This window comes from Vitis riparia, chromosome 12, assembly GCF_004353265.1.
Source record: "Vitis riparia cultivar Riparia Gloire de Montpellier isolate 1030 chromosome 12, EGFV_Vit.rip_1.0, whole genome shotgun sequence".
NCBI lineage: Eukaryota > Viridiplantae > Streptophyta > Magnoliopsida > Vitales > Vitaceae > Vitis > Vitis riparia.
Genome location: NC_048442.1, coordinates 1,878,070 through 1,939,467, shown reverse-complemented (window position 1 = coordinate 1,939,467; position 61,398 = coordinate 1,878,070). Strand labels below are relative to the sequence as shown.

Sequence of the window (61,398 nt, the reverse complement as noted above, 5' to 3'; positions counted from 1 at the left end):
TCGTTTAATAAATAAGTGGTTTTTAAGTCAAACTACATAACATGAATTCAACTGGAATTAATTTAATTATAACTTAAAACTATTTAATCACATTTAACTCAATTTAAATTTATTTTTAAATAAATAGGTCAATTGAGTTATAAACATATTTGATTGAAACATTAATCACATAGACTTATATAAGACTTAATTTAATCTAATTATTAAATAACTTAAATGAATTATAAAATTTGTTACTTGTTTAATAATTAGATAATATTTGAGTTTATATTTTTAACTTGATTATTATTTATATCGGGTTTGGGTTGATCTATGTAGTAGAATATCCAAATTTTTACATGATACAAATACAACCCACAAACACTAATTACCACCCCTATTTCAAACTATAAAAAGACTAGCATAATTTTCATAATTTTTCTAAATTTGATTTTTGTGTGAAATATATGTTTGGTTCCCATAAAATTTGAGGGAAAATGTGAGGGAAAGAAAATAGCAAGGAAAAGTAAAAGAAAAAAAAAGGAAAATAAAAAAAATACATTCAAAATTAATAAATTATTTATATATATATATTTCTTGAACTCATTTCACTTAGTTTCATTTATTATATAAATATTAAATAATTTTAAAATGTATAAATTCCTAATTAATTTTAATCATATTGAATTTTCTTTAAAAAATCTTGTGGTGAAATCCAATATAAGAAAACTATTTTTCTTAGTATTTTTTTTTCTTTTCTTAATTATTTATGGGAACCAAACATAACCTTAGAAAATTGAGAACAATGTGCAGCAATGTTTGAGGATAAATTATTGATTAACAATATCTAAGAAAAAAAATTGTCATTGATTGATGCTAATTCTAAAATTTCAAACAAACTATCCATGTGGGGTACCATTTAGAAACCCTAATTACACTTTTAAAAAAGGAAAAAAAAATAGTGACATGGACCACATAATCTTATGGATTTCCATGATTAACGAAAATTGAATGCTCAACCTACCAAATTCATGGGGGCTTTTGTCATAAAAATAGGGTCATTAGACTAGTTATCTAAGGGAATTATGACAATTGGTCCATTGACAATCCCAATTATGGCTCAAAATTTCTCATCACAATCTTGAGAGCTTAATGGTCATCTTTGTGGCTTCATAATAAGGTTAAACGAAGGATGAAATTAGAAATAATTTTTTAATATTTTACTTAGAAACAATATTCATTTCCAATGGATGACAAATTTTCAGATCTATGTGATAATATTTTTGAAAATTTGGGTTGACCATATTTTTCTAAAACTCAGTTTTTAAAACCGTTTTTTATTCATTAACTTAAAATCAGTTTTTAAAAATAAGTTTCAAAATTTTTTTATTTTTAAAAATTGGTGAAAATAACTTTTACTTATTTTCTAAAAATTGTTTGAAAAAAATAATGATCAAACAATATTAAAAAAAAATTTAAAAATAGTTTTTTGTTTTTAAAAACAAAAAATTATTTTTAAATCACATGATTAAACAAACTCTTAGTTTTTAAAATAATTCTAAATTGGTTTTAAGAAAAAAATTTATTTAAAAATTTAAATATAAAAAATAATTTTCTTCCTCTATTATGGAAAAAACATTCTTTATTCACGTAGCCACGCAAATTTTTGTTTTTTTTTTGTTTTGTTTCTTATTATATTCCAAAACACTATAAAAAAACATTTAAAAACATCATAAATTTATTTTTAAAATTAATAAAATTTCAAAAGATGTTTTTAAATAAAACTTTATGGGTTTTGTTTATTTAAAAAATAGAAATTATTTTTAAAAATAGTTTTGAAAAAGAATTTCTTCTACTTTTCAGATACACACTTCCAAAAAGATTTTTCAATTACATACGAACATAAAAAATAAAAAAAAAACCTTGAATTTTAAATTCATCAATACCCATTTCGTTGATGACCATCACCGGAAAAAGAATCATTTTTTCTTGGAAAAAAAAAGAAGAAAAATTTATTTTTAAAAATAAAACCATAGGACGGAGGACGGAGGAAGTCGTTATAGGAAGAAAGAGCCTGTTTGGACGCACAAATAAGAAAACCCTAAAGTGGGGCAAGGACCTGTTTGGAAACAGAAACGGCGCCGGATAAGAGCGTGCGCAGGATATAAAATGGTCCTATCACCTCCCAGCGCAAATTAGGGTTCATCACCAGACAAAATTTTTCTGCTCACCACCTTTTGCTCCTTTCATCCCTCTCCACTGCTCCATCAATGGTATCCCTCTCTCTCTCTCTCTAAATCTTTCTCTCTCTAAAATTTCATATAGACATATATATATATAAATTTGTAAATATTTATTCATTTGTAGTTTTATATTTTTTGTTTGTTTGTTTTTTTTTTTGGTAGATATGAAGAAATTATATGATTCAATTCAGCTATTTGTATAATTTTCTGTGAGTAATTTTAGATTTTTACCTTTTTTTGGAAATGTGTTAGAAATTTAATGTAATTTTAGCAGACTTTTCTATAATTTATGGTGAATTTGATGTTCAATGCATTAGTGATGAAGGTGGGAGTTGGTGGAGCTTGAATTGGGTTGAATTTTGGTGTGAATTAAGAATTTTTTATTTGGGTTTTCGGTTTTAAAATCAGGGGAGGGTTCCATTTTGATTTTGGGGGGGTGGGGAATGGTACGTTTGGTTAGGGGGAAAATGTGGGAAATGGTTTTGAAAATGTGAATATTGTTGTTTGGGATTTAGTAAAATGGAATTGTATGATGAAACTGAGCTCAATTTTGATCGATTTCTCTCATTTGTATGCAGATGTGTGTGATATCCATGGTCAGATGCAATACTTTGTTGCAAGGCCTTTCACCCTTTTCTCTTCTCAATTGACCAGACAATTCAAGCTTTCACTGGTCAACACTGAAGGTGTGTTTTAGATAACTTAGATCATAGAATCATAATATCTAATTGCTGGTAAAAAAATTTTGGAGTTTGTCTTTTAATCTATCTAAAAGTAAATTTTTGTTATGATTCTGTGCTTGAATTTGAATATTTTTGGGGTGACATACGACAGATGCTAGCTGTTAACTTCTGTTAATTGCATCAGTGTATGTTCCAGAGTTGCAATATTATTTTTTAACAAGTAGTTTGTCGGTCTATTTTGCACCTTAATAACTATATCATCACTGTTGTTTTGAATTATTATAACATATTCTTGTCAGCTGACTAAAAAACGTTAGACGATGTGTATTCTTATTGGTTTGTTATCATTTGAATTTGATTGTCTCTGTTGGACTTGAGCCACTTAAGTGGGTTTTTTTTTGTGGATAAACTATCATGTGCAGGATCTTAGTTTGCCCTTGTGAGGGTTACTGAGAATAATAGAATGTCTGAAGAGGCTGGGCCGATGCTAGTTGTTTACGATGACCCTTCAGATCAAAGATCTTTGTCTTTGGATGATACGAGCAGCACAGAGGAATCACCTGATGAAACGAGGCTTTCGCTAGAAACCACAACTGATGCAATCCCATATATTGGCCAAAGATTTGTTACTCATGATGCAGCTTATGAATTTTATAGTGAATTTGCCAAACGATGCGGCTTCTCAATCCGGCGTCACCGCACAGAAGGAAAAGATGGTGTTGGCAAAGGACTCACGAGACGCTACTTTGTCTGTCATCGTGCAGGCAACACACCTATCAAGACCTCAAATGAAAGTAAACCTCAAAGAAATAGGAAATCCTCACGGTGTGGATGTCAAGCTTACTTGAGGATAAGCAAGACAACAGAATTAGGAGCACCAGAATGGCGTGTCACAGGCTTTGCAAACCATCACAATCATGAACTCTTGGAACCAAACCAAGTTCGTTTCCTTCCTGCGTATCGCACCATATCAGATGCAGACAAGAGTCGGATTTTAATGTTTGCCAAAACGGGAATTTCAGTACAGCAAATGATGAGGCTCATGGAGCTTGAGAAGTGTGTGGAGCCTGGATATTTGCCATTTACTGAGAAGGATGTGAGGAATCTGCTTCAGTCATTCAGGAAACTGGATCCGGAGGATGAGAGCATAGACTTGTTAAGAATGTGCAGAAACATCAAGGATAAGGATCCAAACTTCAAATTTGAGTTCACACTAGATCCAAGCAACAGGTTAGAGAATATTACTTGGTCATATGCTTCATCAATCCAGTCATATGATGTCTTTGGTGATGCAGTGGTGTTTGATACAACACATCGCTTGACTGCTTTTGACATGCCGCTTGGGATATGGGTTGGAATAAACAACTATGGTATGCCTTGCTTTTTTGGCTGTGTGCTTCTACGAGAGGAAAATTTGAGATCTTTCTCATGGGCATTGAAGGTAATGGAGTGAAGATAAAATATTTTCCTGAATCAGCTTATCACTTAATATTTCACATCTGGTCACCTTCCTTTTTTCCTGATCCACTTAATACCACTTTTGGGCTGGCCAAAAACTAAAGAAGTAGGGTGGGGTTGGGAAGGAAATGTAAGTTTCAATTTTGATAGCTATGATTAATAGGCTAGCAGTCACGAGACAGTTCATGCAGTTGATGGTTAGAAATGATTGGATTAGTCATGTGTTAGGCCATGTCCACTAGTTAGTTGATATTAAAGCTGGGAGCCTCATGATCTGCTGGGAAGTTTATATCCTCTGAGTTCCAAATTGAAGAACCGTATAAAATTGGCCATGTTGGCACAGAACAACTATCCACCATGTTTGTTTTATCCACTTCATATTTTTTTTGATAGGTTGTTCTATCCACTTCATATGAAATTAAATTTCCCATGAATGATGTAGATTGCATTTTCTTGTTGCAGATGAGCACTTTCAGTTATGTGTTACGTTCTTTTGGTTTGTTCTTTCTTGTCATTCTTGTTGGACTGTAGAGGAATTGCTTTATTCTTGATAATGAACCCTCTGCCCATACAAATGCACATATATTTCCTCTCAAAGAGCTTTACTAATACTAATTTTATATCATCTGTGTTCTGTATTACAAATATGAAAGGCATTCTTGGGGTTCATGAATGGGAAGGCTCCACAAACGATATTAACTGACCAAAATATGTGTCTCAAAGATGCCATAGCCATGGAAATGCCTACTACTAAACATGCACTTTGCATTTGGCTGATTGTGGCAAAATTTCCATCCTGGTTTAATGCTGTTTTGGGTGAACGATACAATGAGTGGAAGGCTGAGTTCTATCGACTGTATAATCTGGAGTCTGTTGAAGATTTTGAACTGGGATGGAGGGACATGGTCAATTTGTTTGGATTACACACTAACCGGCATGTGGCCAATTTGTTTGCCTTACGGTCACTTTGGGCGTTGCCATACTTGAGAACCCATTTCTTTGCGGGAATGACCACAACTGGCCAATCAAAGTCAATTAATGCTTTCATTCAACGGTTTTTGAGTGCACAAACCCGGCTTGCACACTTTGTAGAACAAGTATGTTCTCTCTTGCTATTGCTACTATGTTCAATTAAATTAATTGTTGCTGTCATTTGTTTGTGTTATATATATAAATGTCATAATTGTACACAGAATTTTGCAAACAAGACTTAATTCTTTCATTTTGGTTTAATTGAATTGAAGATTTTGGGATGTGATCATTGTAGTATTGGCCTTAATGCATACATGGATTCCAAATTGGATTATGGTTTTGAGTAAGTTCTGATTTCTATTTCCTAGGTCAATCACTGCCATAAATCTCCAAGTATAGAAAGATTTAGGTTTTCTCTAATACCAACATCTTCAGGTTCATTAGGTTACCAATAGCATCTAGAATGTCTGTCATTTAGCATCTTGGAATCCCCTTACCAAGAGGAAAAAATTGTAAGGAGAACCTCTTTTCTTTGTTTGGTACAGAAAAGTGTAGGTAAAGGAAATACAAAGGAGGAGAGGAAAGTTCTAATTCTCTTCCTTATTCTTAAAAAGGGTGGGGAAGGTTAAGAGAGGGGAAAGATTTGTTGGGGTCTCTGGACTAAAGAGACCTTCTTCTCCCCTGTCTTGCAACACTTTTAAATGTGATCATCTGTAGCTTCCAACAGGTTATCACCATCATTCTGCCAACCTCCAAATGTTTTGGTCTGGCCACTACCGTCACTTAGGTGATTTCCAACAATCCCTCTCTTCTCTATCTTTTCCATCCCTAGCATTCCAACCTTCATTTATCAATTGGTCTAGACCATGGTTCAAAGTCGTGGTATTAGTCATTGATTTGGAGGGTTCCAAGGAATATCAGTCTTAATATCTCAGATCAGCATTGGACGATACACAAAATATGTTACATTAGGAACTCCAAAATTTTTAATAGAATTGTTAAATATATTACAAAAATAAATACAATCACATAGACTAAAAAAATTAATAAATATATAAAGAGAACATTATTCATATAGGGATAGAAGCATATTAAAATAAATTTAAAACTTTTTTATTTATCACCCATACTAAATATTAGATAAAACTAGTAAATTTTTTATATATATAATATATTGTTTAAATTCAATATTTTGAAAATTTTAAAAAATAATCATGAAACACCTTTCAAAATATAAATATCAATTTTCCTATCAAATATATTCTAAATAAAACCATAATAAAAAAAAGATTTTTTTATTAATTTTATTTTCATTTAAATAAATAAGTTAAAAAAATAAATTAATAGAATTTTTGTATTAATATTTATATTTTATTTATTTTATATAAATTTAAATATTTATAATGATTTTAGATAATCCCAAATCCCCAAATTTTAGATAATCCCAAAATTTTAAAATAGAAGTTCTTTCTCTCCTATTTCCATCAAATCCCTCCCCCCTTCTTCTCTCTCTCTCTCTCTCTTGTTTCTTTGCAACAAATCCAAAATACCTTTTTCATCTATCATTTCTCTACAACAACCTACATACCTATTTTTACAAAATACCCTATTCATCTTCTATCCACGGTACCCGTTCAACTCTCAAACAGTTGTTCACAATATTTCTTCACAATACCTATTTCTCTATTCATGTCTCCATTACTTTAAAAACTACTCTCAACTCAATGACAACTTCTCACATCATTTTGAAGTTTGAAGGCATTACTTCGATGAAAAATACCCCCACGAGGATGCAAAAGCTTAGGTTTGAAGGATGAAAATGAAAATCAGCTTTGAACTTTCCTTATTTTTTATTTTCCCCACCAATTTTAACTTGGGTATCGGTCTGGTACTGGCCATGGCTGAGGCAGATACAACTTGGCTGAGTCCTACCGTTCTCGGCCGAGATTTTAAACCTAGGTCTAGACCGATTATGTAGGTTTCAATATTTTATTTTAGGTAAAGGAAAAATATGACCTTATGCAAATAGAGAAATCAATTAGTACATAATTATAAAAGAGGAATATGCTAGAGACTTCAATATTTTCTTTTAGGTAAAGTATGGAGTTGTACAAACAAAGAAATCAATTAGTAGAGAGCTTCAATAAAAGAGTAATATGGTAATTTAATTTTTTTTATTATCGTATTGACAAGCTAGTATTATTGATCTTTGATGTGCTAAATTCCTATTGTTTGTGATAATTAATATTAACTCACTATCTTTAAAAATTAAAAGGTAGTTGATGATGGCAAATGAACCTCCCACATCTCTATTCCTACGATGTTCGAGTCCACCTTTTTTTTTTTTGTCTATTTTCTTTTTTCTTTTATTTTTCTTCCAACAACCAAATAAGGGGACCAAGTTCTGTTAGGTCTCATTTGGATACATATTTTTGTTTTCTATTTTTAAAAACAAAAAATATTAGTAAATCCTATTTAAAATATAGAAAGTCTTAGAGGCCTATCTTTAATCGATAATGATTTTTAAAAACTATATAAAAAAATTAAGCTATTAAAAATTTTGAGATAGAAGAATTAGAAAGACTCATGCCTTCTCTTGCTTATTTGCACTTAACCCCATCAGTTTCAGATGCAAGATCTTGGTGTTTATCTTCTTCAAGGTTATTTACAGTCAAATTTTTCTTTCTAACCTTGTCCCACCTTTTTTATTCATCTCCAACTTTCCTTACTAATTTTGTTTGGAAATCTCAAGTCCCTTTTAAGGTTAAGTCCTTTATTTGGTTAGTGGCATACAAGAGGGTAAATACTAATGACTTGCTACATTTGAGAAGGCCCTACAAAGCTCTCAGTCCTAACATCTATAAGTTGTGTATGAAGCATGGAGAATTGGCAAATCATCTCTTCTTACATTGTCCCTTGACAATAGGATTGTGGCATAGATTATTCTGAATAGCCAAGATGGATTGGGTCCCCCTAAGAAGCATTTTTGACATGATGACCATCAATTATAAGGGTTGTGTGGTGAGAAAGAAATGTTAGAATATTTGAGGATAAGGCAAGGAATTAAGAGGTTCTATGGGATACCATTCACTTCCTTGCTTCTTTTTTGGCTTCTTGCACCATGTTTTTTAAGGGCATTCTCCTTAATGTGGTTCAACTAGATTGGCTAGCGGTGTGTAGCTCCAAGGGTGTGGACTAGTAAGGAAAGTTAGCTTTGTGTAATTACCAAATAGCTTTTTGCTTTTGGTATTCATTATGTTTAGATCTCTTTTGTGGGAGGATTCCTCATCCTTCTTTTGTACTTCTTAAATCCTTTTTCAATATAATTCATTGTTGTTTCCTATCAAAAAATTTTTTTTTACTAGGTCAAATTTAAAAAATAATTTTAAAATTGTGTTAGTGCTCCTTAATTTTATATTACTACTATTTTCTATTTTTAAAAATAAAAAATAAGGAGTGTATCCAAATGATACCTTAGTAATTTATTTTTCTTTCATTGCTTTTTTCCTTGGACAATCAACAAAATAAAACATCGTGTTCTTTTCTTCTTAACATGTTCCTCCTTCAATTTTCCTGTCACTTTTCAGTTCCTCTCTATTTGTTGAGATTCAAACAAGTCCTCAAAAAGTAGAAAAGTGAATAGAAAAAAACTGGAAGATTGGAATTACAGAAGCAAGCATGTTGTCTGTTGTCTAGTTTATGTTTGAAACTCGGTTTTTTTTTTTTTTTTTTGCCTTTTTTGGTGTCTGAAACTGGAGCAATCTCCTTCCTTCATGGAGTTCTGGATTGGTTGATGGTATCCAATTTGTGTCATTTTGCTTAATAGTTGGTCTATTGTCTTTGGATTGTTTGGTTGGAAATCTTTCCTTGTTACTGATATAGCTGTAGGTAAACAGGTAGCTGTTGCTGTAGATTTCAAAGATCAGGCTGGAGAGCAACAAACAATGCAACAGAATCTCCAAAACCTTTGCCTGAAGACAGGGGCGCCAATGGAATCCCATGCTGCCACAATCCTCACACCTTATGCCTTTACTAAGCTCCAAGATCAAATTGTTTATGCTACCCACTATGCTTCGTTTCCCATGGAAGATGGTTTTCTTGTAAGACACCATACCAAACTAGAGGGAGGTCGGAAAGTGTATTGGGTTCCAAGGGAAGGCATCATAAGTTGCAGCTGCCATCAGTTTGACTTCTCTGGAATCCTATGCAGGCATGCCCTTCGAGTTCTCTCAACAGGAAATTGCTTCCAAATACCAGAGAGGTATCTTCCTGTCCGCTGGCGGCGCATTAGTACATCATCCACAAAGCTCTTTCATACTATCCCAAGTGACCATGCAGAAAAAGTCCAGTTATTGCAGAGCATGGTATCAACTCTTGTAACCGAATCAGCCAAGTCCAAGGAGAGACTGGACACTGCAACCGAGCAAGTTTCCATCCTTCTGTCCCGGATAAGAGAGCAGCCAGTTTCAATACAAGGTACAAGAGACATTCCCATCCATAGGAATCTTTGATTTGAGTCGATACCTTAAACACCTTAACATAGTCAAAACTCATGGGAAGCAGAGGGAAACCCATGAACAACTGGTCATGGAAGGAACTTGGGTCGATTCTGTATAGCAAGATTTGGGAGAATGTCTGCTTTTACAGGGTTGGGAAGCTGCCCTGGGGCCTGAAGTTCTTTGCATGACACTTTTTTTGTAGGCTCACATGCAATCAAACCAATACAAGGTGTTGTCTTTCTCAGACATGGATTTATTTCCCTGCTCTTCCCAGAGACTCCCATGTGTCTGATATGTACAAATATCTGTTTGTTGAAAGAGAAAAAAGAAAAGAAATTTTTTGCATTGTGTATGCCCAACTGTACTGGTCATGAGAAGTTACATTACCTTGGAGTCATTTGCAGATTCAATCTCATTCTACTTGTTCCTCATTTGTTCTAGCTCTGAAACAAGTTTCCCAGTCTAATTTTTCAAGTTTCCAAGATAAGCTAGGTTCATGAGAGAAGACCACATCCTTCAATTGAGGTAGTTTAGGGCTTGTTTGGACTCACTTTTTCAAAGGCAAAAGCTCTTTTCTAAGACCTTGTTTGTGATAAGAATTTTTAGAAATGTTTTATACAGAGCTTTCAGTTAGGGGTAATAAAGTTTAATATGACTCAAAACCAACATTTTTCTTGGATTTGAATTGAATATAATTAGGTTTATGTCAAATTCAGGTTGACATGGATAACCTGTTTAATAAATATACAGTTTTCTGGTCAATTTGTATAACACAAATTTGATTGGAATTGACCCATTTAAGAATTCTATTGATTAATCTAATTATAATTTTAAACTATTTAACTCATATTTAATTCATTTTAAATTTGTTTGTAAATAAATAGGAAATTGAGTTATAAATATGTGGTTGAAATATAAATCATATAGACTTATATAAGATATAAGTCATTTTGATTATTAAATAGTGGATCTAAGTTTTAAACGAGTTACATGATGTGTTACTTTTTTTTATAATTATGTAGTATTTGAGTTTATATTATTTATGTCGAGTTATGTCAGGTTTATGTTGATCTGTTGAATAGAATATTTAGGTATTGACATGACACAAACATGACCCATCAACGTGAATTGAGATGACTTATTTACACATTGAAGGAATAAAGATACCCATTTTTTATCAAATGTAAGGAGGAAAACACATTTTTGCCTAATTAAATCATCTAAAAAATTATGATCATCTTTATTTTTTTAATAAAAACTTTTTTAAAATAGAATTTTCAAACATAAACTTCAATCATATGATATTAGTATATTCTACAATGGAATATGAAAAGTTGGGCTACATTTCAAACAATGTTATAGTTTCTTGTTTTTGACTTTTAATGTACTAAATTACTTAATTCAAAAAAGGGGGAAAAATTTTAGGGCATTGGATTGGTATTTTATCAAATTTGGATTTGGATTTTCAATGATCATAATTAAATTTAGTGCATGTTTTTAAAAACAAACAAAATTTTGTTTTAGAATTCAAATATGAAAAATTAATTTTTTGACTTATTTTCATGATGGATATCATGTAAAGACACTTATTTACAATGCAAAAAGGGAAAATTTTATAAAATATATTTTTCATAATTTCAATTATTACTTAAAACACTCTTAAAAATAAATAATTTAAAATATCTTGTAAAAAATATTTTTTTTTTGAATTAAAAATTTTGTTTTGACACTCACACTGACGTGGCAAAATCACGAATGACACTATACATTAATGAACTGGAGTTGACCGTAGGTAATCAGAACCCATTCAGTGTTATCCACCCATGGACCGGGCCTCATCAAGCCCAAACAGCCAGCCCAGCCCAGACCAACCCAACCCGACTCCATCATGATATTGAATGATTCGCTGTATCGTAGCTCCATCCTCTCCGACTCTGAGCTTCCTCTCCTCTCCCCGCTTCCAGCCACCTTAAGGTTTCTGTCGTCTCCTCTCTTCTCTTCCCTCAATTTTTTTTTTAAAATTTTTAAAATTTTTTTTTTTGGCGAATTAAGAGTATCATGATACTGTAGTAGCTGTAAAACACAAGGCCATCGTCATTACATTACATCTGTGCTGCATTCACAATTTTGATTCTTTAATATTCCTTTTGTTTTTTTGGTTTCATTTTCATCCTGGGTTTTGTGGGGCTTCTCCAATTTTTCATATTTATGTTTTTTTTTTTTGGTAATATGATATGTGGGTTATGGGTTTTGAACGATTTTTTTTTTCTTTGGGATTTCTTGCTATGTATGATTAGATTTTTTTGATTTAATGGGTTTTTTCCTGTTGTTTTTGTTTCCAATTACTGAAAAATTCAACCCAGTTAAGCTAAATTATTTTCTTAGGCTTATTGTTTGTCCTGTAGTTACTGTAAAACACAATGTCCTCATCATCATCATACATGTATGCTACATTCAAATATGTGATTTTGCTTTCATTTTCATCTGGGGATTTCTGGGTTTTCTTTAAATTTTTTGTTTTTATTGATGGTATGTAACTGTTTAGTAATAGAGGTAATCAGTGGGGGGGGGGGGGGGGGGGGGGGGGGGGGGGGGGGGGGGGGGGGGGGGGGGGGCGGCGCGGGTGAGGGAGGCGCGGGCGTTGTTGGATTGCGGGTATTTTGATTTCTTGCAGTATTTGGTATAATCAAGTTATCTTTGATTTCTTGGCAGCTGCTGCTTCTTTTTCTTCATTTTTTTTCCACAATGAAATTAAAGTTCAACCTTTTTAAGCTAAATTATTGAATTTTGATTTTGTGGGCATTGGTTTCCTGTTAATTGAACCTACTAATTATCAATAAAAAAAGTCGAATGCTAGTGAAAAGGTAGGAATTGTTCTGGAATATGGAAGGTGACTTGATTGGAAAAGGTTGAATATTTAAACGCACATGGATGTGATGATTTAGGATTGGAGTAGATTGTGGTTAATTGGTGTTGTTGTTGCTCTCGGATTGAGGAGATGGCAACCACATTCTTCTCAAGTGGCTCAGTTTTTGTGGGCTTTCTCAGGTGCAGCCTTTTTCCCGGATGAGCTCTCTGACTTGCTGGCATGGGATTCTAGTTGTCACAAAGAAGATGAAAATGAGAAAAATCTTTTGAAATTTGAATTTTTTTTGGAGTTAGGATAGTGAAGTCTGAATATTAAGTATGGATCCTAGTTCATGTGTTTTATATTTCAGATACTAAAATGAATACTCAATGAGATGGAACCATCTCTATGAAGGGCTTTTGGAGCTTTTGAGGGTTGAGATCAGAAGCCCATTTTTTACAGTCTTTACTCTTGTGATTTTGGGATTACTTAGGGAAAGGAAACTTGCCCTTTCAGATTTCACTGGGAGGTTGTTATTAGCTGAAGGCATTGTTTATAGTCATTGTTTTCCTTCCTTTATTTCTATAGGTTGTTCTCATACACACGCTGTGAACTAGGGTTTGCTTCTAATGCATTTAGTATATTCTTCTTACTAATAGAAGAAAAGGATTTTGAATTGTAATTCTTTGCTCCATATTAGGTGCATGTGTGTTTTCACATGTATGATAATAGGAATGCCATGTGGAATTCTCAGTTGATACCTATAATTTAGATTACTTGACTGCATTTTTTATTTGTGTTTTCTGACCATTTACTATTAGAAATTCATGTTCATAGATCATTGGAAACAACTTTAGCCATGTGTAAAGTTGAAATTTGTCGCACTTTAGGAAAGGTTGAAATGACAAAATATGGTGTTTTGGTTCATCTCGGCAATCAACTTGACCTTTGAACTTTGAACTACTTTAGTTTTTCCTTTTTCTCATGGATCCTTTTTTTTTCATCTTATGGCCTTTTAAGACCGAATAGTTGGAGCTTCCATACAATATTTTATATATCAGATTTCATGTGCTTATTGTTCCTTTTCTAGTTATTTTTTTAACCATTTGATGTTATCAGTTGAGCGTGAAAAATGTGATTTCTATTATGTGTTGCAGTGTAGCACCGGTTGAATTGTTCTGGGGGAAAATGCATCCGCCTTTAACCATATACAAGCACCCAATGTGTGCAGAAGTGAGTATATCTCCCTGATTTTTCTCCTGAGTGCACAAAATGCTTGTCTTACCATTCCTGCTCATGACATTGGAAAAACCATTCTACAAATTTGTTAACCTTATGTTGGGTTCTTGGAGAATTTGAAGGAAAATGTAAGGAAAAGAAAATAGAAGGAAAGAAAAAATGAGGGAAAAAAATGGATTTAAAGTTAACAAATTATTTTTACATATTTTTAAAACTCATTTCATTTATTTTTCCTCTCTATATAAAAATTAAATAATTTGAAAATGTATAAGTTTTTAATTAATTTTAATTATATTTTATTTTTGTTGTATTTTCCATGTTAATCCATGCATGAGTTTTTTTTTTTTTTTTTTCCTCTTTCCTTAATACTTTCCAATAACCAAAAATAGCCCTAATAAAATCTTTAAATGAATTAAAGAGTTTTTATCTCTTTATACAGCCAGTCAGAAGCCTAGTGGAAGGGGGATTAAGCTATGCTGATAGCTATTGTAAAACCTTGTGAACTCAACTTCTGAAGACCTGTTGTTTATTAAAAATATATTTGGCATGAATGTGGCAAACTAGTGAAATAGGGCCCAAGCCAACCCCAACTAGTTGGATTCAGAGCTGAACATAGGGTTTGCAGTGGCGACATGATTTCCATATGGAACTTTTTTTTTTTGGTGCTTCAAACACGATGTTTCTTTCCTTTCATTTAACTGTCTCAATGATAATTTCTTCCTCTCTGGAAGTGTTCTTTTCTCCAAATCAAGTAACCGAAAATAGAAACAGAATAATTATTTTATAATTGATTTTTCTTTTTCCTTTTTTTTTTTGGTGGGTGCAGATTATTGAGGCATTCCAAAAATGTCATTCAGACCATCCTGTTGGAAAATTCTTTGGTGAATGTACAGAACTCAAGATAAAACTTGACCGCTGTTTCAGGCAAGAAGTGAGCTCAGTATATTTCTGTCGTGCCTCTTTCTGATGAGCATCTTATATAGGATTTTGCTGTAAGTTTTTTTTTTAATTTTTCTTTTTCTTTTTCTATTCTGCCGCAGAAAGTTGTGAAGCGGAAGAAAAACTTAGAGAAGAGCAGGAAACTGAGGGAAACACTACAAGCTTACAGGAAGGAAACTGCTGAGGGGGGCAATTAAGAGAACTTCATGCAAGCTTAACTATGAAGTTGGAGTTGAAAACCCTGAACCCCCCTTTTTGTGATTCAAAGATTTGTTTCCAGCCTTGCCCGTAAAATATTACATGGCACATTCATAGACGAGGGGATATGTCAAAATCTCCAACATTTCATACTGCGATCTCTTAATTGTGTTGATCCATTTTCATTAAGTTTGCTGTAGTAATAATTTGTTAACCAAACAGATCCATATAGAATGATGCTTTGAAAGGAAACAAAGTTATATTTTGAAATTGCAGTATTCCCTTCAACTAACCATTGCATGCTTTTCAAGTGAAATTTTCTGCTCTTATGTACTTAATTTTCGGGCTTTTGGCTGCCTCGAGCATCCCATCTTTGATCATCCTCGATTAGATTGTCATTTTCTTGAGAAACTGATTCGGGTTTTCTGAAGGATTCTCCCAGTTTCCTCCTCTTCAACTAGGAAGTTTGGATGCAGACCCTCATGTTTATCAGTTAGCCAAATTTCTCTGTAGCCTCTATAGCATATTGTTTAAATGCAGGAAAAAAGGTTCTTCCCAGCACTTTTATTGTACAGATTCTCAGTAAACAAACATGGTTTCAGACTTTCAGTATCTTCATTGCTGGTAGAGCAAAGGAAATCATGATTCCCAAAACCCATTCACCCCTCGAGTACCAGACAAACAAACATCATTAAGTTAAGCTTAAACCGGCGAAATCTTTTGATTCTTTTATATGTTGTATGTTTCAACAGCATAAGCAACATGAACCATATCTGTGATTTAGCTAATCGATCAGCTTTTGTTAACCACTTGTAAGAGCAAAGAGAGGAATTTCTGCAAACCATGCTCATGGAAGAAGATAACCGCCAAATGGTTTCCATTGGCATACCAAAAAATTGATGGTTACTTTACAACAAAGATGTACTTCCTGATTATGAGTTAACAGATACAAACGGGGAATTGAAGCAGCAACAATGTCTACTCTATGGGAAAGTTATTGTGAATGATTTGAAGGTTCAGGGTCACGCCCTGCTTAAATAACTGCTGACTTATAGACTTATAGTTCGGTGAAACAGAAAAACACCTAAGTTTGTGACAATGTGTGAGCATCAAATCAGCACTTAAATAGCTGGATGGAACATGAAACACCCAAGTCTATGACAATACGAACATCAGGTAGTCATATAGAATTCAAGTTTTTCTTCGACTTTTCTGGGAAAAGCTGGCAAAGAGCATCACCCAAGGGGATTGCTTCTTCTGGGCTGTGTCCGACCTTCCAGACCTTGTATCTTGAAGCACCCAGATTAAGCTCGCTCCATATTTTGAGCAATGCTGGTGAAAAAGGCCCAGGTCTTTCACCAAGAGGTCCCAGACAGTGCCATGCTTCGCATTCAGGTTCAGACGATGTTTTCTTCTCATTTGTATCCTCTGGAATCTGTTCAATTTCACCTTTATCCATCAACTCCATAATTTCTGCAAATGAGATAAGATGCTGGATTAAACTTCTATACTCATTGAATCTATCCACAAGAAATATAAGCCAAAATGAAATTAAAAAAAGATGAAAATTTGGAATGAAGAGAATGTGTTAGCGCCAAGCATATGAAAGGAGTTCAAAGATATTTAAAATTAGATAGATCTTGGAAAAATGACTTCCTAGATATGCAAGAACATGATGGCATGTAATGACAGGTACAAAAATGGGTTTAAAGAGAAAAAATCATCGGAGAAAATAGCAAACAGGATATGAAGAAAATGGGTGTGAAGAAAAAGGCTCCATGGAAGATGGTTTCAAGAAATATTTAGTTTGGAAGTAAAATCTTAAATTCAATATTAATAATTGACCTGGGACCCTATCAAAATCAGAACAAAGTTTCATAATTTTGAATACTGAAATTTTTGTACAAGAAACATCATACATCATAGAAATGATAAAATCTGAAATTGCCTTAATTCAAAAGAAATCTTATGTTTGATTTCTAAAAAATATTTAGGAAAGAAAAAAAATGTTAAGGAAAATGATTTTTTCATATTTGGTTTTACAATAGGAAATATTAAAGAAAATAAAATATAATTAAAATTAATTATAAATTTATACATGTTTAAATTATTTAACTTTTATATAAAATAAATGAATTTAAAGTAGCATGTAAAAATAATTTGTTGACTTTAAACTATTTATTATTTTCCTTTACTTTTTCTTTCTTTCTACGTTTCCTTTCCTTGCATTTTCACTCAAATTTTCCCGGAACCAAACATAACCTTAAAGTTGTGACATTTTTATCTCCTACTTGATCATTGAACAAAATGACTTTCTTAAATCTCAAAAGAACTACAGGAAAATCATTGAAAATTAATGCTATGTTTAGTTCTAAGAAAGTACTAAGGAGAAGAAAAAAATATTAAGACAAATATATTTTTCATGTTTGGTTTACCATGAAAAATAGGAAAGAAAAATAAATATATTAAAATAAGTTACAAACCTCTATTATTTCAAATGATTTAATCTTTTTATAGAAGAGGAAAAATAGGTGAAATGAGTTGGAAGAGACGTATAAAAAAATAGTTTCTTAACTTTAAATCTATTTTTTATTTTCCTTTATTTTTTCTTTCATTTTATTTTTTTTCCCTTGCATTTTTCCACAAATTTTTTCAAGAACCAACAAGCATAGGGCAAAGACTTTTTTGTTATGAATAGTTAATGAAAACATATGAATAGAAGGTAGAAGCTTTGCAAACCTGCGGCATCTGCAACACACATTAAATATCCTTTTGCATCCATATTCTCGTCCAGAGTCTTATAAGTAGGGATTGTATCCAGTGAGCCTTTATCTCCATGTTTTTCATCATTGTAAGAGTCCTCAGCAGCAGGGTCAAACTCTTCTAAATCGGGAATGACTTCAGGAACCTCGTTCAAAAGCCTCAACTGTTCAGCTGGTGACAGGAGCAGTTGTTTTCTCTCCATGTAGCCAATGAAAGTATAATGCCATAGAGGTTAAGGGTCACACTATCCTTTTATTGAGGTAATATATTTTTGCAAGAGCTAAAGACCGTAGACATGAATGCATATAGACACAGACACAAATACTAATGTGTGGGTGCAGATGATGGGTAAGAGACACTGATAAAAGAAACGGATATTTGATTAAACGGGATAAAATAATCCTCCTTTTTTACAAACCTGGAATATGACACTTTTTGGATAAAAAAACCCTCCATCAATTTTTTTATACCTATTTCATATCAAAGCACTATTTTTTTTTTTTTTGATAAGTAAAGGATATTCATTCAAAAGGCACAACGCCACAAGGTATACAGGGAGTATACAAGGCAGCTAAGGCCTCAAAAAACAACAACAAAAGAAATCACCTCCCTTTAAATGGAAGCTATCCACTCTAGGAAACCTATAAGGGAGAACGCCTCCTCACCTACATACAATTTGGCCCAACTCCACATATTACAAACAAAAAAATTCTTTAATTTCTGCACATTCAACACACCTCCCCTAAAAACTAATCTATTCCTCTCCTTCCACACCGTCCAAAAAATACACAACGGAATGGCGTCCCAAATCTTTTTCCTTTTCTTTCCCACAAACGAGCCCCTCCAGCTAGCTAAGACCTCCTTTACACTTTCTGGAAAAACCCATTTCACGTCAACTAAACCAAAAACAATATCCCATAGAGCTCTAGCCACTGTACAATGTATAAGGATATGATTTACACTTTCTTCCTCGCATCCACACATGAAGCAACAATTTGGAAGTTGAAGCCCTCTTCTTTGAAGTCTGTCCAAAGTGAGCACCTTCCCCCATGTCGCCTCCCATGCAAAAAAAGCAACTTTAGTTGGCACCCTTGCCACCCAAATGCTCCTAGAAGGAAAATCTGTATCAACAGACCTCGCCAACAAGCTATAAGCTTCCTTGACCCTAAACTGACCTCTTTTTCCTTTCCTCCACAGGACTGAATCTTCCTCCAGAGAGGGCTTGTGACCCCTCAATATATGTAGAAAATCCCCAACCAACTCCATCTCCCAATCATTGAAATCCCGCAAAAAATTCAGATTCCAATTTCCTTGTCCCGAATTCTGATCCCACATTTCCTCAACCGTTGCATTCCTTTGAGTCGTCATCCCAAAGAGATGAGGAAAGCAATGGGACAGCGCTGACTCTGTACACCACACATCTGTCCAAAATCTGATCGTGTTGCCCTTCCCTGCTCTGAACGTCATGTTATTCCAACACCAATCTGCTTCTTTCCAAATCTCTTTCCAAACCCCTACTCCCACTGCCCCATTAGCCTTCTTTGGCCTCCACCCAAAATCCTCTTGCCCATACTTCACCTTGATCACTTGTTTCCAAAGATTATCTTTGTCACAAGCAAATCTCCATATCCACTTGCCAAGCAAAGCTTTGTTCAACATGGCTAGCTTCCTAAGGCCTAGCCCACCTTTATCCTTATCTGTGCATACCACCTCCCATTTTACCAAGTGAATTTTCCCCTCCATATTTCCCCCTCCCCACAAGAAGTCCCTTTGCACTTTCTCCAATCTTCTAGCAACAATCTTGGGCATTCTGAAGATTGACATTTGGTAGATTGGCATACTAGCCAAAGTGCTCTTTATTAAAGTGACTCTTCCTCCTTTAGAAATATATTGCCGTTTCCAAAGAGCTAATCTCCTCCTAACTCTCTCTTCCACCCCATCCCACATATAAGGCGCTTTATTAGGAGCCCCTAAGGGAAGACCCAAGTACTGAGACGGTAAAGACCCCACCCTGCAACCTAGCTCAACAGCCAACTCCTCCATCTCCACCACTTCCCCAACTGGAATGATTTCACTCTTGGCTAGATTAATCCTTAGGCCTGACGCCGCTTCAAACCAGAATAAAATCCAACTTAAATGGGTTAGATGCTCCTTTCTGGCCTCACAGAATATGATTGTATCGTCAGCAAAAAACAAGTGAGAGATACTCAGCGGGGGTTCACTGCCACCCCTTATAATACACCCTGATAAGAAACCCCCCTCCACAACTCTCCTAATAAGAACATCTAACACTTCCATCCCCATCACAAAGAGATAAGGAGACAGGGGATCTCCTTGTCTAAGACCTTTAGAGCTAGGAAAGAAGCCTGCAGGCACACCATTAACCAGCACTGAAAATTTGGCTGAGGATAGGCAACTCCACATCCACCCCACCCACTTAGGCCCAAGGCCCATTTTTTGCAACACCTTCAACAAAAACTTCTAGTTGATACTATCATAGGCTTTTTCTATATCCAGCTTACATATAAGACCCTTTTCTTTACATTTCTGCCACGAGTCTATCACTTCATTTGCAATTAAGGAGGCGTCAAGAATTTGTCTTCCCCTCACAAAGGCATTCTGAGAGGTAGAGGCCACCTTTCCAACCACTATCTTCAGCCTGTTAGCTAACACTTTAGCCAATAGCTTGTACAACCCCCCCAGAAGACTAATGGGTCTAAAGTCTCCAAGGTCCTCAACCCCACTTTTCTTGGGAATCAACACCAAAAAAGTATTGTTAAGGCTCTTGAGGAAAGAGCTATGCTCGTAGAACTCCTTGAACATTTCTAGAATCTCCTCCTTGATAAACTCCCAACAGCTTTGCCAAAAGGCCAGAGTAAAGCCATCCGGGCCAGGGGCTTTATCCCCATTCATCTCCATCAGGGCCGCATGGATTTCATCTTCTGAAAATGGCCTCTCCAGATTCTCAGCCTCTTGATGGCTGATCTGTTCAAGCTGAATTCCCCCAATATCCGCCTTCCACCCCGTATCTTCTGAGAGAAAATTTTTAAACGCATTAGCTATTCCTTCCCTAATTTCCTGCTCCTCTAGAAGCCATTCCCCATTGATCTTAATTCTCTCCAGAGAATTATTCCTACGGTGAGCACTTGCCATACGATGAAAGAACCCCGTGTTTCTATCCCCCTCCTTCAGCCATATTTCCCTTGAAAGCTGTCTCCAGTGGGTTTCCTCCATCATCACCCATTTTCTGTAATTTTCTTTAGCCTCTTTCTTTAGCTCTGTTTCCTCCACAGTCAGAACTCTCTCCTCTTCCTCCCTATCCCAGAAATCCACCTGCTGCAATGCTTCAGATTTGTTGCTCTCCAGCTTACCGAAAACTTCCCTATTCCAGACTTTCAGCTTCTTTTTTATTTCCTTCATCTTAGTAGCCAACTTGTAACTAGCACTGCCCCTTACATCAATTCCTTGCCACCAGCTACGCACCAGCTCTTTAAATCCCTCAGCCTTAAGCCACATATTTTCGAATCTGAATGGAGTCGGCCCACGTCTTATCCCACCCCCCACTAACATTATTGGGAAATGATCAGACACCGGACGGGGCAGTCTCCATTGATTAATCCCACTGAATTGATCTAACCAGCACGGAGTCACCAGAAACCTGTCCAAACGCGCCCAGGTCTGATTATTCTGGCCCCCCTTCCACGTACATTCTCCCCCCTGAAGAGGAAGATCCACCAGCCCAAGGTCATTCACAGTTTCAGCAAATTTCTTCATTGCTACACTAATTCTCCTTTGTCTGCTCCTTTCCCTCGGAAACAAAGTAATATTGAAATCCCCCCCTATACACCAGGGGTCTTTCCACAACCCTCTAATTGCCCCAAACTCCTCCCATAACGCATTCCTTTCCATTTTAGAGAACGGGCCATAAACTCCCGTAAACGCCCAGACAATTCCATTTTCTACGTTCCGGAATCTGCAAGATAGCGTAAACTGTCCCTCCTCCCAATCTATAATGTCCAAAGTCCTCTTATCCCAACATATAAAAATGCCTCCCGAAGCCCCCTCCGCATTCACAGCTTTCCAGTCTAGGAATCACCCAGAGCCTAAACTTCTCGCTATGCTATCCGTCATAATTTGCATTTTTGTCTCCTGAATGCAAATTAGGTCCACCCTCTGATTTCTTAAAAACGTCTTTATCACTTTTCTTTTAGAGCTATCATTTGCTCCCCTTACATTCCAGCTCAGAATTTTCACCTTCATTGGACAATCACAATTTGACGCCCTTTGCCCTGAACCGAGCCTTTCTGTTTCATCCCCCCCTCATAATTTATGGAGCATTCCAATCTTCTTAGCTCCCTTTCAAATTTAGACTTTTCCAATAGCTCTTTGCTATGAATTTTCTCCAGTCTTTTTCTGATTTTGGTCAAAAAATTCAGTATTTCCTTCTCCAACCCCTCCGTGGGGAATCCCAGGAATTGGCTGAACCTCGCCAAGCCACTCTCATCCCATTTGCCCTCCAGCTCCCTTCCCTCAACTTGACCATCATATATGTCCCCAACCCCATCCATCCCCCTGCCTTTATCGCTACTGTTTTTGGATAGTTCCAATTCCTTGCTTCCATTCATCCTTTCATTACTAGCTTCATACACTGTAAGCCACATTGACTTATCAGCCCGCATTGCCTCGCCCAAATCCCCAGAATGATCGAAAAACTCCCCCTCCGGAGTCCGATCAAAAATAAAAGAGTTGAGATGAGAGTCCCCTAACACCCTTTTCCCCCAAGAACTAGGCCCCATTCCATACCTCATTGCTTCCTCTTCGAGCGCCCTATCCGTCTCTGTCATCTTGACCCCACCATGAAGCTTCCTTGTGTCGTCAGACTCTCTCGCAACAAAAGGTTCAGGTGCAGGAATATGACAAGGGACGAGACGCTGCAGCAGGGAGTCCATCACCTCTTGGGCTACTGATGATTTTGGGTCCTCCTTTATATTACCTCCTGGATTGGGCTGTTGGGAGCAGCCCTTTGAACCACTTGGGCCTTCATTTGGCAAACGGGCTGACAACGAAACTGGGCCTATTGCGTGGCAACCCACATCTTCCGCTGTAAGTGACGGACCTGCCTCTGGGTCACTTACAGCCACGCCTTTCCTTTTTAAGTCCATGGGCCCGCTCAACTTTGGGCCCTCACATGGATTTACAGAGTTTCCATTAGAAGCCCAGGTCCGTAATGTCGGGCTCAGATCAGGGCTGACCTCAACCCGACCCGTCCCCGTCCCCTGCACATCCATCCCATCGACTGACAGGTTCTGCACCTTGGGCCTCACGCTCACCCACTCTTTCGTCACTCGCTGCCCCGCGCGTGACATCTCCTCACCCCTAACCTCAGGGCTAACTTCGTTTCTGCGTTTTCTCCTTATCACCGGCCAACACTCCCACCATAAGGACACCACGTAAGTCTCCTCCTCCGTTTCGATCTCCAGAACACTAGGTCTAGGATCTCCTTTCAATCTCACCAAGATTCTGGCCCATTGGAGTTCCCTCATCAGCTTCGTCTGTTCATCGACTGCGATGAACCCTCCACATTCATCCCCCACTTTCTTCAATATCTCTGGGCTCCAAAACGAGATTGGAAGCCCAACTAACCTCACCCAGGCTTCCTTTCTCTCTTCCTCCTCTGCCCAACATCCACTCCTTGGATTCCAATAATCCAGCCTTACCTGGCTTCCTTCCATCGCACGTTGCCCAAAGGAAACAACGCGTCTGACCTCCTCCAATTTTTCAAATTCTAGCAGCACTCTTTCCTTATCCAACTTAGCCAGCCCTAGACTGCCTTTGAGATTCCACGACTTTGCCCAGATTTGCCCCCACTTCGCAAGGTCATCTTCCCCCCCTGACCTATCTTTCCATCTCGCCACAGCACAATGATTCAATTTTTGTAGAAGTCCTATAGAATCCTCCCTTTTCACCTTCACTGCAACTACATTTGGGGTACCCGACATTGATCGTTTCACCATTGCTGCAAACGAGCTTCCCCCACCGGCCTTCTCCGCAACCTTTTCTTTCTGGTTAGTTGGTTTTTTGCCGAGAGTCCCTACCATCTGATTAAGCTTCTCCGCCATGGTCGTCCACCCCCTTTTATCCCTTCTACCTCTCGGGATGAAAATACAGAACCTATTCCCCTCTATATCGGAAACCCTTAGCCTTATAAACCCCCCCCGCTTTGTTCATCCCTCGTATCATAGCATACGTTCTCCCCTGCTCCTTCCATTCCCTTCCCCAACTTGCTTCATTCTCGTCCTTAATACAGAGATTCAACCCTTCTAAGAAAAACCCTATGCTATCCGAACCCAATCGGACCCATGAAGTCACCCCTCCCTTCTTCTCCACAATAAAGCCTTGGATTTTTCCTCTTCTACCCTCCACGACAATCTCGAACTCCTTGGATTCAACTGAGAAGCTGCACTCCTTTCTTCTGTTCCGCGGCGCCGATCTCTCCTCCCCCTCTTCGCCCTCGCACTCGCCGTCGCATTCTCTCTCGCCCTCTCTCACTCTCTCTCTCTCGCCCTCATATCAAAGCACTATTGAAAAAGAAAAAAGGAAAAGTAAAGGGTATTTATGTCCAAACAATATTATATCTACAATTTTCAAAATGTGCAGTTATTTTATGCAGTCAAAGACGTGTGCTAAAGAGGGTAAGGGTCATGTCGTCCTTTTATTAAGTTAATATACTTTGACGAGTGCTAAAGACCAAAGACATGAATGCATAGAGACACAAATACTAATAAGTGGATGCACATGATGGGTAAGTGATTGATAAAAAGAAAGGGATATTTGATTAAATGGGATAAAATAATCCTCATTTTTTACAAACATGGCATTTGACCCTTTTTGTACAAAAATACCCTCTAAGCACTTTGGAAGAAAATGTAAAGGGTATTTATGTCCAACTGAGGTAATAAAACTGATATAAAATAATTCTGAATGAGACTGCCAAATAGCAATTGTTTGACTAGGTGGATGGTTTGCAGACTTCATGACATTGTCCCCAATGAGAAAAATAATGTAATGATATGAACTAAATGGATTAACTGAATATACGTCATGACCGTGATATATTAGAGAGAAAAGTTGAACCTGGTTCAAGAATGTTTCTTTTAATCTAGTGGTGTGTATGGAGGTGTTTTAGAGCATAAACATCCTATAATAGCATTCAGCATAGATTGTTATGTTACAATATATCAACAAAGGATATTCGCTTCTGCATCCTTTCTCATTTGCTCGATCAATTAGGTTTTGCAGTCGTGATAGTTCCTTCTTGATCCACTATCATTAATATTTCCATATAATGCAAAGAAAACCAGGAAAATCAAGAGTGAGTAAGAAACAAATCGTGAGGGGGTGTGAACTCAAGATGATTTATTGCATGGTGTTTAGATTAGCATTTGGAGCACAATATAGAAAAATAGGAACAAAATTGGTAGCACGGTTTCTATTCAGATGTATGAAACATAGGAAGGATCGGGATTATGCGCTCACATGTTTTGTTATATCCTCATGCAAGCTTCTAGCCTTCTCTTCAAACTCCACCTGTCAAACAAAACATTTTGTTAAGAGGTGTGATAACTTTAGTTTTCAGTTTGAATTTATCTGCATAATGCATAGCACATTACAACACCAAAATGAAATTCAAACTATACCAGATACAGATATACTTGAGTTCAAAGTCAAAATGGGTTCTTTGATAGAAAAGAATATATGACAGGCCTTTTTCCAAAATATTGTTAAATATGGGCCTTTTTGGCCCATATTGGCAATATATATTTCTTTTAAACTTAAATTAAAGCACTCTATCTTGTAGCTTTAGTGTTTTATATGAAAGTGCGGGATGAAGATACAACTTCCCGTTAAAATACTGAGCTTGTATTTTAATCAGAAACTGCATTTTCATCCTGCCGCTTCATAGAAAACACTAAAGTTGTAGGATAAAGCAATGACTTTCATTTAGAAGGAAAAAAAAAAGAAGACAAAATTACTTCCAATGTGGCCCACAAAGGGCCATAGTGAACAATAGTGTGGAAAGACGCCTATTGTGCACCATATACATTGAAGTTTTAAGTAACACCTTCAACATGATATACTTGGTATACCACCTTACAATTTCTAACAGTAAAAAAATGTTAAAAATGAATGCACTACTTACAATGTATTCCATCTCATGTTCCTTGAGTTATCCTTGATAATTTAATTAAAAAATGCTGTCACATTTATCATGGAATGAGCTAAAGATAAGTTCTTCGCATATACATTGTTACACTCTTTATCGTATAAGAATAATCCTTTACATTTTAAGGATTATTGAGGAACAAGTGAGGTTTTCCCTGTTGTTTGCTCTGAGATTCTTAAATGTAAACAAATGTTTATTTATAGCAATCATCAATTGAGATTTGCACTTAACAAATTTTATTTACAGGTAAAATATTTTCTGGATGATTGAACATCTTCCATTCTAGGACATGAATTTTAAACTGTAGGCTTATGAATTTTCCAATAGCTAGATAGTCTTTTCTTGTTCAACAGGTGCAAGATAACTTGACTGGCTTGTTCATGACATGGTAAATCTGGTTATTGGTAGCTGAAGGAAAACCATCAATCTGTTGCTCTTTTGCTATGGAAAACGTGTGCTTCTCAAGCACCTGTCGTACATTTTTAAGACAGAAGGGTGAACAAAAACCTAGTGATTCAAGTTCTAGAGATGATGCTAGAGACTTGGAAGAAAAGGGACTAGCATATCCAAGTAGGACAAGGGCATTGCCTAGGAGAATGGAGCACTGCTTAAACAGGTGTTCCTTCAGAAAACCAGTTTTACTACCAGTAGTGAAGTACCGTTTTTTCATGGTAACTGATGTAAAGGGAGAGAAAGTTAAGAGTCTCTGTATCTTCCAAGTTTTCATCCCTAATTTTCTAGCAGTGAAGAAGATTTTTCTTAAGCATCCAAGTGCAATCCAATATCTTCATCAACAGTTTTTTAATAGGCAAAGATCAAATCTACTAAAAGCACTTAACAAATGAGCATGAAAAAGTATACATGGTGTATACAAGGACGCCAAAAAACAATACTCCCTCCCTACTAAGAGCTCAAGCAATCAATGAAGTCCAATATGGACATAAAGTAATCAACTATATACACTCTAACCACCCCAAAAGTTCAATGTTTTCAAAAGCTCTCATATTCCTCTCCTTCCAAATTGTCCAAAATAAACATAAAGGAGCCATTCTCCAAGCTTTCTTCCTCTTTTTCTAAACGAAGGATCCATGCCAACCTAAAAGCATGCTTCAAATCAAGGATCGCATCACTTGCTTTATTTTGGATAGGGCAAAAATGAGTTGTTACAAGATGGCCACCATTGTGCAGTGGAGAATGATGTGATCACTTATTTCTTCTTCTTCTTTGCAAATCTAACGTCTATTTGGCAACTTCCATCCCCTCCTTTTGAGTTGGTCCAGCATTAAGATCCTTCCCCATGCTGCTTCCAAAACAAAAAAGCCCATTCTCAATGGAACTCAAGAATTCCAAACCATGCTCCAAGGGAAAAATCTCTATTCTTTTGTTCAACAAAGAGGAGAGAAATTGCCACTTCTTGAACTCATCCATAAATATATTATTTGTTACTTCCCTACTAATATCTTGACCTTGTAGTCTCCTAAAGAAAGCCTCCACCTCCTCAAGCACCCAATCAGGGATCTGTCTTGAGAGCAATTCCCCCTCCCTTTCCTACTCCCACATCTCAACCACTCATGCACCTTTAGTAGTGACTATAAAAAACAACTTAGGGAAAGACTCCCAGTGAAGAGTCGTCACATCACCTATCATTCCAAAACTTTACTCTTTGACCATTGCCCACCTTAAAACCCATTCTATTGTTAACAACCTCCCATCCATTTCGGATTGCCTTCCACAAATCCACCCCATAAGCTTCCCTTACTCCTCTTGGGCACCATCCTCCAACTTCCTCCACATAATTCCCTACAATCACCCACTTCCACAACGAGTCTCTCTTAGTGATAGATCTCCAACACCATTTGTAGAATAGGGCCTTATTTAGAATGGAAAGACTTATGATGTCTAGGCCTCCATTCTCTTGTCCTTATAGATTATTGATTGATTCACCAAATGCAACTTATTCTCAAGGGCACCTCCCCTCTTGACATAAAGTAAAGACATAAAGTATATTTCATGCTCGAAAAAGTGTTTTTTAACAAAGTTTGCAGTCCTCCTTTTGACGAGTATTATTTCTTCCACATAGCAAGCAGTTTTTGAAATTTTTCTTCCACCGCATCTTAACCCTAAGGCGATCTAAACTTTCTGCTAACTGAAGCCCCAAACAAATAGAGGGGAGGGAACCCACTCGATAGCCTAAAATACCAGCTAGCTCCTCCACATTCTCTACCCCCACAATAGGGATAAATTCACTTTTCTCTAAATTGATTTTTAAACCCAATATTGCCTCAAACCATATGAAAGGTTAGCTTAAGTGCTCTAATGGATCCTGACTGGCCTCACAACAGATAAGAGTATCATTAGCAAGCAACAAATGGCCAATACCTTAGTTAACAGTGCCTACCAAGTTGGAGATATAGACTAAATCCTTCAGCTACACACTTAGAAACTTTGAATTGTATTGAACTATCTTGCCAAGGAGTTCTAGGGGTGTGTGTGTGTGCGCGCATATGTGAGCACAAAAGTTCAAAGAAAAAGGATATTTACTTCCAATTCCTCAGTTTCTAATAATTGGTCAAAATGCATCAGAGCTACGTCACAGGAATATGAGGGCATAACTAGTTACTATCGCATAGACGAATTTATGAGTTCATACACCGCTAGAAAAAAATACTAAATTATGGTGTGTAAGAAAACTTACAATTGTAGGCCTCTTATAGAAGCCATATTTTACTTTCTGACGATATTCTTCACATTCTTCCTGAAAACAATATCACAGAAGTAAAAATATTCTGCTTGGGAAGGACAAGATATATATTGATTTTCAACAATTAAAATGGGTTTGGTTCCTGAATAATAGGCTTGCCACTAAAAGCACAGCAATGCATTCAAAACTAAAGAATGTTTTCTCTGTGAAAAAAACTAAGAACTTACTTAAACAGAACATATGGTCCACAGGAAAAAAACTTGAGAATGAAATGTCTGAGGGGCACAGCAATTGTGTTACAAAAAGTAAACATATTTTTTCATCCAAGAAAAATTCTGGAATGACTTGCAAAATAAAGAATACTGCCAATAAGCACCAGAAAGTTGTGTGCAGTTAAAAATATGTGCCAGTAAAAAAGGAAACAAAAAATTTATGTCTCTCAGAGATCTATATGGCAGTTAATCACTTGAGAAGATACTTGTTACTGAAATTACCAAGGAGCTTTAAACAAATAACAAAATTAACCATCAAGCACTGAAAACCACGTCTAAAAAAAGTATTTTACATCAATTTACCTTATAAAAAGAAAAAGATAAAAAAAAAAAAAGAGTGCTCCCTTTAGAAACTCGTTCTCAATTTTTCAAATTTTAACAATAGATTAACGCTTAACAAGCCCCCTCCCCCCCCTTTTTTTTAATAGGCAAATATAATGAATGTATTAACAACGCCTATCAAAACTGCACCAAAGTACACAAGATGTATATTAACAAGTACTCTTGATTTCAGAATCAAGTCATCTTGGCTAATTTAGAGAAAAGGATTATACTCAATATTTGCTTGTCTCCAAAATGAGAATTGTTTTCAATTTGGTTACTCATTACCTTGGTCAAGTCATGTTCAACCAGCATGTCAATATGAATATCTTTAGCCAGAGGGGCTTGGAGGAGAATTTCTGAATCAATCTCCCCAGTTTTTGATGCTTTCTTTACGCCTGAGCAGACACCAGATAAAAGCAAAAGGTTAGTCATCCAAGATAGAGACATACAGGTGAACAATACAATAGAAAATGTAAACAAATGCTTGCTTAGAAGAATGCAAATATTGATTTATCCTGCAGTTTGTACAACCTATTTAAGATTCATTGGGACCATTAGACCTCAACATAATCAAAGGCAAAATTTGATTTAACAATTTAAAATAAAGCATCCATCAAGACATTACCTATAACTTGGAAGAGTTGATAACTCAGATGGTGTGAGTACAAATGGGCACCTGACTTCACTTTCACAAAGCTTCCCCTTATCTTTCTTTGAAAAGAGTCAGGCTGCTTCAACAATTCCAGCACTAAACTCCTCTTCAAATAGACAAGTTTGAGATTCTTAGGAACTATGGCCGCAAACTGGCTTTGCAGGATGCCCCGTACCAGTTCCTTTATCAGAGGTTTATTGGAGGACAACTTTCTTTGCCTTCTATAGGTCACTATAACATTCTCACTCTTGTCTTTTGAACCAAATCCAGACTCATCTTGCTCTGATTGGTCCAGGTTTTCAGCCAAATGGATGTCAACAATGTTACTTATTCTATATCTATTCACTGATTTCCTCCCTAAAACAGGGAGCAATCTTTCATCTATAAGAACCTTCATCTTGTTTTTTTGGTCAAAGAGATTATTTTCATGAATGTACCTATTAATAATGGAAGTCACCTCATCCTTTGACAATTTTTTGGTTGTGTCTTCACCAATGGATGCAAGGAACTCCATAAGGACTTTGGAACCCCATCCAATAAATTCTCTTTTAGTTGAGGTCAGATTACTTTCCATCACCCCCTTACCTTTACTCACCTGCTTATGCTCCTGAGCACTATCCATTGTCCTTAAAATTAGAGATTACCAACTGATCTTCTCTTGATCTTTTTAGATTTGTGTTGAATCAGAGTCACTTCAGTAATTCTCTTTCTTTAACAGGGTGTTTGACTTGGAAACCCTAGCATTGAACCAAAGTCACTGCAACGGAAGAAGAGCGAAATTGCCTGTGAGATAGGGCTCCAAGTGTGGTAGTGGAGCACACCCTTGAGCAGTTGATTGGAAAGAATAAGGGGAGGAACAATAGGAATTCAAAGAGAAGAAGAGGTGACTTGGGAAAAGCAATGTTTTAAAAGGTTAAAAATCTTTGAGGCATTTTACCAAATGAGGTGAGGCGGAAGTCTCAAGGTGTAAATCTCAACTGAAAATAACAATAATGATAATAAAGAAAAGAAAATTGAAAAAAAAAAAAAGGAAGAGAAAAATACTAATAAAATTAAATGAAGCCTCAAAATTCATAATAAGAAGATTAATTATATGTCATTGTCATTAGTTTCTTATTTAGTTTCTCTCTTCCAAAGTCCAACTTCTCTTATGACTCAATTAAATAGACTGCAGTACCACTATCACTATCACTACCACTCCTAAGTTTCTTTAAGTTCTTATTTAGTTCCTCTTTCTCTCTTCTAGAGTCCAACTTTCTCTTATGACTCAATTAAATAGACATCAGTACCACTATCACTATCACTCCTAAGTTTCTTTAAGGAATCATAATGATATCCTGTTACTCTATCATCCTCCCTATTAGTGCTAATTTTCATTCATTTTTCTTCTTCATCCATCAATTGTAGTAGTTTTCTGACAATTGATTGGGAAGAATAAGGGGGGAACAATAAGAATTCAAAGAGAAGAAGAGGTGACTTGAGAAAAGAAATGTTTTAAAAGGCTAAAAATCTTTTGAGGCATTTTACCAGACAAGGTGAGCCAGAAGTCTCTTAATGACAATAAAGAAAAGAATTTTTTTTTTTTTTTTAAAAAAAGAGAAAAATACTAATAAAATTAAATGAAACCATATAATTCAGAATAAGAATATTAATTATATATCATTGTCATTAGTTTCTAATTTAGTCCCTCTTTCTCTCTTCCAAAGTTCAACTTCTCTCTCATGAATTAATTAAACAGACATTAGTACCACTATCACTATCACTCCTAAGTTTCTTTAAGGAATAATAATGACATCATGTTACTCTATTATCCTCCCCATCAGTGTTAATTTTCATTCATTTTTTTTCTTCATCCATCAATTGTAGTAGTTTTGTTTTCTTTTATTTATCAATAATAAGATAATGATAATATATGAGTCCAACCATCATAACAATTAATAACTCCTTTAACTCATCTACTAGATCCTTTTTTTTTTTTTTTTTTTTTTTTTGTTCCTTTTCCCCCTTCTGTCTAAAGGGAAGGGATAAATGGAAACCAACTAAGCCTTTATTTTATAAAATGTTTAACCAAGCCCGGAACCAAAGACAAAATTTATAAAATCTATACTAAAATCTCACAAAAGCATAAAGTCCATTAAAACCTCTTGAACATTGAGGTTTAAGCTTCTTATTGTGAGGCTTAGTCCATTAAAATCTATACCAAAATCTCAATGGTATGAGGCTTAAGCATCAATTATGGAATATTGAAGTTACAGCCTCATAGCAAATTTACAGAGCCTTTCCTAGGGGTAAGCCTCAAGCCTTAATAGCCTTTTAGCATATTGAGGAAAGATCTTGATACTAGATCAATTGAGAAGAGAAAGGCCTCTAAGTAACTGGTGTTGCTTGTGTAGAAGCAATGAGGAAGCTTGCTTGAATGAAGCACCTAAAGGTGATCTGAAATCGTTAGAAGGAAGATCTCCAGGCCTACAACCCAATTGACTGATCAATCTCTCTATACCATCCACCTTTCCAACAAGAATGAGATCACTTTTTTCCAAATTGGTCTTCAACCCGTACACTTAAAGCATAGAAGGATTCATCTAACATATAATAATAGCCTCTCACTATTTGCACCATAAAACAGCAAGGTATCATTTGTAAATAAAAATGAGATATCCCCACCCCCAAAACTCCTACTTCATCTATATTGAAACCCGAGATGAATCCTCCCTCCACCATCCTTTCAGTAAAACAACTAAATACCTCCATCATAGGGATGAATAGATGGGAAGAAACCAGATTCCCTTGCCCCAAACCCTTTGAACTTTGAAAGAAACCTAAGAGAGTTTCATTGATTAATACAAAAAAGCGAGTCATTGAGATACAAAAATTTGTCCACCCTGCCCATTTTTGCCCCAATGCCATCAAACTTAAAACTAAAAGCAAAAAAAATCTCAGTTAATATGGTCATAAGCCTTCTAAGCATCCAACTTTCATGCCACCCAAGCTGCCCCCTTTTGGTCTCAAGTCTATAAGCTCATTGGTAATAAGGACTGCATACAATATTTATATTCCTTCCGCAAAAGCATTCTAAAACATGGAGACCACCTGATCACTAACTTTTGGTCCCCATTTGTAGGAATTAATAGTGAAAAAGTTGCATTGGAACTCCTTCTAAAGGGTTCTTACAAGTGAAAATCATAGATAAACTCCATAGCCTCATGGTGTACCACCTCCCAAAAGTTTTGCTAAAAGGCTATTAATGAAAGCCATCTGGACCTGGGACCCTATCCCCTGCCAATTTACCAAGTTTTGCCAAAACCTTCTCTTCACTAAAACCTCTCTTTAAACCACCTCTCTTTTCTGCACCCAACTGATTAAGGATCTCTCTTCTAATGCCTAGATGGCAACTCCTTGTTCAGATAAAAGCTGCTGAGAAAAGCTACAAGTGCCTCACCTTAGCTCCACCCTCTTCTGAAACATGACACTTCAATTAAAAAATTCTCATCAAATAGAATCTCCTATAGGCATGACCTACTCTATAAAAAAATCTGGTATTTTGTCTTCATACTTAAGCTGCAAAGCATGGGATTTTGGCCTCAAGAGGCTTCTTCCATCACAACCAGCCTATATACTCCTGAAGGGCAAGGTTTCTTCTCTCACCGGATTTCAGAGTTTAATAATAAAATAAGTGAATAAAATCAAAACTTTTAAATTCAAAAAAATCTTCATCTTAGTGTGCATTGCATATTTCAGTTATTGGTAAAACAAAGATGCTAAGTTGCTATTGGAAATAAAATAGGTCTCTACAAATTAACCATGGCAGGATCACAGCCAATATGAAACCTAAAACATGGCATATCATTACTAATTTGTAGCATAAAAAAACTAAGAACCTAGCCATTTTCATTGATAGATTCTAACAAAAAAAAAAAAAAAAAATCACTTCGTTAAATATTATTTTCCAGAGCTTTTTCTGTTTATGTTATAAGCAGGTATTAGCATAAAAATTAAAAAACGTTTTGAATTTATATGCCCATCAAATGAGTAATAAATATAAATGCATACTTGTAATTTAATGATTTATAAAACCATCTTGAAAATGTTAGCACTGACAATTTGATACCAAACAACATTAGTTATTTGCGGTGGAGCTAAGTTGGTTACTTGAGAAAAGACATCATACTAGAGGCTATTAGTATATAGATTATTTAGAAAGGTACTATGATATTTATAAATTCAAGATGTGTTTGCTTCATCACCTAGCTGTACAACTGAAACTGTTCAGCTTAAAGAGCATCTTTCTCAAGCGTCCAACATATATTCCAACAGATATCATACCTACCACAATCAAAATTTAGAACATAAAAACCTATTGTAAACATGGTGCTTTAAAGTATTTTTAACATGCTTTTTCTGCAAACTGGGGTGTAATGATATTTGGCAACCTTTCAAGGAAAATAAAGAAAGGTAATATATACAAAATTCTGTATTGCTAGAGGAAGAAAAGACCTCTGAATTCTTAAACTGTGTTTTCTGTTCATAATATTGCAAAAGGTATTGCATACATCTCATAGACATCATTGATCAAAATATGGATTAGCTGCTTCCATGCATAATATATGCGCCGATTTTATAACAATGCTTTCCTCAGAAAGTAGAGATATCATTAAAACTTATAGAAGAAATAAAAAGGAGTGGCATACTGAAAGTCCAGCTTTCTTCAGTCTCTGAAAATGAGTCCTCTTTTCCCACACACTGAGGGTGGTAAGCTTTTAAGCAATCCCTGAAAGCGGTTAATATGATGAATAACAAAGTAAACTATGCCTCATACTTTAGCATAAACAAATCATCATTTTAAATAAACTCAACAAAAGAAATATGAAACATGAGGGGCCTGGAAACTGAAAAGTAGATTCTTCAGAAAAGAATTGTAGATCAATCATTGGAGATTCAGAGTTGCTCACTTTTGGATGTCGAGTCTTCTAACTCACAAGCAGATTTTCTAGCAAAACAAGGGGCCTCAACATTGTAAGATTTAGAGGAAACTAGCATTGAAAGAGGCATTTTAAGATTTGGGTATTGCTGCTTGCCATTTTAATGGAGAAACACTTTACAATGTATCTGCTTTGGAATCTGGGGCTGTTGGCTATGGAGTCCGCAAAGAGCAAATGTGATATCTCCACTTCCAACTCAACCCCACAATTTGAGATCTCTAATGAAGCCACCCTCTATGATCCTCAAGATGAAACAACTAAGAGCTGCCATAAATAAAACAAACAGATAGGAAGAAAGAGGATCCCCTTGCTTCATTCCATGCAAGCTTTGAAAGAACCTGAAGGAGTTCTGCTAACCAACATGAAGAACCTCACTCTGGAGATACAGAGCATAATCCACCCAATCCATTTCTCACCAGAGCCCATTTCTACCCATAATTGAAACAAGAAATCCTAATCACATGCTTTGGGCCTACTCGCTGTCCAACTTGCGAGCAACCCCAACTATGTTTCAGCCTAGAATCAATACCCTCATTGGGAATAAGAACAATGTCCAGGATCCACCTCCCTTCCACTAACAGTTCTGAAATTCACATGCCAGTTCAACAATGACTTTCTTCAATATATTAACCAGTCTTTGCCAATAGCTTTGTATAAACCCTTAAAAACCTAACAGACCTTAAGTCCTTCATGACCTCCACCCCTTTGTTTTAGGAACAAAAACAGTAAAAATGTCATTCAAACTCCTCTCAAAAAGTCCCAAACTTGCAGAAATCACCAAGGACTCCTCAACACCTCTCCCTGAACTGTGGCCCAAGACCACTGCCAAAAAGTCCTAGTAAACCCATCTAAACCAGGGGCTTTATCCCATCATAGATTAAACAAAGCCACTACCACCTCCTTTTCACTAATCCTATTCTATCAACCCCATCAGAAGATCTAAAACTCGCCCCCTGAATGCTCTGCTTCCTAACACCAGCATCCAAATTCTAACCACTGAAAAAATGTAGATACCCCTGAATTGATATCTGAAACTAGAGAGAGCCACACACTATTCACCTTTAAACCATTGATGAAAATACTTATCCTATGAACATAGACCATTTTATGGAAACATTTAGTATTTCTATCCCTCCTCTTTGAGCCCCTGCACTTGACTTCTGTCTCCAACACGTCTCATCCAACACTGCTGAGCGATTAAACTTCATCAAACAAAAGTTTTTAATTGCTATAAACCAAAAGAACCTAATTTGCTTCAAGGTACAAGCTTTACGAGTGGCAACATTATCAAGCACCTCTTGGTTCCAACCTCTTCTATTAGAGCCTTCAACTTTTTAGCGAGCACAAATCTTGAGCAACTAGCTAATTTGTTAAGAGAGCCCCAAATCCATCCAATTTAAGCCATTTGTTTTAAAACTTGAATGGTCATCCCCCTCTCCTAACTCCACCACTGTCAAGAAGAATAGGAAAATGGCAGAAACTGGTTTAGGAGAACGGCACAAGAAAAATTTAGAAAATTTTCCTCCTAATTACCCCAGAAAAAAATGAAGCACTCCACCCTGAAAACAGATGTCTATCTTGGCAACCAGACAAGCAATAGCCCCATCCAGTAGAGACATACTCAAGAGGCGAAACACCTCAATAAACTCAGAAAACACTCCTCAATGCTTAAGAAACTCCTCCCGCAAAACCCCCTTTCCACACCCCATAAATTTGACCATAAGCATAAGAACATCCACAAAAATCCATCCTCAAAACTTTTTAACCAGCAAGATTGGGAAAAAAGCACCCATCTCCTCACTAACAACTTCAAAAATCCATCTTTCCAGGAACAACAAATACGCCAGCAACACCCCTGGCATCAAACTCTATCAGGTGTTTAAAAAAATCCGGATGGATATATAAAAAGAAGTCCACAGATATTACGTGTCTTAATATGTATAGTAGTGGGGGAGTATGGGACAAAAAATAAATCCACTGGGTTTCAGACTTGGTACAACCCAAGGTCATCATTCGCTTTGGTTTGCACAACCAAAAAATTATTCCAAGGGTCTACAAGAAGATCAAAAAATGGCAGCCCGTTCTTAAAAGGATCCACTCCCAGACTCCTGACCAGATCAAGAAACATTTAAGTCCATTTTGGATTCTAGCAAACAAACGAATAGAGATTTAACTTCTCTTTTGCCCCATCATTCCAAGAAATAACTCTGAGATTCATTGATCAGCCTTCCCTAATAGACCAACTATCAACCCCGTCTGCTCCCATTCCCACCTCTTCCTTTCCATCAAAACTAAACCACTGAGAGCAGGGGAGCTTGCCCAAATCTCTAGAACCTTGCTCAATATCCACTATCTGAACCATAATATCTCCTTATACCCCTCCAACAACCCAACTAAAAAGGGAAAAACATTTCTGACTACAAATCCTTGACAAGACTTGAAGTTCTTTGGCTGTATTGCTGCTTTTTAAGCTCTGCGGTTGAGCTCTCCTCTCCACCACCAACCATAAACCACCTTTTGTGGGGTTTTTCTACAATTTCTTCATTTTTGCTGATTCTCTTCATCAACAATAGCAATAAGATTGTGGGTTTATTGGGTTTGTTGGACGATGGGGGCTTTGATTTCTTGACACTTAGTTTAATTAGATTTATTTTTATGTTTTTATTTATTTTTAATTTTTTTTATTTCCAATAAATTAGTAAATTTAAAAAGTTCACATAATTTTATTAGAATGCCCAAAAAAAAAAAAAAAGGCAAGATTCTAATTTATCATTTATGATACACAAATAAATAAATTGAATTTTTTATAACAATTTTTATTTTTATTTTTGAAAGAGAAATTAATTTACATTTTTTCACTTTAAATATATTAAAAAAGAAATAATAAAAAAATAAATTTAATGGATGAAAAACAGTTTTTAAAAATAATTTTTTTAAACTATTTTACGATGTTTTGTAAAATATATGTCAAAATTTAATACTTTACTTTTAATTATTTTTTATATTTATATAATTATTTTTTAAAATAACTTTTAAAAATAAATACAAACAATTGAGAATCTTTAAAATATATTATTTAAAAACATTTTATTTTTTGTTTTTAAAAACATAAAATAAAAACACAATCTTTTAGTTATTAAATATTTTTTTTATATATTTTTGTTTTTAAAAACATAAAATTATTTACGAAAATAATTGCAAACAGAAATTTGTTATGTTTATTTTTCACGATAAATTCATCAAATGAAACAAGCAGGTATTTAATTAATAACATGGAGTTCAATTAGATGAAAAGAGAAAAATATGGTTGCAAGATCATCAAATATTCAATGCAAATTCACATCAAAACCTTCAAATATATTTGCATCATCAACATCTTCAAATAAAGAATTTTCCATGATGCTTTTCAACACATCGACAACTCCCATCATATGAAACGAGTTCAACATCTAATTATGAAATCTTCTATGTAGCCTCCTTCACTAGTTCCAAACTCATCTTATTAGGAGCAAGAATATGACAAAACTCATCCTATCAATTGCAGGGCGATCTTTCCCAAACTTACCTTACTAGTCCTCATGAATTTATCTTAGGAACTTGGTGAAACTTCTGAAGTACCCGTCAGAGGAGGTTTAAAATACCTGGTCCATTATCATCCCTAATTGTAGTTCAAATGCATTTCCACAAATGCCCTGTAGTCATCCAACTTCCTAATACCTTTTCCTCACATGCCCCATCAGGAATGTAGGATTAGGTAAAATCAAGATTTATCTGCAATGCTCCTTCAACTGTCATTTGAGAAGACAAAGCCCTCCATGAAACAAACCCCATAATCCAAATCTTTCATCACTCTTTTTCAGAAAAAAAAAAAAAAAAACTACTGCTTAGACCAAAAGGCAATTGCATGAGTACTTGTAGATAAGGAAGAATAACAAGCTATGCTCAGAGAAAAGGATGACTGCAGAATGTTTCACAATCAGAGTCAACTCAATTTCTGATAAAGTTTCCCACGATTTATTGGCTAAGAAGACAGAAATCCATGGCTTCTTCCATGAGGAAGTTCTGGTGCATAACTTCAAAAAGGTAAATTATTCATAAGGATTGTTCTGGTGCATATAGTAAAAAATGAAACGATTACTTGGTTCTGACCCATCATCCAAACCTTCAGTTTCGAGCCTATAGCATTTACATTTGGCAGACACTGGCATGGACCCTCAGTTTTTCTTTGGGTTCTCAGGGAAAAGCTGGCGAATGGCATCGCCCAAAAGGATTGCTTTGTCTTCACACTGGCCTGTCTTCCAGACCTTGTACTTTGAGGCATAAGGACTGGAGTCGCTCCAGCGTTTCAGCAATGGCAATGAGAATGGGCCCTTTCTTTCACCCAGAGGACCCACACAGTGCCATGCTTCACATTCAGGGGCATTCTGTGTCTGCTTCTGCTTCGCAGCCTCAGGGGTCTTTCTTCCATCATTATCATCTTCATCATCATCATCATCATCATCACTCAATTCAATGAACTTGGCTACTGGTGCCATTTGTTTTTCACCAGCAAAACATGAAGTCATCTGCCTTGACATTTTTTGAAGAATGAGGTCTGATCGACCCACAGGAGTAATAATTTGAGATTGCTGACATTGCTGAAACAGCTCTTCTGACCCAGCTGCTTCAGATGCTTCAGACAATTGCTGCTTTTCTTCATCAACTGATGAGATGCAAAAAAGAACAAACAAGATGCTAGATTAAACTTCCACGTATGTTATTGAAAGAATCTAATGACTAGAAAAAAGACAAAACGAAATTAGGAAAAGATAGAAAATAAATAAATATATATGTAGAGAAAGGAAAAGATAAGAAAAAATTATAAAATTTTTCTCTTGGTGGATTGTCCATGGAAAATTTGATGGAAAGAAAATTTAATTATTGAAAAATACACTTTTCCCAAACTTTCTCCACCTTTTTTCTAAGGAAAATATTTTAATATTTTTCTCATCTTTTCCTTGGTATTTTTTTCCTTGCCCTTTTTCATGACATCCAAACATAAAAGAAATAATTTTCCTCAGCATTTTCTTATTACTTTTCAGGAACCACACATAACCTAATGATGTTCTTGAAACAGCTCCATTTACCACAAAGCTGTTGAATTTGAGGCATTTTCATCAGAAAGAAATTGAGTTCAAGGGCATTTCTATCACAAAGTTGTCAAGTTCAACTAACATTCAATCAATGAAGTCTTATCGTGCAGATTTTGACACACACAAATGTTACATGTATACATATACATACACATATATACACATGTTAAATGGAAGGAGTTCAAAGATATTTAGAACTAGATAGATCTCGATGACAACTTCCTGTGTCTACTTATCTTTCAGGAGTCTATTTATGCACTTAAACAGATTATTGGAAAATGCAGGTTACAACAATAAATCAGTTGAATTATGAATCATTTAGTTACTATAATACATCAATAATCATTTGATTTTTCCAGATTCAAACCAATATCAATTTTTTTGTACACAATATAAGTTTGTACTCTCAATTGACATTGGAGGGATTTCCACACACATGCATGCATAAAATATCCAACTTTGCACTTCCAAATGGAAGCTTTTGCCTCAGAGAACACAAACACAACATTCCCTAGGCCAAGACAAAGCAATATTAGGGATATTTAAATCCTCTGTACCTTTTGTATCAGTATTCCCAATTGTCGTCTTTCCTTTCCCATTTATATCACTGGCTGAATCAGATCCAACAATCTCATCAGCAGAATGTTCCTTGTTATTTCCATCTCCTGTAAAAGCATGTACATGATAAGCTTTGTCGCAAAGAAATCTTGCAAAAAATTACAAGCCTTTCTCTTACAAAGGTATTACAAATGGAAGCTTTTGTCTCTAGGAACTGAAACATGGCGTTCCCTTAGCAAAAATAAAGGAATAAAAAGAATATCTAAACCTTCGTTATCTTTTTGAGAAGCATTTCCATCAGTGGCTTCTTTGTTCCCATCCTCATCACTGCCTGAACCAGATCCAATAATCCCAGAAGCAGAACTTTTATTGCTTATATCTCCATATCCTGTAATAATATAATGAAGTTTTTTCCTCTTTCTTTTGCCGAAAAAGAAAACATGAAAAGAAAGTTACAAGCCTTTTGCTGTTCTGAAATTATGATGGGCTCCTCCAAACAAAGACCAAGGAAAATATTTTTATGAATTGCAATCAAAGAAACAGAGCCAAATGATTTTACTTTTCCAAGAGTGACTTTGGACTTTCCATTTAAGTAAAACATTTTGATGTATTTAATATCGGATCATATTTTTTACAATAGCATTTATATTGTTGCACTCAGAGTGTTTTTTTTTTTATTCTGTAAAATAATTTTTCTCTAGATTTTTAAATTTTTTTTCAGTGATGGCTCCATTTTGTGTAATGGATCTATTCTGGGGATCAAAATAGAAACAATCCATTCCCTTGAGATGTCCAGTGTGCATTTTAGGAAAACTCTATGTCATAAGATTTTATATCAAATGCAACAATCTATTTTATGCTAAGAAAAAAAGGCATTTAATAATGGGAATGAATATGGGTTCAAAGAGAAGGTAACAATGTAGCCAATAGAACATGAAATTGGTGTAAAGAGAAAGGCCCTGCAGGAATACAGTTTTGGATAAATATTCAGTTTGGGACAACCTCAATGTTCAACATCGGCATGGACATGAATGCAATCAGAATTTAGTTTCATAGTTTTGAATACTGAGAATGTTGTAAAAGGATTGTAAATGATTGAAAGGACAGAATCTAAAGGGGCTCAAGTCGAGTAGAAATCTTTAAGTTCTGTTATAATTTAGAAACCTAGCTAATACCTGATAGATCTTCATCTCCTATTTGATCATGGAACACAATGGCTCTATTAAATTCCAAGCAAAATAAGTTTTAGAGAAAAAAGCAATAAAAAATAAGAACCCTTTTTGTTTTGAATAATTAAAGGAACTAATGAATAGAATTAGAATTGCGTAGCCAACCTGCAACATCTGTAACACTCATCGAAGTACCTTTTCCTTTCAATTTATCACTGGGTGTTTTAGTAGTCTCAATGAGGATCGTTCTGGGTGAGCCATTATCTACTTGTTTATCATCTGCAGAAGAATCCCCAGAAGCAGGTTCAAGCTCTTCTATATCTGGAATTGCTTTTGGAACCTCATTTAAGAGTCGGGACTGTTCTGTTGATGACATTAACAGCTGCTTTCTATCTAAGTACTCAAACAGCGTATAGCACCACACAGGTTAAGGGGTACATTGCCTTTTTGTTGAGGTAAATACATTTGATGAGTGCTAAAGACCAGTACATGAATGCATAGGGACATACAGATGTAAATACCTATGAGTGGGTGCACACAACAGGGAAGTAACCCAAGAAAAGAAAACGATACAAACAGATATTGAGACTCGAAATTCATTAAGTTTGACTAGATGGACAGTTTGCACTGGTCACTTCTTTGTCCAACTGAGAAAAGATAGTGTAGAAATAGGAACTAACTGGATTTTGTAGAGCAAAAACAAATTTGGCTTTTGTTGTCAGAAGCTTGTCTTCACCTGGTGCATACAATTAACTGAATATAATTGGTCAGAGCAGAGCTTGTTCAAGAATGTTCCACTTAATTTAGAGGTGTTTGTGGGTGCATTTACAGAATAAAATCCTGTATAAGCATTCAGCATATATTAAAATCCAATATACACATTAATTGTATATTGCTAGTTCCAATTCTTGAGTTACAACTTACAGTACAACATCAAAGGATATTCTCTCCTCCATCCCTTCTCATTGGCTCGATCAATTAGGTTTTGTAATAGAGAAATCTCTTTTTCAATCCACTGTCATTAATATTTCCATACAATGCAAAGAAAAACAGAGAAAAAAAAAAAACAAGTAAGAAACAGATATCCAAATAAATGGAATTGCTACTGCATATAAGGATACATTTAGGTATGAAATGGAAACGAAACGATTGCTTAATGTTTCAGCTAGCATTTGAACATATATCGGCTTTGAAAGTCTTCATAATCAACAAAAATCATATACAGTATAGAAATAAGATCATTCATTGAAATTCTAAAATGACCTAAGAGAAAATTTTGAAAGAACTAAGATTTAAATGCTAGGAAACAAAATGGACTCATTTTAAATACTATGTATTGTGAGATAGGAACATTTTATGTCCATGGAACATTCAAATGCTTCCCAACTCAACGGTTCAATTCTCTCCACAATTGTGTAAATGATAGTATGGAGTATTGACAGTGAGAGACAAGAATACTGCCATTTAACAATAGCACCCAAAAACAGAGAACTATGAATATATGTGACCTTTTAGGATTTCAGACACTTCTTTAACAATTTAATATGTCATCCAAAAACAATATAAGATATAGAAGGTTACTCTATCTCAGTAATCCAGTAGGCACTCCAGGCATGCAAGTTTCCTATCCATGTTCTCAAGTCCAACTGTAGGACAATAGAGAATAGACCAATGAGCACATCAGTAGCCCCATTGGGATTGCTTCGTCAACTCATATGACATATTCATGAGTTTTTTTTTTCCCTTTTTGAGTTAATTTCGCATGGGCACTTGGTGGTTCATTTGCTAGACTCCTGAGTAATGATTTTGACACTTAGAACCATTATGTTCTTCGAGAAATAGGTAAAACTATAAAAGAACAAAAATAAAATAGAAAGTAGTGTCCCTTGAGGTGTTAAGGAATCATTATATCAGGATAACATATTTACATGCTTGGTTATATCTTCATGCAGACTTCTGGCCTTCTCTTCAAGCTCCACCTGTCAAACAAGAGATTCCAATTTTTTCAATAAAAAATGTTAAATAAACCATTTTCTATAAACAAATATGTACTTGTAGCAACATTCAACTAAAAGTCATACTAACCTAAGAAATTATCCAATTTTTTCAATAAAAAAGTTAGGCAAAATTCTACCTAATGCAACCCAAAAAAAAGCATTTTAATCACAAAAAGACAAGCCACCAATTTTTTATTTTTTATTTTTATTATTTTTATTTTTTATTTTTAAAAAAATAGACTTAAAAACTATTCACAGGACAGATAATACAAAATAAGAGATTCGTCTTCCTCATTTGTTACAGGCAAATTTTTTTTTTGGATGGATTGATATTTTCCATCCTGGTACATGTATTCTGAACTGTTAAATGCTTTTTCACATTGCTAGGTAATTGTGCTTGTTTGAGGAAATAAGTGTAAACAGAAAATAGGCAGTGATTCAAGTTCTAGGGGGTGATGCTAGCAAGAAGGCTAGCATATTAAAGTAGGACAAGGACATTGTCTTAAGAGAAAAGAGCAATGCTTAAACGGGTGTCACTTTGGTAAACCAGTTTTGCTGATGTCATGGCAGAGAAAGAAGTTTAATGGATCTTCCATGCTTTCATTTCTAATTTTACGTTATGTAAAAGGAGATTTTCTTAGGCATCAAACAATTCATTAAGACCACTATAAACATGGTTGACTAAATTGGATATAGTTGTAGTAGAAGTGATGATCTAAATGCCCCTTCAGCTGCAATCTTAGAAAATCTGAATTGGAGTTTAGTATCTTGCAAAGGAGTCTTTCCATGTGCATGAATGTGTGTCGATGCAAATGTTTGGGGACTGCGCATGTTTAAAAGAAAAAATATATGTGCTTCCTACCCTTCTCTTCTCTAACAATGAGACAAAAAAATATAGCAGAGAGAGTAACAGGAATATGACTGTAGCACTAGTTCATATTACATAGGAGGATATTTGAATTTCTACAAACTCCCAGAAAAGATATTAAATTGTTCTGCATGAGAGGTCTACAAACTCCTAGAAAAGATATTAAATCGTTCTGTATGAGAAATCTACAAACTCCTAGAAAAGATATGAAATTGTTCTGTATGAGAGAACTTACAATAGTAAGTCTTTTATACAAGCCCTCTTTCACTTTCTGTCGATAATCTTCACATTCTCCCTGAAAAAAGTACTACTGTGAGTAAAGAATTATCTGCTTGGAAAAGGACAAGATGTAAACTTACCAAATCTTTCAACCACTTGAATAGGTTTAGTTTCTGATCCAATATGCTTACCACTAAAGGCGCAGTAATGTATTTCAAACTACGGATTATTTTGTTCTAGGAAATATGAAGTAGTTAATTCTTCACAAAATATGGTCAACAAGTCAGGAAACTAGGGAATGAAATGCATGAGCAAAAAAGTAATCATGTTATAAAAGTGAACATATTTTTTTTTATTCAAGAATAATGCTTGTGAGAAAGTCATGTATTTTTGACAAATATAAGGTAGTGGGCTATTTACCGTATGCATGAGTGATACTAGTTTCACTATAAACACAAAGGGAGCAAAAAATTCAAGTCTCTCAAAGATTCATATTGCAGTAAATTACCAATGATGATAATTCTTACAGAAATCAATATACTCTTTAATTTTTTTTTTTTTTTTTTTGATAAGTAAACAAGATATACATTAGAAAAGGCTAAAAGCCACAAAGCATACAGGGAGTATACAAGGCGGCTACAGCCTCAAAAAAGAACAGGACCAAAAAAAGACTACCTCCCCTTAAGTGGATGCTACCCACTCCAAAAGGCCTATAAGGGAGAGAGACTCCTCGCCTAAATACACTTTGGCCCAGCTCCATAAGTTACAAACAAAAGAATTCTTTAATATCTGGATATTCAACACACCCCCCCTAAAAGCTAACCTATTCTCTCCTTCCAAACCGTCCAAAAAACACACAACGGTATGGATTTCCAAACCTTTTTCTTTTCTTCCCTACAAATGGGCCCCTCCAGGAAGTTAAGACCTCCTTTACAGTTTCTGGGAAGACCCATTTAATATCTACTAACCCAAAAATAATATCCCACAGAGCTCTAGTCACTATACAGTGTAAAAGAATATGATTTACATTCTCTTCTTCACAACCACACAGAAAGCAACAATTAGGGAGTTGCACCCCTCTTATCTGGAGCCTGTCCAGAGTGAGCACCTTCCCCCACGTCGCCTCCCAAGCAAAAAAAAACAACTTTAGTTGGCAACCTATCCACCCATATGCTCCTTGAAGGAAAAGTTGTGGCATTAGGGTTGTCCAGCAGCCTATAAGCTTCCTTGACCCTGAATAGACCATTTCTTCCTCGCCTCCACATAACTGAATCTTCCTCCAAAGAAGGCCTATGACCCCTCAAGGTGTGGAGCAACTCCCCAACCATATCCAGCTCTCAATCATTGAAGTCTCTCACAAAGACAAGGTTCCAATCTCCTTGACCAGAATTTTGATCCCACATCTCCTCAATCGTTGCGTCCCTATGCGCGGCCATGACAAAAAGATGATTGAAACAATGGGACAACGGTGTATCAATGCACCAAGTATCTTTCCAAAATTTGATTTTGGAGCCCTTCCCAACTAGAAAAACCAGATTTCCCCAGCACCAATCAGATTCTTTTAGAATCTCCTTCCAGACCCCTACTCCAACCGCCCCACTAGCCTTCTTTGACCTCCATCCATGATCCTCTTGCCCATACTTCGTAGTGATCATTTGCTTCCAAAGATTATCTTTTTCACAAGCAAACCTCCAAATCCACTTGCCGAGTAAGGCTCTATTCAGAATGGCTATTTTCCTTAAGCCTAGCCCACCCTTGTTCTTTTCTGTGCAGACCACATCCCATTTAAATGAGATAACAAAAGAGCAACTTTCAAATTCTGAAAACCATATTTGAACAAAATGTTTTAATCAAGTAAACGGTTGGAAAACCATTCTCAAATTTTCAATTCTTTGACAACAGATAAAACTTAATGTCTAATTGATTCCAGAAACAAGTCATCCTGGTAAATTTAGAATGGAGCATTTGTAGTTAGTATTTGGTTTAGAATCTCCAACACGAGAATCCATTACCTCAGTCAAATCAAGTTCGGCCAGCATATTAATACGGATATCTTTTGCATTGGGGACCTGCAGGAGAATTTCTGCATTGATTTCTTGAGTTTCTGAGGTTTTCTTTATGCCTGTGAGGATGCAAAATAACAACACAAAGCAAAAGGTTAAGCACCCAAGATGGAGAAGAGTAGTTGAAAAAAAAAAAATGGCTTTCCCATGAAATCTAAATGGAATAAAAGAACAGATTTGAAAGCATTTTCCCTTCTAGGTTTCTTCACAATGTCATGAATTGCATTCAAAAGCAATTTCAGGAAGAACTATTTATCATTCTCACCAGAATAGATACAAGATATCATGTTGAGGGGGAAAATGAGAGTTAAAATATAGTGCCTAGACAAGTTCATTTAGAAGCCATTAGACATCATTATTTGAAGCATCTGTGAATGAACCTAAAAAAACAAGGAAAATCAAATCTTTCCTGATATAGAAAGCATACTATGTGTCTAAGCCTACAACACATCTAACTATCATCAGAAAACCGATGGGCTTGGATCAGCTCAGGGTCCCACCTTCATATTCATCCAATAATTAAATGCAGCTGTGAAGGTGCATTTTTTCCATTTGAATAAAAAAAATCAAATACTCAACCCCCAAAAAGTTGATAAACCCATGGTTTGAATTTTTAGGGAACCTGGAGCTGCCCCATTGTTTTCCATTATATAACTTCAGTAGGGAAATTAATTCTTTATGTTATCAAATAAAATGGTCAGTGGAATTCAGATTTTTATTTTTTTATTTTTGAATAATTCAGAATTATACCTCAACCAAAGCAAAGATACAACTTGATATTACTATTTAACATGAAGCATCCATCCAGACAATTACCTGTTACTTGGAAGAGCTGATGAGTCTGATTTTGAGAATACCAATATGAGTCTGCCTTCACTTTCACAAAGCTACCTTCACTTTGCTTTCAAAAGTGTCTGGTTGCTTCAATAACTCCAGCATTAACTCCTCTTCAAGTAGATAAGTTTAATATTTTTAGGAACTATAGCTGCAAAACGGCTCTGAGGTATCAGTGGAGTAAGTTCCTTTATCTGAGGTGTCTCTAAGTTAGATTTTCTTTGTCTTTTACAGGCCATCAAGACAGTCTCATCCTTGTCTTCTGAACTGTATCTAGCCTCATCATCCTCTGACTGCTCCAAGTTCTCAGCCAAATGCCCTTCCACAATGTCATATATTTTATTTTTATTGACTGATTTCCTCCCCAAAACAGGTCGCAACCTTTCATCACAAAGAACCTTCCTCTTCTTTTGCGGATGAAGAAGATTGTTGTCATTAACATACCTACTAATGATGGATGTCACATCATACTGTGATAATTTTTGGGTTGTGTCTTGACCGATGGATGCAAGGAACTCGATAAGAACTTTTGATCCCCACCCAATAAACTCTCTCTTCAATGGTGTGGCCTTACCTTTCACTGAGCTCTTCCTTCTAACCACCCGCTTGTGTCCCTCGGTATCATCCATATCATCACAATCAGATAGTTCTAGCTGATCTTCTTCATGACCTTTATAAAGCTCATCCGAATCAGAGCTGCTTCCATAATTCTTACCTTTCTTTAATAGGGCATCTGCAGAATGGACATTTTCTGCAGTTATGCCTTCCTTATCCTTTATTATCTCATAATACTCCATAAATAGGAATTCATATGTCTCTCGGTCTTTAAAATCTACCTTGCCCTGCAAACCAACAAGTACAAAATAAACAGCAATTGCAGAACCAAAATTTTCATAATTCCAAGCTGGAATAATGATATTTGGGAAAGAAAACCCCAAAATAAAGAAAAACATGTAGTCAAAGGAGTTTCAAGATTCTTGACAGGACCGCAAGAAATGATTCATACCCCATCAGAGTCAACATCCATCTCATCTTCAATAAGTAATGCGAGCTTTAAACAGTGACTACAGAATCCTTTCTTCCCTCTTACTTGTGCAAACTCAGAAACACTGAGGCAGGATCCACACACAGCTTTTGGACAAACATAGCACTGAAATTTTGAGGCTTTTTGACAATTGAAGCAAGAATGCCAACCTGAATATAAACATTTTGCAAGTACAACAAGTACTTATTCGCCAAAGTGTGCAAGCAAGATCAATGAATAACACATTCAAGGCATCTAGATACAACATGTGCTTCAACAAATGGTAAGCTGGGTAAGAGTCCCAGCTCTCATATCTAAAACAACAAAATTTAATGTAAGCATGGTGCTCTAAACACGTTTAACATGCTTTTCTGTCAACTGCAAACTGAGGTGTAATGATATTTGGTTACCTTTTCTGCTCTCTTTACTAAACTTTTATGTATTATGATTCTTCATGGTAGGATCATTAAAAAATCCATATTTGGAATAGATCTCATAGGTGTAACATATCAAATGATGGATCAGCTACCTTTATGCATACATGCACCAAATCTACAACCATGTTTTCCTCTGAAAGTAAGGATGCTATTAGAGATAATAAAACTTTATGCAGAAGAAATCATGTTTAGACAAAAGTGAGTGACTTACTGCAACTCCAGCTTTCGTCACTCTCCAAAAATGAGTCCTCTTTTCCCACACACTGAGGATGATATGCTTTTAAACAATCCCTGAAGCAGTAAATATGATGAATAAACAGAGTAAACCATACATTTGGTGCATAAACAAATCATTGTTTTGAACAAACTCAAGAACAAAAATATGAAAAAATGAGGGGTCTGGCAACTAACTCAAAAGCAGATATATTTAGCAAGGCACTATAGACCCATTCACTTCATTGGGAGTTATTCTTCAATGCATAGTAAAATCTAGATGAAACTTTCATCAAAAGCAACAGTATCACAACAAACCCCCTCCCATTCCTTCTTTTTTTCTCCCTGGGATGGAATTGCAACAAAAAGTCACCAACGTCCCTTGATCAGGCATAGGCATGGACTGTGAACAGAGTACAGGGCTACTTGTGTAACACAGGTTTCAGCATTGGGCAGAAGTGGATATTGAACATGTAGTTTGATATGCTTTAGTGGTTGGGACAAATGTGCATGTTAATGAATAGCATGCACAGAACACCTCTTGACTTCCATCACTCAGACCTCTCTTCCCACACTGCTAAGTGGCTATCTTCCAAATGAAGCTCATACCTACCCTTACAATCCTAAAAGCTAATTCACTCCAAGACACAAACTTTATGAAAGGGAACAGTGTCAAATACCTCTCTAGTCCATGTTTCAGATTGTCTTTTAGAGCCTTCAACTTTCTAGCAAAGGACAAAACTGGAGAGACCCGTAAACTGATAGCTAAACTACCAATTTTTAACAACTCCAAACTCATGCACTGTATGCACTCGAAGCCTTGTGTTCTCCAACCTGAAAGAACATCTCCATCTCCAAATCCTAGCCCCACCACAGTAAAAAGAAATGATCAGAAAGTGGTCTAAGAAAAATGCACTAGGACACATTTGGAAACGTTCCTCCCTATCAACAGAATGGAAAAAGTAATCTAAGGAAATAACAGATGCATATCTCAGCCACAAGACCAATTAAAAAGCCTCATCCACTGTAGGAATACCTAAAGCTAAACTCCAACACAATCAAAGAAAAACCCCTCATTGGTGAAGAACTCCTCTGAGAATTACAACTGTAAAAAAGGAACTGGACCACATTACATGTCTATTGAGTTTATCACTGCTTTAGTTTTATCAAACCTTGAGTGAGAATAGCATCTTTTTTCAAATGTGAGGGGAGATCACTATAATTCTAACAACAAACCTCAAGGCAAGTTAGTGTTATTTTCCCTAAATAGGATTGCAATGAAATATGAAAGGCGCAAGGCGCAGAAGACTCCTAGTGCCTAAACTGCAAGGGACAACACCCAAGGAGCACCAAAGAAAAATGAGGCACAACCTAAGTTGCAGGTATAAATTTATAAAATATTGTAAATTTGGACATGCAAACATTTGTTATGCACTCATGTATCATCAAATATGACCAAAAATTCCATTCCGGGCAATAAAAAAATGAAGATTTCAAGCATTTAAAGGAAGCATCCAACCAAAAACAATGTAATAATATACAATTTCAATATACAATCAGAAACTTCATGAATAAAGTGAAGAAAAAAAACACCAAATACAATAGTACCAATTCTGCATTTTTACTGTTTGCGTGCTCAGAAACTAGAGAAAAACATAGCACCTTTTTGGGGCACATGAAATGCAGAACCCAGTCATGGAATTCAAGGCTTGCCAATACAGGAATAAAATAAACCCATGTCAAAATCATCTTGACCATTAGAAGGAAAGAAAAATTCACCAATGTAGAAAGGACACATGTCAGTGCTAATGAACCGACTAACGAATCCAACACATCATTAATGAACACCTTGCCCTACGAATGCACACTTAACAAAAAGGTTGATCATCGATCACCAAAGATTGCTCTTCATAGAACTTACTCACCATCTAGATTGTTCAAGATTCTTTTCGAATCTCGACCTTTGCCTCCTGATGAATGGCATATTCTCCAACCCCATTCTCCTCTCTCAAACTACATCAATCTCCCCTCAAACAAAAACCCTTCACCCTCCACTCAGTGGACATCCTCTCCTATTAATAACAAACACTACATTGGCAATCATCTTTTCACGTGCATTGCTCCTCCAACACTAACTAATATTAGTAAACATGGAAAAAAAAAGATGCATGACACCTAAAGAACAGAAGAGAGTGCTAGTAAAGAGGAAAAAAAAGGACATGATACAACTAAAGCAAAGCCAGTAAGTTACTGATGTGGGCACTTCATTCCTATAACCAGACTCAGGACATGAGAAGAAAGACAAAATTACCCTTGATACCAAAAAAATGAACAACAAATAGAGGGTCAAACCTGTCTCTACACTATGAGAATTGTCCCCTCCATCAGAAACATGGGGTGCCCAGATTATTAACCCTAATCCTCTAGAGCTTAAAATCATAATTTCCTTTTAAAAAGAACTCACTTGTAGTCGCAGACCATAAGCAGACCTCCATCTTTGCAGACAAAGCAGTAGTCTTCTGCAATCTCTTCTTTCTTTATCTTACTCCTCCTCCTCCTCCTCATCCTTTAAGCTTTAATCGTCACAACCAAACGCAACCCTAGGTCTTAAACCCACAAAGAAAAACCCTACCAAAACGAGAAAAACACTGTAAAACTACCTCTACATTGCTTCATTTCAGAAATTATCAAAGACCCATTTCTAGAAAAAGGCAAAAACATACCTCCAAACTCTGAAATTCAACAAACAAAGGGCATTGACAGCGATCCCAAGAGACCCACTTCAGAAAAATGGAAAAAGAACGCCCTCAAAGCTTTAGACAAGCAAGAACTCAACTACTGCAACAGAAAAGATTAAAGTAGCAGGTTTTTTTTTTTTTTTGTTTGGTTTCAGAGAAAAAACTCAGAAAAGTGAGAATGCGAGTGGGACAGATGTTGAAGATGGGTAGAAAAAATTTCTCGGAATTTTCCATAAATAAGAAAGGGAATCGGATTATTATGGAAGTGATCCATCCCATAAAGTGCTCTTTATTAAGCATTCTAAGAGTTTGTTTCTTTAGCAAATCTATAAAAAATAATAAAATAATAAATAATAAATATATATTCATGCCTTTAAAAAAAATTATAAATAAATAAATTTGATCCATGGGTTAATTATTCTTTAGAAGTATTTTTTTTCCCTTAGAAAATAAAAAATAAATAAAAATATCAAATTTGATTTTTAAGAAAGTAGTATAAATAAATAAATAAATAAATAAATAAAAGTTACTTAATTGTTCGCAATTTTCTATTATTTTTTAATTAAAATTGTTTTTTAAGATATTGTTTTATAAAGTGATAAGTATTTTTAAATAAAAATTTTGTTTCAAATTTATGATAGTAAATCTTTTTTTTTTTCAAAATTAAAAAATTAAATAATATCCAAACTTTTTGTAAGTTTTCATGTTGTAGAGTGGATTTTTTAAAAAAATTAGAGGATATAAAGTAAAAGAGAATTTATGTACTTTTAAAATAAATAGTATAAATATTGTGTAACACTTTAGATAGGAAGGAATTTAAGGATTAAAATAAAATGAACATTTTTATGTTAAATTCTTTAACAATTCTACTTTTCTTATTGGAAGAGTGGGTTTTTTGGGTATGGAAATGGATGGAAAATTTTCAATTTGATAAAAGAAAAGAAAAAAAAAAAAAACCACCTTTAAATGACATATCTTGCATTAACCCAAGTGACATTTAGAAGGATAATAAGAACTTTTTTTGGGTACCTGTTCTATCATTCCCCTAACAAGAAGAATTTGGAATAAAGATAAATCTGTTGGAGAGAGGTGTTTGGGAAGTTTTTAAAAACTTAAGATTGGTTTGGGTGAGTTTAAGTATGACTTTGTCTCGTTCTATCTTGATTATATGTAATTTTAAATAAAAATTTAAATGGAGTTGTAGACCCATTTATGAACCAATTTTTTTTTTTTCTATTTTTTACCACCTTAGGAAGAGTTGGCAGCGGGTTTTTGGAGGAGCCAAGATGCATGGGACGTGTGGCAAGGATGTGACCACCTTGCCACTGTGGTGGTTGAAGCAGTGGAGTTGGTGGTGACGTCTTCTCTGAATCGGGAGCAGTGGGAGTGGGTGGAGGCTTGGATTGGAAGCTAAAGAAATAGGGAGGACGTGAGAAAAAAAATGAGGGGCAAGAAGAAGTTTTTTTAGCAGCAAGGGTGATATATGAAGGATTGACAAAGAGAGACATGGGGTTAAAGGGGAAGGGAGATAGAAAAAAGAAAAAAAGAAAACCAGCAAGGAAGAAGGGTGAGCTGAGATTGGGAGAGGCAATAATAATAATAATAATAATGAATAGTTTTTTTTTCCCCTTTTTTTTGTGGGTGAAAATGGTGAGTTGAGCGTTAGATGAAGGAGAGAGGGTCGAACTGGGCATTAGTAGGGTGATTAGGAGCAGGGGAGAAAATGAAAAAACAGAGCAAGCATAGGGGGGTTAGTTTCTTGAGATTCAGGGTTTTGGGGAATTTTTGAGAGCTTGAGAGGAAAGAGAATGGGAGCAAAGGGCAGAGAAAAGAAGTTGCAGGAGGCGAACCGTGAGTAGCAAGGAGGGGTGAAGACCGAAACAGAGAGAGTTGGACTGAGGCGAGAGGGTGTTTTGAAGCCTTTCTAGGTATGATTGCTATGAATCTTATTTCTTTTCATTAATGCTTTGTTTTGTCTCATTTTTTGGATATTTTCTTGCTTTTGTTTGTTGTTTGAATGTTGATTGCCTAGGTTGTATTTTGGGTTGGTGGAATCTAAATTGTTTATAAGTTTTCCATGGTTTTGGTTCATCAGATGTTCATCCTATGTCATTTTATCAAATGCAAATTCTGTTGCCTGTCATAAGAAAATAATGTCAACACCAACAAGGCAGTCCTAGTTATGCTCTCGGGCTCCACCTTTGCATGGCCGTGTGCGACCACACATGGCCACTTTTGGGTGCACCATTTTCATACCCACTATACTTGGGCACCCATGGAGTTCCCTCATTCATTTGTCGTAGCTCTACCACTTTCAGTTGACGCCTACTATGCTTGCACCACCGTTGTTAGTTTCATTCCACCATCCCATAGCCATCCCACTACTCATTCATTTTGTTGATTCCTATGGAATTTGTTTATGGAGTTTAGTTTTCAAATTGGATGATTTGGGTTCTCCTGTTTTTTGTTGGATTGAATTGGTTTGGTTTGAGTTTTCATTTGGGCCTTAACTTTTAGTTCTTATTTCTAAAGTTCAGAAAATTGTTTTGTTTTGTTTTTGTTTTTAAAAAATTAATTTTAATGGAAGTCTAGAATTATTTTTAATAAAAGCCCAAAGAATATTTTTAATAAAAGACCAAAAAGTTATCTTTCAATAAAAACAATCTAGAACATTATTTTTGAATAAAAACAGTCCAGAATTTTTTTTATTGAATAAAAAATAGTTTAGAAAATATTTTTATTAATAAAAATAGTCCATTTTTTTTTTGATATTTTATTTTAAAAGGTTCAAAAATCATTTTTCAAATAAATGTAAAGTTATGGAAAATTCATCTTAGAAAGTTAAAAAAAATGTTTTTTAAAAAAAGTTTAAGAAAATTGATTTTAATGAAATTTTAGAAAATTGTTTTTCATAAAAATCCAATTTTTTTTAATAAATTGCACAATTTTTTTTAATAAAACTGCCCAAGTTTTTCTAATTGAATAAAATTTTTTTGGTAAATAAAAATAATGAATAAAGTTTTTTTATAAATAATTTCAAATTTTTTTTCCTATTAAAAATCCTTTTTACTAATAAAATTGAGTTGAATATTTGTGGACCCTGCATTTTGCTCGATGAGTTTCCACTCGATGGCGTGATGTTTTTTATTTATTTTGTAAAAATTCTTCATTTTTTGATATCAAAGTTTAATTTTCTAAAATTTCAATTTTTAGATTTAATTTTCAAAACTTCCATTTTCAAATAATTTTCAAAATTCCAATTTTCAAAACTTCAATTTTTAGATTTAATGCTCAAAACTTCAATCTTCAAATAATTTTCAAAGCTCCAATTTTCAAAACTCCAATTTTCAAAACTTCAATTTCTAAATTTAATTTTCAAAACTTCAATTTCCATATTTAATTTTCATAACTTCAATTGTCAAATAATTTTCAAAACTCCAATTTTCAAAACTTCAATTTCCATATTTAATTTTCATAACTTCAATTGTTAAATAATTTTCAAAACTCCAATTTTCAAGCAAATTTCAAATTCCAATTTTTTTTTTTTCAAATATTTTTAATTGCACCTTAGTTTTCAAATAATTTTAAGTCCTTTTTTTTTCCTCTTCCTTCATTAGGGTTTGGAGTCATTAAAAATCCTATTTTTAAATAAACTTGTTACATTTTCTTTTAGGTAAACCCTTTCACAATTTTTTTTTGATTTTGAAATAATTTTCCATTTTTCTCGATTTTTTAAATAAGCATGAATTTGATTTTCATAATTTCAAAACAATGGAATTTATGAGCTTTGGTGGGGGCCCCACATATGAGTTTTCTCTTCTAATTGTTGATTATTATGCTTAATGAATATTGCTTGATCTTTGTCTTGCTATTTGATATGCATGTGATAATTTTATACTTGAGCTAACCTTGTTTCCATGATAACACACTATTACTTGCCGCTAAGGTACGATCTTACTCTCACTTTGCTTGTTCTCATGCTCAATTTGTTTTATTATTCGATCATTTCATTGGTATTCATTGATTTCCTTATTAATTGTCATACTTGTCTCACCTTATTTAGTAGAGACCTGTTTTTAAGGGGCTTAGAAAGGTGCTATGGTCTTTCACCGTACCTTCTTGATAAGTAATCTGACCCCCGAACCCGACTATGGTTTTCCATAGACCGTTTTTTCCAAATAAGGAGTCACACTTAGGGTTTTTTTTCCTTTAAAAATAAAACAAAAAAAAAGTGGCGACTTCAAGTCTTTTCTAAAAATCATATTTTTCACCAAATAAATAAAAAGCAAGTCACGCTATCAAGTGGAAATGCATTGAGCAAAATACAGGGTCCACGGGAGTGTGGTGAGGTTGGTATGAAAATTTTTCATATTTGCTCCACCCCATCCCTTTTTATTTAATATTTTTTTTAGCTATCATGATAATAGATATAAATAAATGAGATAAGTTGGGATGAGGTTGACCCGTCCTAAACTTGCCCCACTGTCATCTATATTCTCATTTTCTTTCTTTACCAACACACCAAACAACCCTAACCTTAATTTAATATGCCTCTTTTGTTTTTCAAGAAAATTCTTTTCCCTTCCCACTTTATTTTCTTCCTTTTTTTTTTTTTTTACTCTTTTCAACTCTCTCCCTCCTTTTGTTTTCATTTTTTATATTTAATGAATTTCCAATGGGGAAAAAAATGAGATGATTGAAAGAGAAAAAAATTAAGCGACAAAGGGAAGAAAAGAAGAAGGTAGAGGAAAAGAAAGTGATAAAAAAAAGAAAAAAAAACTAAGGTTATGACTTTTGGGTCGGTGTGAGAAAAAGAGAAATATTAGGGTTATGTTTGGTTTTTAAAAATATTAAGAAAAGAAAAAAATTGTTACGAACAATATTTTCTCTTATTTGATCATATTTTGAAAAATACCAAAAAATAAAATATAATTAAAATTAATAACAAACTTTTAAATATTTCATCTTTATATCCAAAAATTAAAATAAGTAAAATAAGTTTATAGTAGCATATAAAAAAAATTATTGATTTTAAATTTATTTTATTTTTTATTTACTTTTTCTCTTTATTTTTTTTCCATTGTATTTTTCCTCAAACTTTTTAGGAGCCAAACATAACCTAGATATTTAACATAGTTTCACATGTTTATATTATTAAAAAAATATTTTAAAAATAATACAAAATTGTAAAATTGGAAGGGAAAAAGGTGAGGTTGAAATAAACCCCCCACCTATTTGTCTTACTCAGTATGTCTTTATTTACTTTTCGAAGTCTTACTATTTTTTTTATATAATTATTATGTATAGTGCTTATATGCAATATTTCTTGTAATTATTGTTGTAAGAATAATATATATATATATTTTTTTAGTAGACAAGATTAAGCCCTAATCACTATTTCAAATCATTTTTTTTTATCTTGCTTTTAGATTAGTTGTTTCACTTTGATTTAGTGTCATAAATCAAGTTGATGCGAAGGTAATGAATGGATTTCCATATTATCTATTTAATCAACACAATGGAATAGATAATGTATAAATGATTGATGTTATATAATTTATTCTATTGAATCTACATAATTCGGGGTTAATGATAGAAAAGATTTTTTTTTTTTTTTCAAATGAAAGACCTTATACTTTGTATACGGGGTTTTTCCTTGTGGTTTAAATAACGATATGATTCGGGTTTTGGTTAAAAGATTCTCTTGAAGCAAACTAACTCATATATTTTACATGAGACTTATACTATTGTTGGAATGAACATGAATTTGGATAGAGGAGAGTTATGCCTCAGACAAACAAAATTTAGAAGATAAAATTTGGATACTTTGTATATGGGGTTTGCCCTTATGGTTTAAATAACGATATGATTCGGGTTTTGATAAAAAGATTCTCTTGAAGCAAACTAACTCATATATTTTACATGAGGCTTATATTATGGTTGGAATGAACATGAATTTGGTTAGATGAGAGTTATGCCTTGGACAAACAAAATTTAGAAGATAAAATTTGGCGAAAGCATGGTGCACTAAAATTATGTTGCATCATATTATAAATGACTAATAATATTTCATTGTCTCCTACAATTCAATTCAATTTTTCTTGGTGAAAGAAAACAAGAAAATTCTTTCAAATAACTTATGAATTTCATTGAATTGCATGTGCTATATAGAAGTCATCAAACACTTTCTTTGGATCTCTTGTTTAAGGAAGAATTGCCAAATTTTACTACTGATAATGTTATGTTTGGTTTTCAAACGTTTGAGGGGAAGATAGAAAAAAAAAAATAGAAGGAAAGAAAAATAGTAAAATTTTTAGTTGTTTATGAAAAAGTCAAAGAAAAGCAACTTATATTTATGAAAATGCATTTTTCCTAAATTTATTTTCAAATTCGATCAATTATGATTTTAATATTAAATGAATTTTCAAATACCAACTACTATAAAATGTTACAAATTGTATCATTCATATATTATAATATATAATATGTGTATTATTACTTCTTATATTATTTTTAGGAAGTTTCCAATATTTTGATAAATTTTGATAAATTTTTATTGTATCGATATTTTGTGTTAAAATATTCACTAATATTTTCCAATATATTCATAAAACTAAGTTATCGATACATTCGTCAAAACTAATATTTTCATCTTTATCCTTTAAAATCAAAGTAAAGCTTCTTTTCATATATGGTATTTTCATCCTTGCCCTTTAGGATCAAAGTGAGGCTTTTTTTCATATAGATTTATCTGAACAATTTCACCAAATTGATCCAATGGAGTATGAGTCCAAGATTGCTAAAGCCACTTCCACAATTATAAATTGGATTACAAGCTAAAAAAAGAACAAACAAAACACTTTTGGTAATGGATTATGCAAATTCTACCTTTTTAGCCTTAGAACACTTTTGGTAATGGATTATACAAATTCTACCTTCTTAGTCTTTTAATAATTCCTTTTGTAGGGAAGCCTAGACTAGAACTCATAATGGAATTCAAACCTCCTAATAATTACTGAATAATTTTACAAGTTACAATTTTATTTTTGCACAAAATCGTTAAACTTTAGCAAGAATCTTGTTTAGTTTTTCTAGGGAATCTTGGTAAACCTTTTCAGGAATTTTTATTCAACTTTTATAGCGAATAAACTTTTTACAAGGTATTAAGATTTTGCAAGGAATCTTTTAGCTTTTGCAAGGAATCTTTCAACTTTTGTAAGAAATCTTGTTCAATTTTTCATTCAAATCATGGGCTTGTTATTTGGTCATCTACACAATCTTCCTAGTAATCCAAGTTATCAAAATCTTCATTGTCTTAATACAAATGAGTGCATCCTATCCATGGTTGAATAAGTGCTCTATAGATATACCTTATTAACCTAAATTCATTTTTTTTAAATCTAAAAACTATAAATTTTCATAAGCTTCCTCTTGATAGTTTTGCATGTGATATGTATGGGTTGAAAATAATTGTTCAATAGATAGGGCTATGCCTTTTTCTCCTCTATATGGCTATGATCACATAAGGGAATAAGGATAGGGGTCTTGCCCTACAATTCATTAAGCCTCAAGATGAGGATGACCTCTCAAACAATCTCAAACAATCATGTGGATTGTAATAATTGTCCTTTTATGATGGAAAAAACTACTCTAAGCAACCTTTTTTATTTTTTTATTTTATTGCTTTATGCTATTAATGAGATTAATTAAGATTTACACGGGGAAGAATATCATGATGTACCATGGTGCGATGTATATAAATATATTTAATTCTTTTTGTTGTGAAAATGTGGAGTGTTTTCCATGGATGTTCTAGGTTTGGATTAAGAGAAATGTCCTTATCCAAGATGGTCGTGCATACTATAAAATGAGTATTTCTAGGGATGACAATGAGACAGGTTTTTTCAAGTACCCGCCCCGTCCCACCCCTAATGAGACGGGTTTGAATTTAAGTAAATGGGTTTATGATGAAATTGGAATTTTTTTAAAAACCCAAGACAAGTTCGGGTATCGTCTTGTCCCGCCTCAATTGTATGTAAAATTTAATTTCAAAAATTAATTAAATTTCATTTTTATTTTCCTATTTTAATATATATAATAAAATACTTTTAAAATAAGTTATAAAATTATAACATTTTAATTATTTATAGATATGTTTATTTTAATGTAATTTATAAATTTTAAAATATTTCTTTTAAAAAAATTTAAAAAATTTCAAAAAAAAAATAAAAATAAACAAGGTGGCTATGAAAATTTCTCATACCCACCTTGCCCTATTTAATTTTTTTTCAATGGGACAAAGATGATAAATATTTTGAGTAAATAGGGTGGGGTTGGGATGGGGGTAACCTATTCATAACCTGCCCCATTGTTATCCTTAAGTATTTCTATGATGTGATGGAACTGTAGAATAGGAAAATGATTTCACTTCTACTAAGTGTCTTGAAAGTACTTCATTTGTTCTTGTCATAAGAGATCACCAAACTTGAAATTCAAACCATCCCATGTACATATATGGTTGAATACCTTATAATTTTTCATGAAAATGAGCACTCTACATATAGTCTATCCTAATTTCACATTTCTCGAGTTATTTCAGATACTTCAAAGCAAGTGTGTTATTCCATAGGTTTACCATGCAATGATCAACTTAGGACGAAATGTTCACATATACATTCTTATATTTCTTTCTTTATAGAAGAATAATCATCTACATTGTACAAAAATATTATTTAGGAATAAGCAAGGTTGGAGGTTGATTTCCTTGGAAATTAATACTTATTTCCTACAAGGTCGACCTAATATATAAACAAAAGTTTACTTATAATAATCATCAAATAAAACTCATATTAAACTAGTAAGGTCAACCATAAAAGAATAAGCATAGAAAGACAAGCTACTAAGGTGTCATTCGGATACACTATCAGTTGATCTTCGTGCAACGATTCCTGGTGAAGAAATTAGAGAAAAATAAAAAAAACATACAAATTTAACGTAGTTCGGTGGATTGCCTACGTTTACGAGAACAGGGAAGAAGACTTTCACTATGTGTAAAATTAAGGTTACATAAAATGGTATTTATACTAACTCTCAGATAATGAAATTTCAAAAAGACCACTGAACCGTACTGCGGGAGGACGTTGCCCTCTCATACCCCCCAACCTATCGTTCGC

General features: G+C 34.7%; 4 protein-coding genes across 8 annotated transcripts; 2 read left to right on the top strand and 2 right to left on the bottom strand.

Moving 5' to 3' along the window:
* The first annotated feature begins 2,163 nt into the window (after positions 1-2,163).
* Positions 2,164-10,279, top strand: LOC117926830 (protein FAR1-RELATED SEQUENCE 11). The gene is made up of 5 exons (XM_034846121.1): positions 2,164-2,252; positions 2,801-2,908; positions 3,328-4,346; positions 5,017-5,460; positions 9,232-10,279. The coding sequence occupies exons 3-5, from the start codon at positions 3,369-3,371 to the stop codon at positions 9,844-9,846; spliced, it is 2,037 nt and encodes a 678-aa protein (XP_034702012.1). The 5' UTR covers positions 2,164-2,252; positions 2,801-2,908; positions 3,328-3,368; the 3' UTR covers positions 9,847-10,279.
* A 1,426-nt stretch (positions 10,280-11,705) lies between these two features.
* On the top strand, positions 11,706-15,346 carry LOC117926854 (COX assembly mitochondrial protein 2 homolog). Of its 3 annotated transcripts, none has more exons than XM_034846144.1 (4): positions 11,706-11,808; positions 13,840-13,915; positions 14,748-14,861; positions 14,962-15,346. In XM_034846144.1, the coding sequence occupies exons 1-4, from the start codon at positions 11,723-11,725 to the stop codon at positions 15,055-15,057; spliced, it is 372 nt and encodes a 123-aa protein (XP_034702035.1). In that variant the 5' UTR covers positions 11,706-11,722; the 3' UTR covers positions 15,058-15,346. The 3 variants fall into 3 exon arrangements, with proteins under 3 accessions (XP_034702035.1, XP_034702036.1, XP_034702037.1); XM_034846145.1 differs by having other exon boundaries at positions 11,707-11,808; positions 14,748-14,852; XM_034846146.1 differs by lacking the exon at positions 11,706-11,808 and adding an exon at positions 12,568-12,882.
* Positions 15,347-15,908: 562 nt separating this feature from the next.
* LOC117926853 (uncharacterized protein At5g08430-like) lies at positions 15,909-37,552 on the bottom strand. 3 transcript variants are annotated; one of them, XM_034846141.1, is made up of 10 exons: positions 34,944-37,552; positions 34,683-34,762; positions 34,239-34,317; positions 29,968-30,751; positions 29,628-29,737; positions 28,741-28,800; positions 25,358-25,408; positions 25,074-25,144; positions 17,798-18,036; positions 15,909-16,531 (listed from the first exon to the last, which is right to left on the bottom strand). In XM_034846141.1, the coding sequence occupies exons 4-10, from the start codon at positions 30,614-30,616 to the stop codon at positions 16,239-16,241; spliced, it is 1,473 nt and encodes a 490-aa protein (XP_034702032.1). In that variant the 5' UTR covers positions 30,617-30,751; positions 34,239-34,317; positions 34,683-34,762; positions 34,944-37,552; the 3' UTR covers positions 15,909-16,238. The 3 variants fall into 3 exon arrangements, with proteins under 3 accessions (XP_034702032.1, XP_034702033.1, XP_034702034.1); XM_034846142.1 differs by lacking the exon at positions 34,239-34,317; XM_034846143.1 differs by lacking the exons at positions 34,239-34,317; positions 34,683-34,762; positions 34,944-37,552 and having other exon boundaries at positions 29,968-31,586.
* A 1,305-nt stretch (positions 37,553-38,857) lies between these two features.
* Positions 38,858-52,485, bottom strand: LOC117926855 (uncharacterized protein At5g08430-like). The gene is given in 15 exon segments (XM_034846147.1): positions 38,858-39,675; positions 40,663-40,770; positions 40,932-41,051; positions 41,998-42,242; positions 42,777-42,847; positions 43,761-43,811; positions 44,933-44,992; positions 46,929-47,038; positions 47,796-47,875; positions 47,878-47,923; positions 47,926-48,655; positions 48,820-49,007; positions 49,486-49,565; positions 51,952-52,115; positions 52,211-52,485. Coding segments are annotated over 14 exon segments (2,478 nt in total). The 5' UTR covers positions 52,053-52,115; positions 52,211-52,485; the 3' UTR covers positions 38,858-39,187.
* Positions 52,486-61,398: the final 8,913 nt, after the last annotated feature.

What these genes read in the sequence shown, in the direction of transcription:
- LOC117926854 (XM_034846144.1), top strand. Translation starts at nt 11,723, where the DNA reads ATGATATTGAATGATTCGCTGTATCGTAGCTCCATCCTCTCCGACTCT. An exon ending in CCGCTTCCAGCCACCTTAAG is followed by an intron (nt 11,809 to 13,839) that starts GTTTCTGTCGTC and finishes TATGTGTTGCAG; the next exon opens with TGTAGCACCGGTTGAATTGT. An exon ending in TCAGGCAAGAAGTGAGCTCA is followed by an intron (nt 14,862 to 14,961) that starts GTATATTTCTGT and finishes ATTCTGCCGCAG; the next exon opens with AAAGTTGTGAAGCGGAAGAA.
- LOC117926853 (XM_034846141.1), bottom strand. Translation starts at nt 30,616, where the DNA reads ATGGATAGTGCTCAGGAGCATAAGCAGGTGAGTAAAGGTAAGGGGGTG. An exon ending in ATGAGGATATAACAAAACAT is followed by an intron (nt 25,145 to 25,357) that starts GTGAGCGCATAA and finishes TATTAATGATAG; the next exon opens with TGGATCAAGAAGGAACTATC. An exon ending in GAGAAAGGATGCAGAAGCGA is followed by an intron (nt 18,037 to 25,073) that starts ATATCCTTTGTT and finishes ATGGCATTATAC; the next exon opens with TTTCATTGGCTACATGGAGA.
- LOC117926830 (XM_034846121.1), top strand. Translation starts at nt 3,369, where the DNA reads ATGTCTGAAGAGGCTGGGCCGATGCTAGTTGTTTACGATGACCCTTCA. An exon ending in CTTTCTCATGGGCATTGAAG is followed by an intron (nt 4,347 to 5,016) that starts GTAATGGAGTGA and finishes CAAATATGAAAG; the next exon opens with GCATTCTTGGGGTTCATGAA. An exon ending in TTGCACACTTTGTAGAACAA is followed by an intron (nt 5,461 to 9,231) that starts GTATGTTCTCTC and finishes GTAGGTAAACAG; the next exon opens with GTAGCTGTTGCTGTAGATTT.